Genomic DNA, 72,089 nt, shown 5'->3' with positions numbered 1-72,089 from the left:
CGCCCCCAAATGAGATCGGGGGCTGATTGTCCTATGGGCTGCATACGTTTCCTCTGCCTACCTAACAGGGGCCTTGTTTAATGAGTTAACAACTTTGGTAAAGTGCTTTGAGACCCTTGGATGAAAAATACAATAAGAATGCAAGGTATTCGGTTGTTCATAATAATAATGGTTAATAATAACCACACATGGCTTTATTCATTTATTATATTGTCATAAATATAAAGGGAAGGGTAAATCCCTTTAAAATCCCTCCTGGCCAGAGAAAAAAAAATCCTCTCACCTGTAAGGGTTAAGAAGCTAAAGGTAACCTCACTGGCACCTGACCAAAATGACCAATGAGGAGACAAGATACTTTCAAAAAGCTGGGAGGAGGGAGAGAAACAAGGGGTCTGTGTGTCTGTCTATATGCTAGGTTTCAGAGTAACAGCCGTGTTAGTCTGTATTCGCAAAAAGAACAGGAGGACTTGTGGCACCTTAGAGACTAACCCATTTATTTGAGCATAAGCTTTCGTGAGCTATAGCTCACTTCATCGGATGCATATGTCTATATGCTATTTTGTCTATTGTCAATATGCTGTTTCTGCCGGGGATAGACCAGGAATGGAGTCTTAGAACTTTTAGTAAGTAATCTAGCTAGGTATGTGTTAGATTATGATTTCTTTAAATGGCTGAGAAAAGAATTGTGCTGAATAGAATAACTATTTCTGTCTGTGTATCTTTTTTGTAACTTAAGGTTTTGCCTAGAGGGATTCTCTATGTTTTGAATCTAATTACCCTGTAAGGTATCTACCATCCTGATTTTACAGAGGTGATTTCTATTTACTTCTATTTCTATTAAAAGTCTTCTTGTAAGAAAACTGAATGCTTTTTCATTGTTCTCAGATCCAAGGGTTTGGGTCTGTGGTCACCTATGCAAATTGGTGAGGCTTTTTATCCAACATTTCCCAGGAAAGGGGGGGGGGTGCAAGTGTTGGGAGGATTGTTCATTGTTCTTAAGATCCAAGGGTCTGGGTCTGTAGTCACCTAGGCAAATTGGTGAGGCTTTTTACCGAACCTTGTCCAGGAAGTGGGGTGCAAGGTTTTGGGAAGTATTTTGGGGGGAAAGACGTTTCCAAACAGCTCTTCCCCAGTAACCAGTATTAGTTTGGTGGTGGTAGCGGCCAGTCCAAGGACAACGGGGGGGAATATTTTGTACCTTGGGGAAGTTTTGACCTAAGCTGGTAAAGATAAGCTTAGGAGGTTTTTCATGCAGGTCCCAACATCTGTACCCTAGCGTTCAGAGTGGGGAAGGAACCTTGACATATATGTACTCGAGCAATCTGACAAATGCCCCCAGCATCTTTCCCTGATGCTGGAAACACTGCAAGCAAACTCTGCTGCTGTCCAGGAAAGCACCTTTTCACATGCACATTGTCTGAACTGTGGTTTCCAGGGTGCTGCGTAACTTAACCTGCTTAAATGATCGAAGTCTCTACCCTTGAGTTTAGGAGACAGGATGCCAAGCACAGCCTGTTATAGGGAGTCTGGAATGCCTGGCTCAAACAGCAGCAATCAGAGGAAGAAATGACCCCCCACACACACACCTACATTAAAACAACCCTAGAGTCAACCAGAGCCATCTCATCGGAATAATTGCTGGATACAACGGGGGTTTAAGCTGGTGCTGAATATCGCCTTTTAGTGCAGTGGGTCAACTCCCATTAATACTAGCTGGCTTGGGCCAGTGGTTTATAGCCCCTTTCTACCAAGGAGTTCTTCTGTTCTTTGAGTTGATTCACCAACCTCTGCAGAGAAAATTCTTGGCTTTGTAGATGGCCTGTGATCAGTTTTTGTGGCATGTTTTCAGGATTTGCGCTGGGTACATAGGACCCATGGCATTAGTATTGCTGTTATGTATTACAGGAGCCTGCCAGGGGGCAATAAGACCCATTGTGCTAGGTGCTGTGAAAACAAAAAAGCTGCCAGCCTCAAAGAGCGGAGGCTGGGGACTGGGGACGAACAAAGTCGCAAATGAACAGGGGGATGAATGGCACCGTTTTATTAGTTACACATTTCTGTTCTCTGATTGGATGAGAGCAACCCTCTGTGTCCGGCACACATTCTCCCCACGGGGGTACAATCTGGCCTTCATTACTGTGGTATCTGAGACCTGTGCCTAAGGTAGGAATAGACCCTAGGTTTCTTTTGTCCCAGTGAATGTTCCAGCCACAGGACCATGTTTCCCACCCTCTTCATGGCTATGAATGTGGAGTTTTCAATTTCCACGTCATCTGCTTGCCCTGTGAACAGTCCCTCCAGCAAACATCTTTGGTAGATGCTTCGTGGAAAGTAAACACAAAAGGGTTGTGAACCCGGCAGAATGAAATTCATTTAAAAATCTGAAAACATTTGGACAATATCTGTGGCATCCTTCCAGCTCTAAGCGGGACACGCAATAAGTGTCCTTCCAACAGGAGAGAGAGAAACAGACAAGGACATGCAGTGAGTAGATGGCTTAGGGATATTTGATGGAGTTATGCTTTTACTGACAGGCTTTTATACTAGGCATGGGGCCTTTTTCTGAAAGCATTCTGCTGCTGCTGTCATTCTGTGGTTCAATAATATGAATAACCGTCACACCCCTTTGCCCCCGAGAACTGCATCGATTTTCAGGTGGGAATATTTCAGGATTGAATGCTGAAAAACGGAGAGCCATGAGGATTCCTGCAAGAAAAAGCACAAGTAATTAGATCAGTAGATGCTGGATATAATCAATAACAGTTCCTGGTGCAATCAGTGCCTTAATGCCAGGGAGTTTATTGCATAACGTCAGGGGCAGGAAATTGTACTGTCCATTAATAACATTTGATGAACGGCTGGCAGGTGAGATTGGTAGTGGGAAAATAGAACCTTTTGCTTCTAGGTCACAGCTTTGAATCCAACCCAGGTCAGTCAGTACTGACCCTAAGTCCCTGTCATTTCAGTGGCCAGGGTGACACTTTATATTGTTTCTGTTTATAATAGGTTAATAAGTGATTAATGGATGTGATAAGCATGTTGCAGACACAAGTCCAATGTGCTATAGGTAATTATAGGTATCTCATTAGAAGGTGTTATAGAGATGGTTATAAGCTACCTATTGACCTCTGTAACAATGGATTGATCATTTATTAAACCATCTGTGAATTCTTTGGTAAACGGGACCTTAAGATACACCGGGACTCATCCTTGTTTTAATTTTCAGGATTGAAAGGGCTGTGGAGACTAAACTCTCCCACAACCCTATGAGATGGTGGCTGCCACCAAAGACAGATGTAAACAACATTTTAGTGATGCAAGGCTTTATAGCCCATTCTAGCACCCCTGAACCACTCAGCATTCCCTGCTCGCTCACACCCCTTCTCTGTCTATCCCAGTGTCCTAGCACTGATAGGTATCTATACCTTTCTTAACAGCATCGTGACAAAGGTGGGTCTTCAAGAGACCCTTGTACATACACAGGGCAGAGACCTTGCAGATGAGCTCAGCATGGAGCAGATGCAGAGGCATGCGGGTGAGATGCTGAGAGATGGGCGGGCAAGCCTGGCCTCATTGTAGAACAGGGGATTAGCGAGGCTCTGGAACCTGGCATCGGTAGATAGGCAGGGAGGGGCAGAGCTTAGGAGGCAGTAACAAGAAGCTGAAATGTGGTGCAGTGGAAAAGGGGGAGCTCTTGGCGCAGCAAGGGAGTTGTGGAAGGAGGAACACAACTCGTGAATGTCAGCTCTTGGGACAGAAGACTAGCCAACCAACTGCAAAAACAACCACGCTAGCCCAACCGGCAAAAGGGCATTACATGGGTGACGCTTGCAAGCCCATCACACCAGCACAGGTGTCTTTTAACTCCAGGCTGCTCTTTCAGTTTGGATGTTTAGTTGCAGCCCTGAAATAGGTGCAACTGGCTTGAGACATACTGCGAGAAATCTATGGACTGCAGGTAGCAGAAACCAGTCCTACAGAAATCACACAAAGACAGGTCGAGAAACATACACCTTTAAATCCAGGCCTGCAGAGCTCTGAGCTAAGGGGGAGATTGTGTAACTATTACTAATAGTTGGCACCTTAGTTTGCCCGGCTCTCTGAGCCCCGCCACTAGAGGGCAACACTGACCTCACACACATCCACTACTCCTGGCTTTTACCTGATTCTTTAGCTGAGGGCAGGGGAGTGTTGCTGGTGGTGAAGTTAATGTGCATTGACAATTACCGGGAGGGGGGGAAAAGAGGCCGTCTCAACAAAGCTGACACGTTTGTTTTCAGTCGCTCATCTCTCTCTCTGCAATGTTCTGTTAACACACCCATCAGCGTAGCACCGGCGTGCCTCACAAATATTAATTACTCTTGTCCAGGCCTCTTGGTTGCGTGTGCCAAGTCTGACTTATTTAATACAATACCGGCCATAGGATTCTATGACCGAGGAATTCAGAGATCCAACTGAACTTCAGCACCGTCACTTTTGTCCTCTTCCAGCTCCCTTGGGCACAGTTGGAGAGACGAGAATTACGCATTTAAGTGTAATAAAATCAAATCCGTGTAAGCTATTACTTGTCATTAATGCTTTATGCAATGTGCAATAAGCAAGGAAGCAAGGTTGGGTGTTTTTTGGTTGTTTTATTTTTTTTCCCCAAACTTGCAAATCAGGACATTTATATAAAGTTCTCTGACTCGTTCCAAAGAGGGAAAGTAGGTCACAGAAAGAGCTCAAGGGCTAGTAAAAGGCCCTTGGTATACGGCTGGAATTTCAGGGGTAACTGAGCTATTTCCACTTGGTGCTGATCTGAGCTACAGCATGGGATGATTTTACTTCTGCAGCCAGCTACACCTCAGCCCCGTGGCGTGAACATTTGCAGACAGGACAAATGGATGATTCACAACCATACTAGGCGGTGTAGGAAGCAAAAAAGCCAATCTAATCTCCCTCCCCATCTCTTCCTTTACTCTGCCTTACTTCACCAGGACCCTTTCTAGAATCAATGGGTCAAACTGCAGCTCATCGTGACCGAAGGTGGCAGAATCTGACTCTTGATGGCTTTCTCTCACTTGCTATTCCAATCCTCCTATCATGTTGGCTCTCCACATTTGGGACAGTTCCTAACCCTCTTCCTGCCCACCACCCTTACACCGAGTACTTGAAGATCTCAAAGCACTATAAAAAGGGGAAACTGAGGCACAGAGGGAGCTGAAGGGACTTGCACAAGGTCACCCAGCCAACCAGTGGCAGAGCCAAGACTAAAACCCAGCTCTCCCAAGTCCCGGTCAAGCACACTAGTCACTAGGCCATAGGCCTCCGCAGCTCACTGTCCTTCCCTTTTCTTCTCAAACCTACGTCTTCCCAGGACAGATCTTTCCTTGCAATCTTCCCCATTAACCTCTCCTCGCCCTCCCTGTTCTCTACTGTTGTCCCGCATGTCTCTCATGAAGTGTCCATTTGAGACGGTAAACTCTTTGGGCCTGGACAGTTCTCTTTACCAGATTTGGTCAACCAGTTGGGGGAGGCTGTGTGTTCTAGCTGATGGGACCTATATCCACTCTTCAAAAGACCTGGGTTCTATTCCCGTACTGACTTGCCATGTGCTCTCAGTCTGGTGTTTCCCCTGTCTCTGTTTCCCCTACCTGGTGTGTCTGTTTAGATGGTGGACTCTCTGTACAGCACCTAGCCCAACTGGGCTCAATCTCAGTGTGGGCCTCAAGGTGCTACCATTAGTCCAATAACTAAGAGTAGCTATTCTTGCTCTTCTGTTTGCTTGAATTGCGTCAAGCTTAGTTGATCGCTAATACATGATTTCACAGCAGGACATTTTATACATGTTGTATTTTGGATTACTGGGTTAATTTTTAAAAATCAGGGTTTTTTCCCTCTTTCTCTCTCTCTCTCTCTCTGTGTATATGTTCTGAACAGTCTGAACCCTACACGGTATGCTGGAAAAAGCTGGGGTGGCAGTGTACTACATCTAACGGGAGTTAAGGGAAATGTCACTACAGAGTGTGTAACTGGTGTTATTCCAGATGCGCTTGGGACTGTTGGAAAATTTCAACAGTGGAATGAAAAATGGAAGAAGGGGAGAATTTCCATGGACATTGGTTCATGTTGTCTGTGTATATAAATCTCCCCGCTGTATTTTCCACTGAATGCGTCCGATGAAGTGAGCTGTAGCTCACGAAAGCTTATGCTCTAATAAATTGGTTAGTCTCTAAGGTGCCACTAGTCCTCCTTTTCTTTTAGCCTAACTAACGTCATTGGTCTTAGTGCGGGGGTATCTGGGTGGACATCAGACTTGATCTCATAGTCAAACCCTATGAAATCCGTCTCTGGAAGTCTCTCAGTAGAAGTCTCTCTTGAGCACTCCTGACAAGAATCCTCTGCTAGAAAACTGGTGCTGATTCGCCCTGCATTACTCCAGTGTAAGGCCGTTGGTTTTAGTGGCGTTACGTGGACAAGAAATGTGGAGTAACACAGCAGTGAATCAGCTGCAGGAAGTGTCAATCTCGGGCTGAGCCTTTTCAGTCTCGGGAACTTTTACACCCCAGTCAGAACATTTTGGGTCATGGGATCTTTTCCTTCTTCCTTTGGGGTCCATAGGGTCAACTGCTGATCTGACATGGGCTTTGCCTGATCTTTACAAAGCATGAGCCCTTTAAGAGAAGAACCAGCTCCTCCCAACGCCCAGCAGGAGGTGGGGGGCGGGGGTGTTGTGACAGCATCTCGAACATGCTTTGATCCAAGGGCCTCTGCTCCCTTCTGCTCCTGACAGCACAGTGACAGACCTACACTGCCACACTCAAAAGCAGAGACGGAAGAAAAGGTCATGGAGGCTAATTGTGTGAGTAAAGGGATGAGAAGTGCCGGGCTGGAAAACCCGCCCTCGCCCCTTCTCCATGCGGCCTCACCCCTTCTCCGTGAGCTCAGCGTGAAGAACGCACTGAGAGTTGCTTCGTTTGAATTTTAAAACATCTGGCCCGTGCTTCTGCTGCAGATGGAGGGACCAAGCATGGCGGGGGGGAAACAGGCATTAGAAAACCTCTGCGAATACAGAGACAGATGGTCCAACCCTGTGCGGCACCACACAACACAAATGGGCTTTGTGGAGACAGCAGGAAAAACACTGCCGAAAAGCCCCACCCGTATTCACTCCTCCTTCCAAACGCATTCACCTCCCATTCACTCCCACCCCTTTCGGGATCCTTTTCCACCGAGCTGCGCGCAGAACAGTCGGCTGGCGGGAATGCTTGGGGGAGCCAAGTGGGAGTCACGCAGAGGAAGGCTCTGGGTGCAGAAGAGAAGTCGTGATGAGAGAAAGAGAAGAGTGAGGGGGAGGAGCAGACCCACAAGAAGAAGCCAGAGCCACTGCAGCCCCTAGAAGGGCTGGGAACCTGGGTTCAACTCCCTGCTCTACCCCACATTTCCTGTGTTCTGTTGAATTAGATGGAAGGGGTGGGGTCAAAGGTATCAACACCATCCACTCCCTGTCCAACACTAGGGCAGTTCTCCAGCCCGTGCAGACTAGCTGACCACCATGATCCCGCCTGGCCTTAGAATCGATGGAGCCAGTGCAGGAGGCAGGAAGCGGTGGTCTGAAATATCCAAGCCGGTGGAAGAGGAGGGAGGATGATGCAGCAAAAGGAAGTTGTTTCCTGATGGTGAACAAGCTGGTTCTGAGCAACTCCGACCGGCTCGCCTGTTGCCACTCAACGACTGACTAAGCCATGTTGAACTCCTCTCTCGCTCACCAGAGCTGCTCCGGTGGTTGAAGAGCGCTGGTAGGGAAGCAGCGAGGCTGGCCTTGTCCACACTGTACCTGGTCAGTGGGGACAGGGAACTCCGTGCTCCTCTGGCTCCCTTCACCCAGAGAGATGGGCCGACGACAGGTCTCATGGCCCAGGCTGTCCTGTTACGTTAGCACTGGGAGAGCTGGTGACCTCGCTACGAGCCCAATAGCCCCCTTGTTTCCCAATTCATTTTGTCCCATGTCAGCATCCAAGGAGCGGGCGAGAGGAGATGTAAGGGACTTCATCTTAGTGTCCCAGGAGGACGACGTGCTCTGTCACTCAGCAAGCGAGTCACAAATCCCAGGAATGGCACGACTGGAAACGGGCTCTCTGGTAAAGAGAGCTTCTTAGGAGCTGGAGCACTGAGATCGCTGGAGAGGCAGCAGCATGCTACACAGCGGACCAGGCTCTCAGCTGGATTTAAACACCATTGACATGGACGGCGCTCCATTGATTTGCAACAGCGGAGGATCCGAGCCGGTGCGTTACGCCGACGCAACCCGCTCATGTGTCTCAGTGACGGAGGTTGAGAGCAGCGCATTAGACATCCAATTACTCCGCTTCATAACCCAGGTGAGGGGCCAAGGGTCGATGGGCATGGGGAGTGAGCCCCCTATTTCCCCCTAGAGGTGAGCTGCATCATGCGTGTTTGGGAGGAGCTAGAGGAACTGACTGGCAAAGCACGTCTCATGACCCCCGAGAATGGCTGTCCCGCGAGAGAATAGCAACCTGCTCCTGCCGGCAGCGAAGAATTACTCTTTGGCACAAGTGGTCGAGCTCAGTGTTCTGGTGCTAACGGTACTGGGGTCAGGCCTGCCCGGGGGGGCCTTTAGTACTGCTCTGGTGTGGCTCTCTGATTGAGTATGGAGCTTCACTCTTTAATGTCTGTCCAGCTAGCACATCTCACCAGCACTAAATTCTCTATAAAGGCACACTGAAAAGCAGTGAAGCTGGTGGCTCAGGTTCCTCCCGCAACAATATTTCTTCCTGCAAAGTGTCTGCCAGCTCCTCTAATTAGCAGCGGAAGAGCTACCCCTTGCTAATTGCAGTATGCACATATCTATATGAAAGGAAGCAGCTATCGGCTGTAATTAGTGGCCGGGCTCTGCCGGCTGTGCTTGGGCTGACGGATGGTGACAGGCCACTGCACTCCATCCTTGCTGCACCGACGTCCCAACAAGGAGCAGATGTTTCCTCCATTCCTCGTTGAATTGCCCCGGGAGCCAGGCCTTTTACTGCGGCTCTCGTTAAGCCATTAGCCTCCCAGAATGTCTGGCTTCTGGCTCGTTAACACACAGACTGTGGAAGGCCCAGTTCAATTAATGCTCTGATCAGTGGAACAATTCTCCTTCAAAGCCAACGTGGTGCAAGCAGGGGCACCGGACTGGCTGCCCTCGAAGCATGAAAAGCATGAGACAGGGACAGGCACAGAGCAAACGTCCCCGCACTTTCGCCTACGACTCTACCGTGGAGGTCCCTGGTCTAGGGCCTTCTCCATAGCTATTAAGTCCTTGTTGTCTCAGCCAGCCCTGCTGCCCAGGGGACTGACTAGTCCCACTGTGGGGTTCTCTGATTTGGACCCAGACCCTGCATCATTCAAGTCAATGAGAGATTTACCATTGACTCTGATGGACACAGGATCAGACCTCGGACAAGTGCCAGAAGAAGCTGGACTCCTAAGGAAGACAAAGAGACAGACACAGCTGGGACGCAGCTCCATTGACTTGAGTGACGTTACACCAGCTAGCCCTGGAGCTGAATCTGGCTTAGGGGTTTTATAGCTGTAGGAGTGACCAGTACTCCAGGGAAGTGAGCTACAGGGCTGAGGGGTGTGCTGGGGATGGAGACGGTGGAAGCCTGCTGCACCAGGATACGGAGGGCACTTCTGACATGGGACATCACCACAGATGGAGGCATGAAGGTGAGGGTGGGAGACGGATACAAAGGGAGCGGCTGGCCATGAAGTGTTGGCAGAGCAAACAGCGTGAATAGCAAGGGGTAAGCAAGCTGCGTAGAGCCTCAAATGTGAGCGAGAGGAGCTTGAATTTGGCAGGGGATGCAAAGGGGAGCCCCTGGGCCAGGCACAGCGCCACATAGGCTGCCGATCAGCTTTCTTCCGTGAGGCAGATTCACAGCAGTGAGATCTAGACCTGGTTCCATAACCCACCACCCGATGCCCTGGATAGGCGCGGTCAAAGGCAGGGACCCACAACACTCCTAACGCCAGGTCAGCAATAGCTGCATGCCCTAGAGCGGAGTACAGGGAGTGACCAAGTGTGCCCATCCTCCGATCATTCAGGGCAGTCTACACTGCCATTCAAAATCTGCGGCTAGCCCCTGCCAGCTGACGTGGGCTCGCGGGGCTCAGCCAAGGGGCTGTTTAACTGCAGTGTCGACATGTGGGCTCGAGTTGGAGCCTGGGCCCTAGGACCCTGCCAGGTGCAAGGGTGATCTAGTGAATAAATGACAAACCCAAGATCCCGGTCTTGTAAGGTCTGTTCCCAGTGCCACTGCTGGCCCACTGTGTGTCCTTGGCTAAGTCACGTCAGGGTCCTGAATCTCAGTTTCCCAAGTGCAATAACAACCCTTGCTGACCAACCCTGAGGGTGTCGTGCAGGTGACTTCATTAACGTTTGGGAAAATATTTTGAGACCCTTAGCCTGTCGGTGCTAGAGAAGTGCCATGGGATGAGAATGACAAATGACACATTCCTGCCACGAGAGCAACACACACAGACACACACACCTACACCAGCCCGTGCTCTCACAACAGCCTCAGTGGGTAAATCATTTCCATGTAGAGGCGACAGGCTGACAGATAAATGGAGCATCAGGAAGCTATTCCATACGACCAAAGTGAAATCTCCAGCCTCTCAGGGGTTCCTCTGCAGGATGGAAAAGGCCAGTTTATTATTGTTGTTATCTAGGTGACATTTCTCGGCTCAGTCCCTTCCTCCGTTCCCCCAGCCCTGACAAAATCCCCTGCTGCAGCTGACGGAGAGCTATGCTTGGCTAAGGGCTGCTCAGCTAAGCGATTATTGTTAGGATTTCATTTAATATTGCTTTGGGCTATCGTAGCACCTAAAACACAGTGTTGGTCAGTATGATGAGCCGTAGATTCAGCACGGCAGCAGCCTAGCCAGGGTCATCTTGCTGCTGACCCCTCTATGCTCCCGTCTGACAATGTCCTGATTCTGCGCAGCCTGGGATTAGCAATAGCGAGTGTTGTCACTGTTCAGGGCAACTGCACTTGTGTTCCCCCTCCATGGGCCAGCAAGGGCACCCGCTCTTAAGCCATTGTGGAGAAGCTAAATTAATTCTTTGCATCGGTCGTCACTGCAGAGGTCTCTGAGGAACTGCCCCAGATTGAGGTGTCAACAGAGGTGATTTTGGCACAAACTGATAAACTAAACCTTACTAAGTCACCGGGGCAGATGGGCTTCACCCAAGAGTTCTGAAGGAACTCCAATGTGAAATTACAGAATTACTAACTGTGGAGCGTAGCCCGTCGCTGAAACCCACCTCTGCACCAGATGACTGGGAGATAGCTAATGTGACGTTGGCTTTTTTAAAAGGGATCCAGAGGTGATCCTGGCAATTCCAGGCCAGCGAGCCTAACTTCAGTACCAGGCAAACTGGTTGAAACTACAGTAAAGAACAGAATGATCAGACACGCAGATGAACGTGATATGTTGGGGAAGAGTCAACATGGATTTTGGAAAGGGAAATCATGCCTCACCAAGTTATCAGAAGGCAGGGTACAGGGCTAGATGGACTGTTGGTCTGACCTGGTATTGCCTTTCTTACATTCCAGCTCCCCAGCCATCACCTCTCTTGGGTGGAGACCTGTGTCTCTCTCCCTCCTGACAGGGAGTTTTCCAGGCTACACAGTTCCCTGCCTACACTGTGAATTCCCCAGCAAGGCAGACAGACTAAGCAGAGCCTAATTGCCCAGAGTTACATTATCACATGGCTCTTCCTAAGCAAGCACATTGATCCTTAAGATGACAGCATGACAGAGAAAACATATTACAATCAAAGAACTTACACACATGTAATCAGCTTACTAGAGATCACCCCAATGCCAACAAGCCCTCTGCGGTGAACGGGCCTGCCAAACCCCCACAGGGGTTATTCTATGGTTACAAGTTTGTACCTGCCTTGGCTTAGAACAAGCATCCCTGTGGATCCGTGAGTCACTTCTTCATACGGTTTGGGTGTCTGATCAGTCCTCATGGAACAGGAGATCAGCCGACAAAAGGTCTCTCCCTCAGGGCAAAGCTTCAAAAGGCTGAGTTCCTGCGTAACTGGAGGGTTTCACTGGCATATACTTTCCCCCTAGAGATTTCCTGGGAAACCAACATAACTTTAAACTGTCACATTGCTTCAAATTGTGCTGTGCAGCTCAGAACGCATCCCAGGGTTTACATTAGTCGGCTCTCCTCCCTGGAGATATGTGCGCTCCCACAATGACACATAAACACTGGCATGTTTGATGCAATGAACTCCTAAGATACTTAAGCTTCATTCACTGAGGTTTGTCCACGATATTGTCCTATATGTCATGGGTGGTCACATCACAGTGGCTGGCTGCTGGAGATCTGTTTCTGCCACAGCGTAGAATTGGGACTAGACCCAGTGACCAAACAATTTAATGCAATGGTGGCTGGTAGCCCTAATACCCTCCACCTGCTAAAGGGCAAGTCTGCTGGCTCTGCGTCTGCCCCAGTACAAAGGGTCTGCAGTTCTGCACAGAAGGTCCTTCAAGCAGGGCTTGCAAGCCTGACTCACATACAGCCGGCACGGTGGGTAATCCCCATTCAAGGAGGATGGCAGCCCTACCAGTCTGTTCCCTTGCAGAGTTGTTCAGCAATAACACCGCTAAGGGCCTTGCAAGAGCTCTGCTTTACTCTCTGTCTGGTTGCGGCTTGCTTCACAGGGCTCCACCCAGAGGCTCTTTCTGGGAAGCTCAGCCCTTGAAGGCACAGAGCCCGCAAAGCACAGAATCCCGACTACAGTTAGCAATGGCTCTTGTCCTGCTCTGGAGAGGGAGGGTGTGCAATGGGTTGACCGTGTTAGTGCAGTGGTTTTCAACCTTTTTTCATTTGCAGACCACAGGTTGAAAACCACTGGGCTAGCATAACACCCTGTGGCCCCATGCAGATGGCGGGAAACTGAACCCTCAGACCCTCAGCACAAGCGCCTCCAACAACCCCATTAGCAGCCAGCAAGCAGCCGGCTCTGATGCTCTCTGGGGCCAACCACTGGAGCAGGACATGGCCATGACCAGCCAGTCTGCTTCTTCCGTTTCCTCCTTGAGCTCCGGGGGCAGCTGCATGCACTGGAGGAGTCTAGTGTTGATTCCCCACAGGTGACCGGGGTGTTATTCTGTGGGTGGCTGCAGCTTGTTACACCAGGACTGCCATGTGTCCAGCACCCCGAGCTTAAGAACGTGGCCGTTTAGCTCACGCCACTGGCTGCCTGGCTCTGGCATTGGTCAAGTCAGGCGCTATCATGCTGGCTGGGACCTCCTCTGCCACGTCTCTCCTTGCTGGTGCTGGCGAGTGGATTGTGATTGTGCTGAGCAGACTAAGTTTCCCCTTCCCACTCCCGCCCTCGCAGGAAAGTCAAGGGGAAGCAGAGTTCATTCTACTAAGTGGGGCGGGAGCAGCGTGACCTAGAGGCTAGCACTGGACTGGGATGCAGGAGACCTGGAGTCCATTCCCAGCTCTGCCACTGAGCTCCCTGGGGGCCTTGGGCATCTCACTGCAGCACTCTGGGCCTCAGTTTCCCTCTCTGTGAAATGGGGTGAGTGATACAGATCTCCGTTATAAAGGGCTTTGGGATTTATGGATGACAAGGGCCATAAAGGAGGGAGGTATTATTATGATTTGGGTCCCAGGGAGCTGATCCATAAGCAAAGCTCCCAAAGAACTGGTTGAATTTTGTGACACGTTAAAGCCAGCCTGTGAGGGACACAACAAACAGCAGAGTAGCCCACAGCACATGCCATCACCCCCTACTCCTCCTTATTAGTGACGGCTCTGCTAAGGCTGCTCCAGAATCCCTTTCTTGAACCAAAAAGAACAGGAGGACTTGTGGCACCTTAGAGACTAACCAATTTAACCAATTTATTTGAGCATAAGCTTTTGTGAGCTACAGCCGATACATCCGATGAAGTGAGCTGTAGCTCACGAAAGCTTATGCTCAAATAAATGGGTTAGTCTCTAAGGTGCCACAAGTCCTCCTTTTCTTTTTGCGAATACAGACTAACACGGCTGCTCCTCTGAAACCTTTCTTGAACCAGTGGGGCATTGCTGGCCTGTTGTTAAACCTGAAGTGCCACGGGTCTAATGACAGTGTGTTCAAGTGGCCCTGAGAGATCGACCCAGAGGCCCCTGAAATGTTTGTCACCAGCCGGGCAGGCACACGCGAGAGCCGTCAGCGGCATGGTAGATGTGCTCTGTGGCATCTGAGCCCTGGAACATTTGGCAGCACGGCAGATGGGAGCACCGATAACATTCAGCGGGGCGGCAGGTGCACGGTCAGAAGAACATCCAGGCTCACAGCAGGTATGTTCTGCTTAGGGGTGCCCCTGCGGTGTTTGGCAGGACAGCATGCGCGGTCTATCTGCCTGAACGGAGCTCAAGTGATTGAACGTAAGAACGGCCACACTGGGTCAGACCAATAGTCCATCTAGCCCAGGATCCTGTCTGCCAACAGCGGCCAATGCCAGTTGCCCCAGAGGGAGTGAACCTAACAGGTAATGATCAAGTGATCTCTCTCCTGCCATCCATCTCCACCCTCTGACAGACAGAGGCTAGGGACACCATTCCTTACGCATCCTGGCTAATAGCCATTAATGGACCTAACCTCCATGAATTTATCCAGTTCTCTTTTAAACCCTGTTATAGTCCTAGCCTTCACAACCTCTTCAGGCAAGGAGTTCCACAGGTTGACTGTGCGCTGTGTGAAGAAGAACTTCCTTTTATTTGTTTTAAACCTGCTGCCCATTAATTTAATTTGGTGGCCCCTCGTTCTTATATTATGGGAACAAGTAAATAACTTTTCCTTATTCACTTTCTCCACACCACTCATGATTTTATAGACCTCTATCCTATCCCCCCTTAGTCTCCTCTTTTCCAAGCTCCTAGCCTCTTTAATCTCTCCTCATACGGGACCCGTTCCAAACCCCTAATTACTTACAAATGTTTCTATTTTTAAATTGTTGATTGTGCTTGCACTCCTTGCAGCATCCTCTGTGGAAAGTGTTTTACTGACAGGAACATTTGCAAAAATACACCTAGCAGAACGCTTGTGGATAAATCAATTGCATGGCTTTGGATGGAGAACCTGGTGCTATGCAGGACACTCATCCAGTCCGGAAACAGAAACATCCCATATCACCTTAGATCCTCCAATCCAGGACCAGAAACATACCACAGGACCGATGTGTCCAATCAAGCAGCTTGGAGTTCCAGTATTGGCTGCTGAAAGCAATACCCTCAGCAAACATCTGGGGAACTGCCGGAGGGCTGAAATCTATTTACAATAAACATGGACTGAGTCATTGCAAATGAAGAACGTGGTGGGAACTGTGATGTGTTTGCAGGTGTTTTCCAAAAGCAAACGGCCAACAGTGCCCAGTTCTGCCAAGCCCCAGAGAGACACTTGTGTATTTATTTACCTGCAAAAGTAACAACTCCTGTGACATGCCATTTTTTTAGTTGCTTGCCAGCTCTTCTCGTCTCTGCTTTCATTTCCTCCTCTCACAGGCAATATAAAAATACGGGATTTATTGCCATGGACGGGCTGCCATTGGAGAGAGGTGAGAGAACAGCTGTTCCTGGAGGCAGGGGGAGGGAAAAGTGTATATGGACAGCAGAGTATATGTACTGTAACACTGTTGACTCTCTCCTGTTATCACTAGAGCCAGAGAAAAACACCATAATCAGTGATAAATGCTCATGAATCCGTGTCTCATCTTCCCGGGAGCCTCAGAACAGGGGACAGACAGAGGGTCAAATAAATGGGGAGAACTAGCCCCTGAGTCTCATCCAGCCCCCTGCTGTTTGGCTGCCAAGTTAATCTCCTGCCTGGCCACTTGGCAATCACATAACCCCTGCGCGGGAGGAGCGGGGAACCCTTAGCCACCATGCTCTTAGACACAGCCGTGCCCTTAGCCAGGCTGTTGAGGAGCCCGTCCTACAAGGCATGGGCCCATCAATCCTGCATGCACCAGGCTGCAAGAGATGGGCCTTGGTGGGCTGTGTGTCAAGCCCTGAGAGGGAAAGGGCCTGGAGAGGTGGGACTTCATAGCATTTCTGTTCCTTCTGCACAGATGCACCCTACCCTCTCTAGTGTTAGTAACCGTAGAGTCGTAGAGTTTAAGGACAGATGGGACCACTAGGTATCACAGCCCTCAGGAGACTACACTGTCATGTGCCACCTTCAGAGAATAGGTGGGACTGAGGTGCACCTGTGCCCAAAGCTCCTACAAAGGCAGGACAATGATTACCTGAGATGCATCCAGGTAATCCTCGCAAGTCACCTGCACCCCACACTGCAGAGGAAGGTGAAACCCTCCCCCCAAGGTCCCTGCCAATCTGAGCTGGGGGGAAATTCCTTCCCGACCCTACATATGGCCATCAGTTAGACCCTGAGCGTGTGAGCAAGAACCAGCCAGCCAAGCCCCTGAGAAAGATGCTCGGTGACACCTCAGAGCACTGGCCCACCCTGCTGAATGTCCCTTCTCCAACCAGGCACATCCCTGATGTTTCAGAGGAAGAAGATTAAAAACACTACCCAGAATACATTGGTGGAAGTAAATCCCTTCCTGACCCCTACTGGGGCCTGCTGAAACCCTGGAGCATGAGCTTGAGGAACAGGACAGAGCAAACACAGCAACGTTTGGCTTTGGCTTGTCCCAGGCATGCTGTGGGCTGGGCTGGCCTGGGCCAGCTGGGAGCAGCCAGCCCTCCCTTCCCTCCAGTCCAGGGATGGGCACCAGGAGTGTGAGGTTTTTCCGGACCAGCTGTAAGGAAGCAGGGACGAGTCTGTCACCCAGCCGCCGAGACGCACACGTCAGCCTGAAATGTGCTGGTCCTGCGGCTGCTAATGCAGACTCGTAATGACCAGCTTGGGTTCAGCAGGGGGGCACTGAGACTGTGTCCAAGCAGGCTTGGATTTCTGGACAAAATAGCTGGGGAGAGGATGTTTCGAGGCCCCTTTTTATGCATCCAGACCTTCAGATTCCTTGGACTCCCACCTCAGTTTAGAACTAAAACGGGGCTTCCCTTCTTCTCTGAGTGCCCAGGACACAGCAAACAGCCACGTGACTCATCTGGGAGAACATTCTGCTTCGAGACAATTCTGCTGGTGTCCGAGATAACTTTGGTTCTCCTGGAATAGTTTTAGAATTACCCAGTGGTTAGAGTATGGGGCTGGGGGGTCAGGACTCCTGGTTCTGTGTCCAGCTTTGGGAAGGGGCTGTGGTTTCATGATTAGTGCAAGGGATGGGACGTCAGGGCTTCTGCCTGTGATTCTCTATGAGACTGTGAGCCAGTCACTTAGGCCTTGTCTACACCAGGCTTTGGAGGGGTGGTGGTAACTAACACACTTTCAGAGTCTGGTCTAGACAAGACCGGAGAGCCCGGTTTTTCAGAGAAGCTGCACGTCTGTGGCACTCACCGACTGGCTGGAATTAGGAGTGGTCAGCACCTCGAAAAATCAGGCTCTGTGCCCTCCTGTGCCTCAGTTTCCCCATCTCTAAAACAGGGCTGGTGACACTTCCCTACTTCACAGCATAGCTGGCAGGCTTAATTAGTCAGGGGGTACAATGCTCTAACTAATAACTAACCCTCATCAGCATGAATTTGTTTGTCTAGCAATGCCTTGCTATGTTACCTGGGGTGCTGCTATTTCACATACCCCCCCCACCCCACCCGCAGCCCTGTACCTCAGTTCCTGCCACATTACAGGTTAAGAAATCCATGCTGAGTGAATAACATTTGCTCTCAGCAGGAGAACTAGTGATGAATAAGCTGGGAGCCGTTAATGTCACGCAGGCCACATTTTACAGTCGCAAGAGGCTAATCGGCATGAAATCGCTGGCTACATTCTTTGGTGCAAACGTTCATGAAGGTGCCTGCCTGCACAAGCACATAACCTATAATTTCCCATGGGGACTGCTCCCTGTGGCTCTGTTAGCGAACGGACTAAAGTCTCAGACCCGCCTTTCACGCCCATTCCATTTGCACCGCTTAAAATGCTGCTTGAGCGAACAATATGCTCAGCGCTAAGGCGGGTATAAACCTGTTGCAGGGAATCATAGAATCATAGAATATCAGGGTTGGAAGGGACCCCAGAAGGTCATCTAGTCCAACCCCCTGCTCGAAGCAGGACCAATTCCCAGTTAAATCATCCCAGCCAGGGCTTTGTCAAGCCTGACCTTAAAAACTTCTAAGGAAGGAGATTCTACCACCTCCCTAGGTAACGCATTCCAGTGTTTCACCACCCTCCTAGTGAAAATGTTTTTCCTAATATCCAACCTAAACCTCCCCCACTGCAACTTGAGACCATTACTCCTTGTCCTGTCCTCTTCCACCACTGAGAATAGTCTAGAACCATCCTCTCTGGAACCACCTCTCAGGTAGTTGAAAGCAGCTATCAAATCCCCCCTCATTCTTCTCTTCTGCAGACTAAACAATCCCAGTTCCCTCAGCCTCTCCTCATAAGTCATGTGTTCCAGACCCCTAATCATTTTTGTTGCCCTTCGCTGGACTCTCTCCAATTTATCCACATCCTTCTTGTAGTGTGGGGCCCAAAACTGGACACAGTACTCCAGATGAGGCCTCACCAATGTCGAATAGAGGGGGATGATCACGTCCCTCGATCTGCTCGCTATGCCCCTACTTATACAAGGGAGTTCTCCTGGACACCACACTGAGCCTCTCGGGGACTCGCCCGCGGTCGACAGCAGGGTTTCTCAACCCGTGGGTTGGAACCCAAAATTGGGCCGTCAGAGTGTTTCAAAGGGTCGCGTGGCAGCTCCTGTCCCATGGGGCTGGCTGGGCTCGCCTCCCTGCTCCTGGCACTGCAACCTCTGGGGTCCCAGCACCACTCAGGTTTGGCCCAGCCGTCGTGATGACGGGAGCCCGGGAAGGCCGGTTTTGAGTGAGTCGCCCTGCAACTCCAGTCGCACAAATCTGGTCCAGTCAGGGGGCTGGGGCCAAACCTGAGTGGCACTGCTTGGAGTGGAGAGCCAAGCCCAGCCAGCCCCACAGCTCAGGAGCTGCAGGAGTCAGCACTGTGGGCTGAATGCCAGGCAGGACCCAACCCCTTGCAGGGCAGGACCCGACCAAAACCACCCCACTGACTATTTACTGGGTCACAACAGGCCATAAACATTTACAAATGGGTCCTGAGCCCAAAGATGTTGAGACCCACTGACCTACTGCATTAATAGCGGTAGAGGGTCAGGAGTCTGGTTCCCAGGTTGCCTGGAGTCCAGGGCGGAGATAGAACGAGATGGAAGCTATTCCAAAAGCCAAACTCAGAGACAAAGGGTTGGCTGAGCCACAGTGCTGGCTGGGAACCTGAAAGGGATCTTCGAAGGGTTTTATAGGCAGCCATGCTAAAGGAACTACCGTAGAGTTTGCAAATATTTGCATGCATGCGTATCTACTCTGTCTCTCGCTCTCTCTGTACACACAGAACTTGAGCACTCTCTTTATATATATATTAGCTCTTAATCAGGCGAAGGTCCCTTGAGTTTTGTGTGTGTGGGGGGAGAGAAAGAGAGAGAGAGAGAGAGAGAGAGCTCTTAATTAGGTACAAATCCCTAGAGTGGTGTTAATACCTCAGTGACAGGCCTTCCCTAGCACACAGGGGTGTTGCAAGGATGCACACATTGAAGACTGTGAGGTGCTCAGGTACAACATCAATGGGGCCATACAGGTACCTAGGACTGACAGATACACACCAGTGAACAACTTCAGCATGATCTTTGTGGAAATGTCCCTTCCTTGCCTGATGTCTTTGGACCTCGCATCATGTCCGTTGTATCTAACTTAGATTGTAAGCTCCAAAGGGCAGGGGCATTGTCTTTATTATTTCTGCAAAACATCCGGAGTAGCATTAGCGCTAGGAATATGACAGCTAGATAATTATCTCCAAAATTTGATCTCTAGAAGGATTTTGTACCTCTCCCAACCCTGAAGCATCTCCCACTGATCGTGCAGGTAAGAAGAAAATCTTCTGAACCTGACAAGCCAAAAGGAGACACGCTAAAAATGTAGAAAGCGATTAGGGGGTCTCCATTTTTGGGTGCCTGATTTGAGACACCTTAAGAGAGCCCGATTCTCAGGCGGCGTGTGCTTACCATGAAAGGGCCTCCCAAGACAGGTGCCTAAAAACTGCTGAAAAGTAATTAATAAGAGGATAGAAAGAGAAGGTTGGTAGCTGCAGATCTTCCCAGCCCCAGGCAACGTGACCATGCAAATGGTTTTCATTACCCATCATCAGTGCTTAAGAAATAATAAATGAATAATAAAACTGCCATTAAAAGTTGATTGGCCCATGAAGTTAGAAAGCTCCTTAATGGCTGTTGCGCTTGTGAGTTTTCAGCCACCAAGAGGAGAGGCTTTGATGCTTTGCTCCCTGTATTTGCCATGGCAGTGAAGGCGGCTGAACAGACATTGCAGTGGCATGAACTCAGACTCTACAGAAAAACCCAGCACACCTCAGTGAGCCGCGTCAATCAGGGGCGATTTTCCACCTGAAAACGTATGTGTTGATGCTAATGTCTTCCTGGCAGAAAGCACAATGGAGAAGGACAAAGGAGTAGCCAGCGGGAACCAGCTGTGTTGCCTGAGTACTGTGCATATGGCATGAGGCACACGTGGTACAAACAAACACTCATTTCTATGCACTTGCTATTGTATTCCAACACATGGTAACAAAGAAGAATGTAAGAATAGCCATACTGGGACAGACCAATGGTCCATCTAGCCCAGTATGCTTTCTCTGACAGTGGCCAGTGCCAAATGCTTCAGGGGGAATAAACCAAACAGGGCAATTGCGAGTGATCCATCCTCTGTTGTCCAGTCCCAGCTTTTGGCAGTCAGAGGTTTAGGGCCACCAGGAGCATGGGGTTTCATCTCTGCCTATCCTGACTAATATCCATTGATGGATCCATCCTCCAAGAACTTATCGAAATCTTCTCTGAACTCAGTTATACTTTTGGCCTTCACAACATCCCCTGGCAATGAGTTCCACAGGTTGACTGTGTGTTGTGTGAAGAAATACTTCTTTCTGCTTGTTTTAAACCTGCTGCCTGTTAATGTCATTGGGTGACCTCTGGTCTTTGTGTTAAGGGAAGAGGTAAATAATATTTTTTTAGTCGCTTCCTCTACACCAGTCATGATTTTATAGATCGTCTCTTTTCAAACCTGCACAGTCCCAGTCTTTTTAATCTCTCCTCAAATGAGAGCCGTTCCAGACCCTTCATCGGTTTTTTTGCTCTTCTTGTGAATTCCAGACACACCAGTTCTGCTTCTTCCCCAGCTCACTTTAAAGGCAACAAACAACATCTTTTCTCTTGCAGATTTGCACTATTCTTTTCCTAACTTGCTTTCTTCCTTGAACAAGGCTTTCCCAGCAGCTGCCTCTTGTTGTGGAGGAAATCTACTAGAGTTATAACTCCGTCAGAGCCAGAACCTCAGCTTGTGTAAATCAGCACAACTGACTTGAATGGATGCTGATTTACACCTCTTCATGCTCTCCGGGTTTCTTTCTGCTCTTGTTCACGCAGGGGAAGGAATAATTTCAAAATGTCAGCAGAAAGTTTCACCAGCATGTTTAAAAACATGTCACAGCTCCCTGGCTGGCTGAAAAGCAAAACCCAAACAAATCCATGAAATCTTCCTTGAATTTTGGATGACAATTGCCATAGAAAATTTGCAAATACGAATTAGCTGCACCAATATTGCTCCAATACTGTTGGGACAGCTGTATTGGAGTGGATACAGCTGTAATTTAGAAAGTATTATTATCATAATGTATTGCTATCTATTACTTTAGCATCCACAGATGCCCATCTGGATCAGGGCCACATTGTTCTTTTATCTCTCTGCTTCAAACAACTGAAAATTGCTGCTCCCAGGACAACTTCAGGAAATGATACATGAACAGTCTAGATTGAGATACTACAGGAAGATAGAAGGAAATCTAACACCTACAAACCCTGAACTTGAAGCCAAGAATGTAACAAGATTCAAGAAGGGACTGGATATTCCTGTGGATAACAAGAATATGCAGAAAGAAAAGGAGGACTTGTGGCACCTTAGAGACTAAACAATTTATTTGAGCATGAGCTTTCGTGAGCTACAGCTCACTTCATCGGATGCATACCGTGGAAACTGCAGAAGACATTATATACACACAGAGACCATGAAACAATACCTCCTCACACCCCACTGTCCTGATAGTAATAGCTTATCTAAAGTGATCATCAAGTTGGGCCATTTCCAGCACAAATCAAAGTTTTCTCACCCTCCGCCCCCCCACACACAAACTCACTCTCCTGCTGGTAATAGCCCATCCAAAGTGATAACTCTCTTCACAGTGTGTATGATAATCAAGGTGGGTCATTTCCTTCACAAATCCAGGTTCTCTCACTCCCTCACCCCCCTCCAAAAACCACACACACAAACTCACTCTCCTGCTGGTAATAGCTTATCCAAAGTGACCACCCTCCCTACAATGTGCATGATAATCAAGGTGGCCCATTTCCAGCACAAATCCAGGTTTTCTCACCCCCCCACCCCCACCCCCATACACACACAAACTCACTCTCCTGCTGGTAATAGCTTATCAAAAGTGATCATCAAGTTGGGCCATTTCCAGCACAAATCCAGGTTTTCTCACCCTCCACCCCCCACACACACAAACTTACTCTCCTGCAGAGTGATCATGATTAATGCTAACAAACATTTTGGAAGGGATATTAAACCTTCCGGCCTTAAAACTAGAAGTGGAGAGGACACCTAATGTGAAGGGCAGATTTTCCCACAGATGCTGGGATGGTCACATCTTACACCTTAAGAACATAAGAACGGCCATACTGGGCCAGACCAATGGGCCATCTAGCCCAGTATCCTGTCTTCCGAGAGCAGCCAATGCCAGGTGCTTCTGAGGGAATGAACAGAACAGGTAATCATCAAGTGATCCTATCCATGTCACCCATTTCTAGCTTCTGGCAAATAGAGGCTAGGGACACCATCCCTGCCCTTCCTGGCTAATAGCCATTGATGGACCTATCCTCCATGAACTTATCTAGTTCTTTTTTGAACCCTGTTATAGTCTTGGCCTTCACAACATCCTCTGGCAAGGAGTTCCACAGGTTGACTGTGCTCTGCACTGTGCATTATTACACCTTCCTTTGGAGCACCTGGTTCTGGTCACTGTCAGAGTCAGGATACTGTGCTAGATGGACCTTGGGTCTGATCCAATCTGGCAACCTCTATATTCCTAATTAGCAAAGTACAGATTGAAATTCCTGAATCAGCTAAGCACACATGTAGCCTCGTCTCTGTTCAGCAAAGCATTCACACATATGCCTAATTATAAGCATTGACTTCAAATGTGTGTTTAAATTTAGGCAGGTGCTTATGGCCCTGATCCAGCAAACACCTACACACACTTAACGTACAGCACATGCTTAGTCCCACTGACTTTAATGGAGCTACTTACATGATTAAAATGAAGGACATATGTGAGTGTTTGCAATACCAAAGACTGAAAGCCTAACCTTACACCATTGAATGGAATCTGTGCCATTGACTTCAATAGAAGCAGGATCAAGACCTAAGTGCTTTATAGAGGTCTAGGAACTGGCTGGGAATGACATTAAGCAAACCTTACAGCTCCTTGAAAAGCTTCCCAGAGGCTTAGTCCATGTGCACAAAAACCAGGAGATAAAATATCTCTCTCCAGTAAAAGATTGTTTGCTTATGTTCAGCATCAGCAGCTGGTTTAACATTAAACCCTCCTCTGCTCTGGAGGGAAAAACAAGCAAACAGCTAAACACTGCTTAATAGTGTGCTCCGACTGAAATTACAATTTCCCTTGCTTGTTTCCTTTTCTTCTATGCAGAGGAGAGCAAACGCAGGCGCTATGAGCCATTATGATCAATCACAGATCATCATAGCTGGCGAGGTAGTTACAAGATGTGTTTAATAGACATTTTCTCAGAGACAGCGTAATCGCCAACCAGCTCAGGTGCCTGCAAATAGGAAATCTTAACAAAAACTCCACATGTTCACACAGAGACCTATGAAAACAAATGGCAAATGACATCCCGGGCCTTTGATCCAAACCAGGGTCTCAGCTATCAAGCCGCCGAGCGGCTTGGCCAGGACACAGGTACCCCAGAGTCGGGAAATGGCTTTATTGGACAGAAATAAAGAATAACAATCAATGCAAGTGCATTTGTGAGGTTCAGCTGAATCCCTCTTTTGAGTGGGCAGTTGGAAGGGAGCAAGATTCTGAGCCAGATCCTCAGCTGGTGTCAGTTGGTGTAGCTCCACTGAAGACAACTGGACTTAAAGTTGAAGACTTAAACTGGACTTAAACTTGAAGTTAAGCACTTGCTTAAGTGATTTGCAGAATAGGTAGAAATCCTAAGAGTTACTATTGAACCAATGCCCCAGACTATTTCCAGAGGCCACTGTTTTCTGGAAGATACCAGCCTACCGATGAGATGTAAAATGCCTGTTGTCGTTAAAGAAGGAGTGGTAAGCCAGTGTCCTGGCCAAGTTCCAAATCAGGTAATTGCATCCTGCCTACCCGAAATTCCCCTGTAGGTTTAATTGATATGTATACTTCCTCACTTTCTGTCCTCAGCTGTTGTGCTGTGTGGCTATGCGCTGTGAAGACAACTGAGATGTTCCACCCCAGAAGTGGCTGTGTTTCAGTAAAAAGAAAAGGAGTACTTGTGGCACCTTAGAGACTAACCAATTTCAGTAGTGGATAAAGTAATAATTGTATATTTTGTTGTTTGGTTGTTTTGTGCGTGCCTGTGATCATGTTGCAGATAGTCTGACTGGCCTCACTGGAGGAATCCTATTCCCCAGATCTGCATCCTTTAGCAAACATCCATTTGAGAATTTCAAGGCGAAGAAGGTTTGGGGATGGAGTTCTTGGTAGACCTGGAGACGGAAGCGCCCGGTGATATCCATCCTCTGGGTGATGTACAGACCTCACTGACAGAGCGCTCTATTCATTGCTGGAATGTGGTGCAAGGAAACATTACCCCATAATATTTTGTCCATGGCCATTTGACAGCCTTCCCCGGTAACCTGTCACACCCCCACCTCTATAGCACATGTGCCTCACCCATTGCTCATTTGACCTGAACCAAAGTCCAATGGAGTCAATGGGAGCTTTTCCACTGACTTCAGTGGCCTCTAGATCAACGCCTAGGGAGGCAGCAATAAACGTACTAGTTTATTCAGAACCAGGTACATGCACTAGGTATGATACCAAAACACATCTATTCGAGGTCGTTATTTACTGCATCTCATGGAATCATAGACCCATAAGGTTAGAAGGGACCACAAGGGTCTAGTCTAACCCCCTGCCAAGATGCAGGATTTGTTGTGTCTAAACCATCTGAGACAGACGGCTCTCCAGCCTCCTTTTGAAAACCTCCAGCAAAGCCGATTCCATGACTCTGAAATCAAATATTTAATATGTCAAATATTCAATAACCTCTTAGAATCAAAGAATCATAAAATATCAGGGTTGGAAGGGACCTCAGGAGATCATCTAGTCCAACCCCCTGATCAAAGCAGGACCAATCCCCAGCTAAATCATCCCAGCCAGGGCTTTGTCAAGCTGGGCCTTAAAAACCTCTAAGGAAGGAGATTCCACCACCTCCCTAGGCAACCCCTTCCAGTGCTTCACCACCCTCCTGGTGAAAAAGTTCTTCCTTACTCGTTTTCACTCCAACAGTTACTCACCAGACTCCAGATGCCGAGAAAAGGCTCCATCGTGCTACGTTGAGGAGCGTGAACCCTGTCCGATACGTACCTCGCTGGGCTGGAATGCCTCCAGCCATCACTGTGTAGCTGGGAAGGGCCTCTCTGCTTTTGTAAAGCAATTTTAGTAGCTGTTATCTTATTCTTCCCTCCATCTCGAGTGGCCTCCCCAATTAGTTAGCTGTTGCTGACCAATCCGAATGATAATAAAGGCCTACGGGCTGCTCATTTTGTCTGAGTAATTGTAGAGAATGGGCTATAACTTTCTCCAAGAACAAACAGGAGAAAGGTCTGTGTCACAGGAGATGGACACCCGGTCTTTGCACTGCTTGGTGCTTCTGTGAACAGTCTGATTGTAATGATGCTACCTTTCCTTTCAGAAACCAAGCTCTAGGGAGAGTTCTTTGAAGGGAAATCAGCTTGGAGGATATAGCTTTGATTAGACATATTTACACTCCCTGGACCTCCAGGTTTATGCCTGGCAGAGTCAACTCAACTTTTCATCTTTCAGAGATAAATACATTCAGTTCCGGGCAGCCTGTTGTCAGTGGCTCTTTCTAATGAGACCTTTTTGGAAAAGCAAAACTGAAGGCAAGCCTTGCGTATGCTCTGAGGTCATTAAAGATTACAAGTGTCCCACTGACATGCCAGTTCTTGTTATCCAATGCTCAGAGTACTTCAGTATGTTATGAAAAGGAGTAAAGAGTCCACACAATTTATAATTATCGTACAGGAAAAAAGCATACTAAATATCTGCTGATATGAGAAGACTGCATAGATCTATCTAGCCATTTATATACACATCCACCTATCCAACCATTCATCCGTCTCTATTGATATCTGTCCATCCATCCATCCGTTCCGAATGATACCATTCATCCATCCATCCCTATTGATATCCAGCCAACCAACTCTATTGATACCGATCTATCCAGCCAACCAGCCCTGTTGATATCCATCCATCCATCCTTATTGATACCCATCTATCCACCCATCTATCCATCCGTACTGATACCCATCCATGTATCTCTATTCATACACATCTATCTATCTATCTATCTATCTATCCCCATACAACCCCACTTTCTATCTATCTATCTATCTATCTATCTATCTATCTATCTATCTATCTATCTATCTATCTATCCCCATACAACCCCACTTTCTATCTGTTTATCTATCTATCTATGCTAGCTAGCATGAAAACCCCTTTTTTTTCATTTTTCAACTCCCCTCAAAATATTTGGGTGAAGTTTTTCAGTGAAAATCCCCCTAAAAATTGGGGGAAAATGCATTTTTTTCATTTTCTTTGAACTATTCCATGGGAAATAAAATCCATTTCCCAAACATTTCCTACCATCTTCCTGGTGCCCAAGCCCCGCAGCTATAAAGCACCACAGACTGATGTATTTCTTTTTCTCTCTTTGCAGTTGCCCGGGTCTGCACAGTATTGCCACGGAAGAGTTTGTCTCTTCAATGCACTGTTGTTATGGGAGGGCTGGATGAAAGAAGCCGGCGTTGCACTAACTCCTGCGGATCACAGAGAGGCGCTCTCATTTCGTAGTTTCTAGCATTCTCCACACAGTCCCACCGCCTCTCTCCCATATTGAAGCACCACTGTTTTAGGGCCAAATTTTGCTCCTATTACTCATGGTGAAGTATTGCTATTTGCATTGCTGTAATGCCCAGCGGTGCCAACTTTGGTCAGGGCGCCATTGAGCTTGTAGGGAGAAAAAACGATTCCTGCCTCCAAAGAGTTTACAAACTAAACAGACAATGGGTAGGAGTGGAAGAGACTAACCCAGTGATGGTCACACACCAGGGCAGGGCAGAGTTGGAAATAACACCCACGTCTCCTGATTCCAAATCCGGGACCCTTTCCACTAGAAGACCATATGCCTGAATGGTCCCTTACTACAAATAGTCCGACAGCTGTCCATGAGGCAGTGTGGTCTAGTGTATAGAGCAGTGGACTGGAACTCAGTTGACCAAGTTCTATTCCTGGCTCTGCCATTAATCTGCTGGATGACCTTGGGCAAATCATGGTGCCTCCCCATATTTAAAATGGGGATCATGTTACTGAGCTCCTTTGCAAAGTGCTTTGAGCTCTACAGATGAAAAGCTCTACGTAAGAGTCAGGTGATGCTGCTATTAACTTTTTTAAGGCCCGGCTTGACAAAGCCCTGGCTGGGATGATTTAGGTGGCATCGGTCCAGCTTTGATCAGGGGGTTGGACTAGATGACCTCCTGAGGTCCCTTCCAACCCTAATCTTCTATGATTCTATGATTATAAGATGGCAAACTCTGATCTAGATCCAGGTTGTGATCACCTTCAAAGTTCACAGGTTTTTCAAATCCCAGGTTTTGATTGAGCCAGCATCATCACAAAGCGTGCTGTATTAGAGATTAACCCCTCCCTTTGTGGTTTTATTATGTATATTACAGTGCCACCTCGAGTCACCAACTGAAATGGTATGACTTGTGGAGTAGGGTCTCACTCAACGTGTTCAAGGCTATCAGCATCTGCCCATAGTTAACAATGTAAAATGAGCACTGTATATCAAATGTCGTTACGCAGGCAGCACAAGGGTCTATAACTATATATAGCCTAATTCATCAGGCAAAGGCAGTCGGAAGATAATCTGTGAGGCAAAGCCCTCAGGATTCTCCTTTCTACATCCTCCCAGAACAATGCCCATAATCCCTGAAAACACATGATTAATTTGTCCAGTGAATCCTTTCATCTTCTCACCGAGGGCAGTTTGTTTTTCAGTTGCAAAGCTGTTTTTGGCAGCACGGATCAGCTGATCACAAAGACACCGTGAGCCTTTGTTAATGGGATACACGTGGCCACCGGGAACATGACTGGGTCAAATGGAAGTTGAAATCGACCATCTCATTGATTCTACTGTCTTTTCCCCAGGCCAGGATGTTAAGACTCATCCATCAATTTCTAACACACCCATTGTCATGATATCAGATCTGCAGCATAAGTACATAAATCAAAGACACAGGAAGCCTGTTTTGTCTCACCCATCCCACATAATGTCCAGGGAGTGTGTTGGTGAACATATATTATTATTAGCAGGCTCAAATAATTTCCATTGGAACGTTTTTTTCAACAGAAAATGGCATTTTGACCAGAAGGAACATTTCCACCCAAAATTTTGGTTTGGGTCAAAACGTTTTGTTTCTTGGCAAAAAAGTTCAAAACAATGAAATGGTGCCATTTTTTCCAAACGTTTTGGTGGGCAAACCCCCCGCCCCCCATTCTCTCCTTTTTTACTGCCCCTTTTGCTTTTCTCCAGTGGGAAAAAGTTAAAAGGCGAGAGAGAAATTGAGGGGATTTCCCCACATTGAAATGAAACAATATTTTAAAAAATCCTCCCAAAGATTCACAGAAAATGTCAAACCAAATGAAACAAATATTATTTTTTCTGAAATGTTCCACTTATCTTTATTTGAGCATCTCTAATGATTACTTAGAGAGTTTACATCAAGAAAGGATCATTAGATCATCGAGTCTGAGCTCCTGTATATTACAGCATAACTGCCCACTAAACCCAACAGCCGGAATTAGACCAAAGTGTTACAGCCTTCAGGAGACCAAACTATTGTGTGCCACCAGCAGACAATAGGAGGGACTTAAGTGCACCAGTGCCCGAGGCCCCTGCGGGGGCAGGATGTTGCCTTAGTATGATTTTATTATATCAGATTCTTTAAGGTCGTTCTTGTGGGAGGAGATGGGGGTTTGTTTCATTCTGAAAGTGGTGGCCAATGTACACCTGGCACAACAGCATTCCACAGCCACCAGCTAACCGCCGGAAAAGGTCTATTCGAATTGGAAACGGTACAGAAGAGAGCAACAAAAATAAAGAGGAGCATGGAACAGCTTCCATGTGAGGAGAGGGAAAAAAGACAGGGACTGTTCAGCTGGGAAAAGAGGTGCGGAATCCGGCTCTTAAGAACCGATTCAAATCCCGTTCAAGTCAGTGAGAACGCTGCCCATTAACTCCAGTGTGCAACGTATCAAGCTCCGAAAGTATTCACGGTTCACTTATCCATGTCCCTACTGAAGTTAAAGGGAGTTGGCTATTGAAATCAATAGGGACAGAGTTAGCCTAATGCTGAGTCAATTTGAAAAATCACACATTTCGGGGGAACTCCTGACCCTATTGAAGTCAACAGCAAAACTTCCACTGATTTCACTGGTGCCAGGATTTTACCCTCCGTGCATATCCTTTGCCGTGATAATGGACATTCACATTGCTGCTACTGGAGAATAAATAAATAGAACAGCAGAGGTCACTAATATCAAGCCCTCCCCATGTGCGCAATGGGAAATCTTTCATATGGGTATTAGCCAGCATCACTTCTGTTTGCATAATGGCTCTGAGAAAGTGTGGGGTTTTCTAATAGGTTTTGCAGCAAAATATTTATAGCGGAAGGAAATGCAGATATGAATTGAAATTCTTATTGTCTATTCTATCTACGTTCTCAGACCGCCCTCATCATCATAGTACCTGATAAGGCATGCAACGCAGGACAAAAAGATGGAAGAAAAATCTTTTCCCCAGTGCACAAAAAACAGAGCACGCTTAATATTCTTGCACCTGGCTGATTTTCCAATGCAGCAAAAAAACCAGGCATTTCCCAGAGGGTGGAAACCCACTGTTTGGCCTTGAAAGCTGTGCCGTGAGCTCACAAAAATTCACAGAGGGTGGAATCGTCAGCCACATCAGGTGCACAAAGGCTCCTGGAAGGATGATCCTTGTGTTCATTGTGATGCAAATGTCTGGAGTGGCATTGGCCACTGTCGGAAGACAGGATACTGGGCTAGATGAAAGTTTGGTCTGACCCAGTATGGCCATTTTTATGTTCTGATGAGTTTCAAACTGGTTCTAAAGCATCAGGCTAACTCTGCTGAAAATCAACAAAAGGACCCACGTGTCACAGGGTGCCGCTGGCTCTTTAAGACGGAATTGGCCAGCGTTCCTGTGACTGGTCAGCTGATCCCCAGCTGGGCTGCAAGAGAAGGCACCTAGATCCTTGAAGTGGGGTGGAGGTGTTGGGGGAGTCAAGCAAGGGGCAGAGAGGGGGTAAGCCTGAGAGCCCTCCAGACTGAAGGATGATGAAGACCGATGGCAAGCCTGGAGTCAAAGAAGGCAGCAGAGCCTGATCCTTGTGAGTTATTTGTGAGTTGAGGTGCCCCTATTAATACATTACCCCACAACACGGGTGTTATCAGCCTCAGAGTGTTGGAGAGATAGTCTTGAGGAGCTCTGAGAAGGGGAAACCGAGGCTGGGAGCCTACAGAACTAGCATCACAGGTAGGCTACACAGGCATCCACCCAGTTTCTATCGGCAGCCCCTGACTCCAGCACTGCTAGCAGGGATAGCTTTAAGAGGCCTGCCCCTTTAACAGTAGCCACCCATGCATCGCCTTACAGCGGTCTGGGTTTGGCCTCAGCCTTAAGAGGTGTAGCATGTAGTACCTCCCGGCCCCAGCCACAGACCCTCAGCCAGGGCCAAGGGGGAGGAGCCTTGGCTGGCCACACCCCAACACAGCCACACCCTCTATGGGGTGTGGACGCTCACGCCCCTGGCCCAGCAATGGTATTCTGGCTGTCCCATGAGTGAGGTCTCCCTGGTCCTCACTCTCTCTTCCATGCTGAAGTAATCTTAGGGTCTTTCCCACACAATCTGCCCAATCATTCCCAAACCCCACCCAATCTGCTCTGAGCCTGGGCTCCTGGAGAGCACCGATCAAACATCACTAGCCCTGCACTGGTAGGGGGCGTCCTACGGGTTAGAACACAGGAAAGTGACCCAGTTTCCAGATTCTGTTCCCAGCTCAGCCACTGTGTGACCTTGGGCCAGTCATTTCTGCTCTTGCTTGCCCCCTTTATAAAACAGGGACCTGCCTCACAGGCGCATTGCCCAGGCCTGTATAGTGCTTTGAGATCCCAGGTAGCTGGTCTGAATTCCTGCCTTGAGCTGTTTCCCCCAACAGCAAAGCTCCAAGAAAGAAAGTCCCTTCCCATCTCCTCCTGCAAACAGCACGGAGACGCACTAGGCTCCTCCTGCAGCCGCTGGCAGGGATCCCACACACGGAATCTTTTACAACCAAACGAGCTCAGCAATTAGCAAAATGACAAAAAATGTCAGACGCATTTTTGATGCGCTGGAGTTGCTGGATTTTGAACAAACAGCCTGGACTGCTCCTCCCCACAAAGCCACCTGAGCACGAATGGTGGTGCAAGAGCACCACCTTCTGGAAAGCTTCCAGGACCTGCAGCCCTCCGAAATCAATCTAGCTATGTGCTAGCCGCCAGACACAATTAGCATTACGTTTTTGTGATATATTGATGTCCTGGTTTCCAGCAAGACCATGTGTGATGTAGTGGGGAATTCTCCTTCCAAGCTGGTCAGGCTGGCTAGATGAAGCATGGGTACAGACGACACAGGTTCCTGGTTAGGAATGATGGTCTCTGCCTTGACCCTTCTAGAAACGCTCAAGGTCAAACAGGTTTCTTGTTTAATGAACTCGTATAGCCATTCTACAGCAGTTTTCATCCACAGATCTCAAAGTGAACTGCAAAGGAGGTCAATGTCTTTATCCCCATTTTAAAGACGGAGAAGAAGAGGCACCCAGCAAGCAAGTGACAGAGCCAGGATGCAACCGAGTCCTGAGTCTTGGCCCAGTGCTCTATCCTTTAGTTTAATCCAGCTCATTAGGACAGCTCCATCTTGGCAGATCCTGGAGGGTCTCTCTGGGCTGGCCTGACCTAAAGATACCTCCGGACTCCGAGGTGTTCTAAAGCTAAGCTCAAATCAGGATTCAAATTTCACAAATTGCCACAGTCTTTATAAAGATCTGAGCAAACCCCCCAGATGCAAACACCTCTGGATCTGGCTCCAAATTCAACAACCTGTTCTACTGAAAGTCTGAGCGAGTTCAGCCCTGGCATAAGCAGGCATCATTCCTATCAACATCAATGGGTGTTGCATCTGTGGATGCCAGGTCTGAATTTTACCTTCTAAGCCACAAAACAACAAGCCTGGAGGCCTGGAGAGTAGCTGGAAGCGTTGGCTGAAACCGTTCATTGCCCGAGACAGCTCACACATCCTTTCCTTCAGCCACAAGAGTGTGCTAATACTGGAAAAGTATAAAATTCTTAACAAATGCATGCATCCGATGAAGTGGGCTCTAGCCCACGAAAGCTTATGCTCAAATAAATTTGTTAGTCTCTAAGGTGCCACAAGTCCTCCTGTTCTTTTTGCAGATACAGACTAACACGGCTGCTACTCTGACACCAGTTATAGAATGGTGTACCTTCCTACCAATTACTGCACATCGCTCCTGATCTATCCAATATTTTTATGTTACTGTAGTAATTGAATTCCTCCTGCCTGGCCAAAGGCTCCTTGCTGGGTTGTACTATAGGGAAACAGTTTCCTTTTAACTTTTCTCATGCATCAAAATGAATGCTGTGGAGGATGGAATAAAGTCATGCTTGCTCAACTCTCAAGCAGGACTGAAAATCCCGACTAATGATGGCAAATATGTAGTTATGACAAGCGAGCCATTCAAAAGCCAGAGCTGTGCGTCCGGCCATGCTCTCCTTACAAACGGCAGTGTAAGAATAGTATAACGTGACTGTGCATCCGGCCATGCTCTCCTTACAAACGGCAGTGTAAGAATAGTATAACGTGACTGTGCATCCGGCCATGCTCTCCTTACAAACGGCAGTGTAAGAATAGTATAACGTGACTGTGCATCCGGCCATGCTCTCCTTACAAACGGCAGTGTAAGAATAGTATAACGTGACTGTGCATCCGGCCATGCTCTCCTTACAAACGGCAGTGTAAGAATAGTATAACGTGACTGTGCGTCCGGCCATGCTCTCCTTACAAACGGCAGTGTAAGAATAGTATAACGTGACTGTGCGTCCGGCCATGCTCTCCTTACAAACGGCAGTGTAAGAATAGTATAACGTGACTGTGCATCCGGCCATGCTCTCCTTACAAACGGCAGTGTAAGAATAGTATAACGTGACTGTGCATCCGGCCATGCTCTCCTTACAAACGGCAGTGTAAGAATAGTATAACGTGACTGTGCGTCCGGCCATGCTCTCCTTACAAACGGCAGTGTAAGAATAGTATAACGTGACTGTGCGTCCGGCCATGCTCTCCTTACAAACGGCAGTGTAAGAATAGTATAACGTGACTGTGCGTCCGGCCATGCTCTCCTTACAAACGGCAGTGTAAGAATAGTATAACGTGACTGGCTATACCGACAGCTAGTGGTAGAATATGGGATCGTGGAATCGTGGGATTGGAAGGGACCTCAAGAGGGCAGCTAGTCCAGTTTATTCCATATAGCCAATTACCCTGCCTCCCGCACTGGTTTATATGCCAGATATTCAGAGGACTCTGAAAATTCCCATAATGCACCTCACTCATTGTGTGATATTGTACCAAGGGGGGAATCCCTTTATAAATACTCAGTAGTGGGGTTGCTTGAGGGGATTATTTCATTGACTGAGGTGCCATCATGTTTCTAAGGAAAAGGTGCAGACAACATTTAAAATAAAGACACCACGAGCCAGATCCTCAATGGGAATGAATCAGTCGAGCCCCATTAACATGCAGCACATTGGCTTTAGCGGAGCTAGGCCAATTTACACCAACTAGCTAAGGACATTGCCTAGGAACTATAGGCAGAATCACCAACCATTTAAAAATCGTGAGTCAGCCCTTCCCCTCCCACTCACATCACAAGACTGGCTTAACTCTCATGAGCTTTAAATAAATAAATAAATAAATAACTGTGGGGTTCTTTTTATTTTTCTTCTGGTTCTTGGGCTGTTACGGGGAGTTTGGGTCACTTTTTCAGGGTTTTCTTCACCACTGTGAGGGCTGGAAACACACTTTAAAAAGGAAAAAGAAAGCTGAGACTCCAGAAGCTGGGGCTTTAAGAAACTCACCAAATAGCATGGGAGCCATGTTAAAAGCTCACGAGCTGGCAACGCTGGTAAATAGCAGTGGCTTTGTATGAAAGGAGCTAGTCAGCTATTCAAAGAAAAGGAAGCAAGGCTTGTAGCGAGGATATAAGTTTTCAGAAGTAATTAAAGTGATAGCGAACTCCTTATAGTTCTACACTGAGACACGGGACCCAAAGTTGGACACCTCAGTCCAACTTTAGGGGCTTAAATAAGCAGCCTGATTACCCATTGAAAGGGCAAATACTCAGCCATCAGAAAGAGACCCCCACGCCCCGCCCCAGACAAGGTAACACTGAAGTAACGTCTGGGTCACGGAATCACTCCCCCTCCTTTTCTTGCTGACATTCTCAACCCAATTACCAGGGTTGATGTGGACGCTCAAATGTGACTGCCTCAATGACGGGGTTGTACTCTGAAGCACTCAGAGCTCAAACCCAGCCGCCTACTTTGCAGGAGTGGAGGAGACTGTTTCAAAAGGCACCTTTGCTGCGGAAGTCATCGGTACAGGTCTGTCGGCACACATTTGTTACACAATCTTTCATGCGGTGAGTGTTACAACACGCCCAGGAGGCAGGGAGTGCTGTTATCCCCACTGTATAAGTGGGAGACGGAAACTTGGTGATTTTCCCCGGTCACTGCAGGAATTTCAACACAAGTTGTCTGTTAGAGCACTAACCACTGGACCATCCTTCCTCCCCTGAGCATGCTTAGGAAACTGTCAACAAGAGCATACCAGTGATCTTTGTTGCCATGGCAGGACAGAAAATGAGCGGCCTTTAATGTGAAATAATTCCCTGCAAACTAGACAGCTGTAGCAATAATGCGATCGTTTATTTCAAGGAAGGGAACTACGAAGCGGGATTTGAATCAAGAAAGTAACCAACCAAGTCATCGAAGGTCAGGCTAGATGACCACAGTGGTCCCTGCTGGCTATGAATTTGTCCAGTAGAATTTGTTTTCTATACAGATGAGAAACCAAGCACTTATCCTTTCCATCCTTAGATCCCAAAGCATTTGGCAAAGCTGGATGAAGATCATCTCAATTTTAACATATTTACTGAAGTGCAAAGAGGTTCTGAGAATTACCACAGGTCACAGAATGTGAGCAGCAGAGTTTGGAACACAGGCTAGATTTCCTGACTCTTATTCCTGTCTCGTAGCCATAAAATGTAGTATCCACAAAGAGAGAGTCAGAGGTTTGTGCAGACTTGGAGGCAGAGAACACCGGGAGCTCTCCTGGAGGAGGTGCTCCTCGCCCATGCACCAGTGTCAAAGATCTGGTCTGTCTTCAAACTCTAAAGAAAAGGGAATGCCCAGGGTACACTGTTGGGCTTGGAAGCAACGTGAGAACACCGTACATCTGTATAGTTATTGGGCTATGCAGGCACCTCAGGGTTCCCCTAATGACTTTCCCTTTCCAGGTCTGTGAGCCAGTCAGAACCCTGAGATCAGTGTGTAGAACTAAATTCAGAATTCCCCTTTGTTATTTTTCTGCACTTCCAGAGACATTCCAACAAAACTAGGCTGTTCCTGAAGTCATAGACATTTCTCTCTGCCATCTGGCCCACCTTGCTGCAGTATCTTCAAACCACCTGCTCTAATGCTTCCTGTGACCTTGGAATGCTAAGCAAGTTTCTGTCATTGATACACACCGGGGATACCCCAAATTTCACGGCACAATGGCTCACCTACTGTCTTTGATGGCCCAAGATTTCTTCATGTGACATGTCTTCATGTGACATCTCCTGCAGTGATATACCATGTCAGTGTCACCAGTGACATCACACAGTGAAACACAGCACCGAAGTACTCAAGCCTGACATTTAAAGGCTAATACCAGGTGCCCATGTATTATCTGGAGATTATACCTTCAATGGAAAGATTACAAGGATATATTTCTTTCAAGATTTTGTAGTGACACAAAAGCAAAGCCTGAGTGATTTGTAGCTCTTCCTAGATCCCCAGGAGAAATAGATGGCCATGTATTATGCACAGTTAAGTGGACTTGTGATTTTAAAATACAGGGAGGAATAAAATATGTACACACATACTCACACGTGTCTGACTGTATGTTAATGCTACCTGCTGGTATCTAAAATAGCTCATATTTGCCATCTTCAGGAACTGAGCCAGAATTGCACATATATTCAAAGTACCATTAGGAGGGACTCATGCCTCGAAGGTACAAAAATGCTGAGGTTTTCATGCTACCCCCAAAATGGGGGCCACAGGGAATGGGGTAACCCATCCTGCCTGGCGTGCTGGTATAGCTCATGTTGAAACCCATCCCGGTTCATCTGCTCTGCTATTTTTAGCTATGCCAGGATGGGTAAGGGCCAGGAGTCAGACCTGGGATTGCCGTGGAGACAAACCCTAAGAGCTCTCACTGTTAGGGAATGTTTCTTAATAGTCAGATAGACTGTAATATTTTAATATTAACTTTACATCGGAGCTAGTATTTCAATTCTAACATATGTTCCCTTTGCTCATTTTTCTCCCCCTTACTCATAGTCCTAGCTGAAACTTTGCTCTTGTCTCCTGAGTATTCCCACCTTCCAAACTCTTGTCGACAGTTACCCAGGTCCCCCAGAGCCTGACCCAGCAACCCGTATTTAGATCTTTCTAAGTTTCTTTGCTATATCCTGTATTTGTTTTTTCCCCAGAGCCTGCAGCCCATTCCACCTTGGGCTGCGATCCCATCTGAGGTCACAAGCTAAGGAAACATGGCTCAGTGAGTAAGATGGACGACCTCCAGGTATCATCTGTAGTGTCTGTAGAACAGGTTGTTGATGGCAGTCTCAGGGCTTGTCTACACGGGACATTCGTGCGCGGCAAGCCAGAGTGCGCACCAGCCTGCCACGCGTTAATGTCCTGCGTGGACACATGTGCAGCGCACTATAAGTTGTGGAGTGCGCTTTGGCATACTCCCATTTCAAACACACTGCAGAACTTTTCATGCGCTGTAGCAGTGTCCACACAGGACGTTGCTGCGCGGCCAACAGGCGCACTGTCATAGGATCATAGAATCATAGAATATCAGGGTTGGAAGGGACCTCAGGAGGTCATCTAGTCCAACCCCCTGCTCAAAAGCAGGACCAATCCCCAATTAAATCATCCCAGCCAGGGCTTTGTCAAGCCTGACCTTAAAAACCTCTAAGGAAGGAGATTCCACCACCTCCCTAGGTAACGCATTCCAGTGTTTCACCACCCTCCTAGTGAAAAAGGTTTTCCTAATATCCAACCTAAACCTCCCCCACTGCAACTTGAGACCGTTACTCCTTGTCCTGTCCTCTTCCACCACTGAGAATAGTCTAGAACCATCCTCTCTGGAACCACCTCTCAGGTAGTTGAAAGCAGCTATCAAATCCCCCCTCATTCTTCTCTTCTGCAGACTAAACAATCCCAGCTCCCTCAGCCGCTCCTCATAAGTCATGTGTTCCAGACCCCTAATCATTTTTGTTGCCCTTCGCTGGACTCTCTCCAATTTATCCACATCCTTCTTGTAGTGTGGGGCCCAAAACTGGACACAGTACTCCAGATGAGACCTCACCAATGTCGAATAGAGGGGGAAGATCACATCCCTCCATCTGCTCGCTATGCCCCTACTTATACATCCCAAAATGCCATTGGCCTTCTTGGCAACAAGGGCACACTGCTGACTCATATCCAGCTTCTCGTCCACTGTCACCCCTAGCTCCTTTTCCGCAGAACTGCTGCCTAGCCATTCGGTCCCTAGTCTGTAGCTGTGCATTGGGTTCTTCCGTCCTAAGTGCAGGCCCCTGCACGTATCCTTATTGAACCTCATCAGATTTCTTTTGGCCCAATCCTCCAATTTGTCTAGGTCCCTCTGTATCCTATCCCTGCCCTCCAGCATATCTACCGCTCCTCCCAGTTTAGTATCATCCGCAAATTTGCTGAGAGTGCAATCCACACCATCCTCCAGATCATTTATGAAGATATTGAACAAAACCGGCCCCAGGACCGACCCCTGGGGCACTCCACTTGACACCGGCTGCCAACTAGACATGGAGCCATTGATCACTACCCGTTGAGCCTGACAATCTAGCCAACTTTCTACCCACCTTATAGTGCATTCATCCAGCCCGTACTTCTTTAACTTGCTGACAAAAATACTGTGGGAGACCGTGTCAAAAGCTTTGCTAAAGTCAAGAAACAATACATCCACTGCTTTCCCTTCATCCACAGAACCAGTAATCTCATCATAGAAGGCGATTAGATTAGTCAGGCATGACCTTCCCTTGGTGAATCCATGCTGACTGTTCCTGATCACTTTCCTCTCATGTAAGTGCTTCAGGATTGATTCTTTGAGGACCTGCTCCATGATTTTTCCGGGGACTGAAGTGAGGCTGACTGGCCTGTAGTTCCCAGGATCCTCCTTCTTCCCTTTTTTAAAGATGGGCACTACATTAGCCTTTTTCCAGTCATCCGGGACTTCCCCCGTTCGCCACGAGTTTTCAAAGATAATGGCCAGTGGCTCTGCAATCACAGCCGCCAATTCCTTTAGCACTCTCGGGTGCAACTCGTCCGGCCCCATGGACTTGTGCATGTCCAGCTTTTCTAAATAGTCCCTAACCACCTCTTTCTCCACAGAGGGCTGGCCATCTCTTCCCCATGTTGTGATGCCCAGCACAGCAGTCTGGGAGCTGACCTTTTTAGTGAAGACAGAGGCAAAAAAAGCATTGAGTACATTAGCTTTTTCCACATCGTCTGTCACTAGGTTGCCTCCCTCATTCAGTAAGGGGCCCACACTTTCCTTGGCTTTCTTCTTGTTGCCAACATACCTGAAGAAACCCTGTCGATTCACACCTCAGCTTGCCATGCACTAACTTCAGTTGTAGCGGAGCCCTTCCTGAAAAAGGCAGCGAGGAAGGGTGCATGACTGTGAACAAGTCACTTTATCTCTCTGTGCCTCAGTTCTCCCTCTGCAAGACAAAAATCAATATAGTTCCTTCTCCCATCCTTTGCTTGGCTTTCCCATTTACATAGTAAGCTCAAGGACAGACTCTTGCTATACGCATATCCAGCTCCTAGCACAATGGGGTCCTGATCTCAGCTGAAAACTCAGGGTGCTGCTGTAAGACAAATAAAAAATAATAGCAGTTGTGGGTGAACAGAGGAAAGCCAAATTCATGGCCTAGGTAGAATCTTTCAGTGGCTCACGAGTTGGCCTTTTTGCAGTTACCCTGCTCCTCTTCCAAATGAGAAATCGGGCCCAGGCTTGGCTAGAGACTCTCTGAGGACAAGCACAGAGTTAATATACCTGTGTGTGAAACAGACAAACCAGGTTTCTGTGATCCCCACAGGACTGAAGACAAAATAGAGATGATGCAGCTGCCTTTTATATTCTTTTGCCATGTGGCTTGTGCGTCCTTTGTCCCAAACACAAGCTTCACAGCACAGGGCATGGAAAAGCCTTAGAGTTCTGTCCATAGGCCTGCCCCTACATACTTTGCTGACTCATAAGGTACATCCCCTGGCTCCTCCCAATGGGTTTATTGTACAGATAATGACCCTTGATGGGCCATCAAACAGGTTAGGCAGTGCCAAGCTATCTGTGAGTGTCACCCAGAAACATAACACAAGTTTGGAAATACAAATATTCCCTACATACCTATAACTCACAATACAAAGGGATACCCACATATAAACAAGATGATCATACCTGGCGCAAATTATAACAGTTTTGCGGATACCTCACATGGCGTATCTGGCACGATTCATTGTAATTGTATAATATTGGTAGTGGTAGTAATAATAATAACAATAATGCAAAGTGTCTCACAATTCCATACAGTGTCACACTAGGGGTCACCCAATGAAATGAATAGGCAGCAGGTTTAAAACAAACAAAAGGAAGTACTTCATCGCACAATACACAGTCAACCTGTGGAACTCCTTGCCAGAGGATGTTGTGAAGACCAAGACTATAATAGGGTTTTAAAAAGAACTGGATAAATTCATGGAGGACAGGTGCATCAATGGCTATTAGCCAGGATGGGCAGCGACGGTGTCTCTAGCCTCTGTTTGCCAGAAGCTGGGAATGGGCAACAGGGGATGGATCACTTGATGATTCGCTTTTCAGTTCATTCCCTCTGGGGCACCTGGCAGTGGCCACTGTCAGACAACAGGATACTGGGCTAGATGGACCTTTGATCTGACCCAGTGTGGCCGCTCTTATGTTCTTATGTGCATATGTAGAGAGTTGACTGAACATGTAGAGCCAGAGATCACAGCAGCTCTGTCCGAGTCAATGGAGAGCAGCCAGTTGATGCCAGCTGGGGACGTGGCCCCAAGTCCCCATCTCCCGGTACCGCTTTGGGCTCTGAACCGGCAATGGGATCCGCACAATATTATTGGGCCGTGCCATTGTAATGAGTTCATTGGAACAATCGCTGAGCCAACCCCTGCCTGCATCCTTGCCCTTCCCCGCACCCGTCAGAAATGGAAGGAGGGCAACTCTGGGTACTGGGGCCCTGGTTGTGAGTAACAAACTGTCCCAAAGTATGTGACGGTGGTTCTACCCCCTGTGGGGAATGGGGGAAGATGTCTCTACCACTTGCGGGGTATAGGTAGTGCCCTACCAATTTCACGGCTATGAAAAACACCACATGGACCATGAAATAAGCCCTTTCCCTGAAATCTGATGTCCCCTTGTTCCTAGGAGCTCCCCAGCAAAGAGGCTTCTAGCTCCAGCTGGGCTGGGGAGGGACCAGGCTTAGCCACCCCCTGCTCAGCCACTCTGGGGTGGGGGGAGACAAGACCCATCTCCAGGTGCCTCCCCCGTCCCCCTGCTGCAGGACACTCTCTGGGTCTGTGCAGCCGCCCCAGAGGTTCCTGCAGCTGGAGGAGACTTGTGGAGTTGGATCCAATCTTCCTGTGCTGATGGGAGCACCCCAGCAAAGGGAGGTCCTAGCTGCTAGTCCAGGCAGGGCTGGGGGAGGACAGGACTTGCTCTTTCCCTTCAGGACTCTCTTGGATATCTCTCCCGGCTGCAAATAGCTCCGCACCCCCTCCTCCCCTCTCTGTCCAGTTCTGAAAGCAGCACAGAAGTGAGGGTGGCAATCCCATGACCCCCCTATAACAGCTTTGTGACACCCCCCCACACACACAATCCCATTTTGGTTCAGGACCCCCATGGTTGCAACAACCTGGAATTTCAGATTCAACCATCTGAAAACAAGAAATTTACCAATTTTCAAATCCTATGCCCGTGAAATTGACCGTAATGGACCATAAATTTAGTAGGGCCCTATATATATGGCGATACTGAGGCACAGAAGGGCAGGTTAAGGACAGTCCTTGGCAGTATTAAGTTCATTTAGTGTTGATGAAAGGAACTGATTGACAGCCCCGGAGATGGGAATTCTCTTCTCAGCCACAGAGCAGGCAACACATGGACACTTGCAAGGAGTGATTTCCGCACTGCTGAGATGCCTCATCTCTGTCCTGGAGGGACCGTCTCTCAGGATGAAGAAGTTCACTCTCAATGAGCCATTCAGTCCTTGGCATCTCTGCTGAGACTCCCAGCTAAGGTACCACTTAGTGTCAGCTGGAATGGCGTGTCCTGCCAGGAGGATATTTCTGCACTAGAACTGGACTAGAGCCACCAGCTGACTTCAGACAGAAAAGGAGGACTAGTGGCACCTTAGAGACTAACCAATTTATTTGAGCATAAGCTTTCGTGAGCTACAGCTCACTTCATCGGATGCTGTAGCTCACGAAAACTTATGGTTAGTCTCTAAGGTGCCACTAGTCCTCCTTTTCTTTTTGCGAATACAGACTAACACGGCTGCTACTCTGAAACCTGACTTCAGATAGGCCATCAGCGGCTTCATTCAGTCACTAGTGAATTCAAATTCAAACTGGTGACCTAGAGCTGAAAGGCTGTATAACCCATCAGCCGTCCCCTGAGCAAAGTTTTAACTCTGGATTTCCTCCCTCCTCTGGGTTTAGTTCAGGCCCGTAATATTCAATCAGTAGATTTTTTCTATTTAAATTCTACAATATAATAATATTTTCTTCTGCAAATAATCATTGCACAACCGTTATCAATAGAAATTACAGTCCTAAGCCCTTCAACAGATTTCATTTGTTGAACTCATCTTTACAGTGACTATAGACCTATGTATGCAGAGGTAGTGTCCACTCTTTGGGCCTCTCCAAAGATCAGGAATGTACCGAGCCCCAGGCCATGAACTGTAGCCACAAGGTTGAAAACAGAAACCCAGGAACCAGTGGTTTCAATCAGATGCCCGGCTAAAGACACACAAACAGCACCTGTGTATAGAAAGAGAGCAGAAATGCATCAAATAGAACTCAGGCCTGGTCCTCGCCCTGTAATGTCAGCTCAGCCAGAGGATCCCCCAAATGTGGGACAATTCCAGGAAAAGCCCTTACCCACTAGGGCTCCACCTCTACTCCCAATGCCTGTAAAGAGAAGAAGGAAACCACTGCATCACATCGCTTTACACGCGATGCTTCTAACCATAAGATACTTGCTAGGAATCTGTGAGCACACATTTCGCGATAACTAGTGACTTCGGTGCATGGTTTCATCTGGGCTTCTACTCTCCCTCCACTTTGTGGGCAGGCAAAATTGGCAGGGGCAAATGCCAGCTGGAAACTCGAACACTCGCATGTGCCCTGTCCATAGCCTGACTCTTGTGTGTGCACAAGCATTAGACTCGTTAAAGGGCACGCACATGCAGGAATTTGCATCTGCCGAGGACAGGTGAAAACGCATGAATAAGCACAGGGAGAGGCTGTGGGTTGAAAATCTAGCTCTGAATGTGTACAGTGCTACTCCCAAGACTTGTCACTCCCTTTGGGTTTGCTTGTGCTGTTTAGGCCCAGCCCCACTGTGTGGGTGTCAGGGTGGAGTTGCTGCTCCCCATGGGGTAGAGTGCGGGAGATTCCTCCCAGAGCTCACAGAAAGAGCTTACCCACTGCTACCCCTGTCAGGTAGTGCGGCGTACACCCTCCCTAAGGTGCACCTAGGTAGCTCAGCTGTCCAGTGTGTGGAAGGCAGGGTCCACCTCCTCCCCATCCGCTTCCGGATGTCTTGCTCTCCCAGGGGGATGCAGAGACTGCACCTGAGTCCAGTGTTCTCTCTAATTTTTCCCACGCGTGTGCGAAATGAATTTTGTTATGTGCACCAATATAGAGGGGATGTGTGACACCTGGGCTGGGGGAGAGAGGCACCTCTCCCCGCCGTGGCAGCTCTGGGGCTGGGGCCTCAGGATGGGCGCCTCTCCCCCCAGCTGCGGCCAGTCCGGGGCTGGGCTGGGTTGGGGCCGGGGAAGGGGCACCTCTCCCCCGGCCGCAGCAGGTCTGGGGCACGGCACTTAATAGGCTGCTGCCCGACCGTGCAGCCACACAGCTCAGAGGGAACTTAGCCAGCAGCAGTGCAGAAGTAAGGGTAGCAGTTCTTCAACCCCCACTTACAATAATCTTGCGACCCCCCCCCAACTCCTTTTTGGGTCAGGACCCCTACAATTACAGCACCGTGAAATTTCAGATTTAAATAGCTGAAAACATGACATTTACAATTTTAAAAATCCTATGACCTGTTAAATTGACCAAAATGGACCTTGAATTTGGTAGGGCCCTAATTATAGGGTGAAGGGTTAATGTCTAGCTATTCCACCTGGAAGCAGGCGGGGCACACCCTGACTGTTTCCTAGGAGCAATGCACACATTGCTCTATCCAAGGACAAGGGCTAGATATGAACCCTGAGAACTTGATTGTTTGGACAGCAACTGTGGGAGGTTTCTTTAGCCTGGGCTCAAGGCCTGAGAACCAGGATTGTAGTAGATAGAGGATGGTAACTAAGCATATGAATCAACGTCATACATTCCTTTGTGTAGCAGTGTGTAATGCTTAGGGGGAGAAATATAATTGTAAGCAGTGTCAGGATGAGCTCCACCCTGACATCTGGTGGTGAGGTGTGGCAAGTTGTGGAAAAGAACTTCAGGGGCCGATCTCATTTGCATAGGCACACCCACCACGCCTAGAATGAGACCATAGCTGCCCAAATGGTCACTTTGGCTGCTGTGGGATCCCCAGTGTCTCTGTTATTGGGGCAGGAAGAATAAATTGTTATTACCCTGATTATGGGAACTGTGCTTGGAACTGTACGTGGCCTTTTGTTATGATGGAGGGATTCACCATCAACTAAGTAGCACTCGCTAGGCAAGGGTCATGGGTTCCAAAACTGTGTGAATGGAGAGAGGCTGGGGACAAGTAGTAGTACTTGGTGGCATGGGCCCCTTGGTGAGGGCCTTACATGCTGATTGCACTTCCTCCTCTCTCCACTGTGGAATATCAGAGCTAATTTTGATTTCATTAGAAGTCTAGTTATAGGCTGCTGAGCTCACTTTGGGCTGACAGTGCACCAGCACTGGGGCTCCCCTACTATAAGCTGAATTCACCTAAGAGCTGAAATCACTGAGTGTTGTGTTAAGTAGTGGGGGAGCCTGAAGATATATTGTGGAGCAGTTTGCGGGACGGCTGGTGAAGCAGTTCGACGCGGAGCAGTGTGTGGATGGCAGGAGCTGCTTGTGGGCCGTGGAGCTGAGTTCGTGGGGCAGCTGAGCGAAGGAGTTCGTGGGGCGGCTGGCGGAGCGGAGCGCAGCTGAGCGAGGGAGTTTGTGGGGCGGCTGGCGGAGCGGAGCGCAGCTGAGCGAAGGAGTTCGTGGGGCGGCTGGCGGAGCGGAGCGCAGCTGAGCGAAGGAGTTCGTGGGGCGGCTGGCGGAGCGCCGCTATGGAGCTATGGGGCGGTCAGCTTCAGATCACGTAAGGTGCCTCTTACCCCCGTCCCATTTCCACCCAGGTTGGGAGGTAAAGCTCCGCCGATAAACTTTCGAACTCTGGGGCTGCCCTGACCAGGGACAGAGACTTTTGGGGCATTGGACTTTTGGGACTTTGGGTGATTTGGGGTTGCTGGACTCAAGAACCAAAGGGAAAAGGGCATGCCCCAATTTGCCTGGGGTGGGGGTGTTTTTGCTCATGGGTTGTGTTATGAATCCTGTTGGTGGTGTTTCCCCAACATAATGCCACATTGTTTCTCTCTGTTATTAAAAGACTTTTGCTACACTCAGACTATGTGCTTGCGAGAGGGGAAGTATTGCCTCTTGGAGGCGCCCAGCGGGGGTGGTATATATTTTTCCCAGGTCACTGGGTGGGGGCTCGAGCCGGTTTGCATTGTGTTATTGGAATGGAACCCCTAGATATTGAACCCGGCCCTTGTTGCTGCCAACTCTGACGGGCAGAAGGGTTACATAATAAAAGGAGAAGGTGGAAGGCGGGGGGGCAGAACAGCCCATCTCCGCTGACCAGCCTGTTTGCTTGCATAAAGCTGTGTTCTGTCTCATCACTGAACCGCAACAATAGGGGAGGTGGTTCTACCCCCTGTGGGGTATGGGGGAGATGGTTCTACCTCCTGTGGGGCATGGGAGACTTTTTGGAATATTGGGGTTGGAGTCTTGGATCAAACAAGGGGGTGGACATAGGAGATATATTGTGTTGAGGTGCTTTCTATAGAGCCTATCATCGTGGTATCTGGGAACCACAACCTACCCCCGTGAAATAGGGAACTATTATCTGTCTATGTTTCTAGCTTTCTGTTTTATCCTACCACCTGTCACTGCTGTATCTGAGCACCTTCCATGTAAAATCAATAGCGAAATCCCTAGAATCTCTGGCACTGCTTCCTTTTCAGGGTAAAACCTCTCCTTGAGGTAGGGCATTACTCTCCATAGTGCACAGATGGGAAACTGAGGCACAGATCAAGGCTGACTGATTTGCCCAAGGTCACACAGAAATTCTGTGGCAGAGCAGGGAACTGACTGTAGGTCTTCATGTCCTAGACAAAGTCCTTAACCACTGGACCATCCTCCTTCTTCTCTGAATTGTCTCCAGCGGTACAATTTGCGACACGTACAGTATAGGTCTGTTTACTGGATCAGCTAGGATGCATATGGCTGAGATGCCCACCTCCCTTTGAATTCTGGGAGTTCTGTTTTGGTCTCTCCGTAGGACAATCCCAAGATGCCCTGTTGGGATTCTGAAACCTGGCTGTGGTGCCCCCGAGTAGATGGGTACTGTGGCCCCACCATCCAAGCTCTTGGCTTACACAGCAGATGAACTCCCATCCCCACACATGGAAACAGCATTGTCAGAAGGTGCTTTTGGCCGAGCATATGCTCCCCTCCACCCAGCTGTCATGCAGGAGGTGGGAATGCTTTTCCTTTGACTTCAATGGATCTACACCAGCTGACTTTAAGCCATCAATCCAGAAATTACTGATCACGCGCTAAGCTCGGTACAAGCTCCAACACCCTTTTTCTTTCATTCGAAAAAGCTCGTGGCATCCTGTAAGTAAAACCCTCAAAGAATCTCCCCCCACCCCATGCTATATATTGTGAAAGAGCTGTGTTTTGAAGATAGAGACATTAGCTCTAAAGAAAGCAAGAAACTGCAGGAAATTGAATTTGGAAGCCGGTCTGTTTCCTTTCACACTGATCTCAATAAAAAAACCCACCCTGCAAATGGCACAAGGAGTGGAAAAACCTGTCCGATCAACTCGCTAAAGCAAACATGCAACCTGCAAGTTGGAATCTGAATGAACTAACCTTCACCTACAATAGAGGAAAGTGTGTTCTTAGGAACCCTGAATTGGATGAGGACCTGGTGTGAATCCAACTGTGAGAACTTAATCTACCCTCTGGGTAGAGACCAACCACAGGACACACCTGGGTAGAAAGCCTAGCTGTGCTCTGAGTGCATTGAGAACGTCATTCAACAATCAAGTTTCACCAAGAGCCTGAGGATACAAACAAGCAAGAGACCCATCTAGTGTCTATGGAGGTATTTATGTGGCTCTCCTCTCCATGATGTCAGAGGCCCTTCCCATCACCCACTTCTACAGGCGGGGAACAGAGGGTAGAGGTAGCTTTTTGGCCCAGGTCAAACAGATGGTCTGTGGCAGACCCATGAACTGAAGCCAGCTCTCTCTTGAGTTCCAGCTCAGTGTTCTGGCTGCTAGACCTCTCTGCCCGCGGGACATCACCCAAAAGCACGGCTCGGCTCAGGGGTGACCCAGCAGAGAAACTCCTGACAGAAAACTGGTTCCACCTCCTCCCTCTGAGGACCAGAGTCCCGCACCCTGACTGCTCATTAACTGTACCAAACGCAGCAAAACTGGGCTCAGCGCGCCCCAGCGGCCTCCTCCAGATGTTGGTTCTGGGATCTTGCTCTCCCTTTTTCCATGCGCCTATTCAAGGGCCTGGGGAAAAGACTCTCTCTGGTTTCACCCGCGTACTGGAATGATTGATAGGGTACTAAATTGATTGATAGGGTCCTAAACTGGCAAGAAAAGTCCTTGGCTGTTTGAAGGAAGCCTGTGCTTTCAGGGAATACAGCCACAGATTTAAATTATTTCCCAGCCATCCTTCTGGTATATTTATTCCTAATACTGTTGCTCATTTCTAGTGTTAAATAAGGGCTTCCTCTCTCATGGCCCTGCTTCCCCCCAGGAAGGTATCAGGCCGTATTTTGCCATCCACAGAGAAATGCCCATCGAAATCACTGGGAGGCTCAGCGTAATGAACTGAGGGCCCATGATGCTGTATTGATGAGGCTGTGTGACAGCACAAACTCAGACATGGGACTTCACTGCGGGAGGAGCTTAGGAGAGGGAAAGGGCCCTTTAACCAGGTGTAAGTGACCCCAGTAAGTGTCTACGGTTGCACCATGTCCTGGGATTGTAGGGGATGTTTAATCCCTTTCTTTGGGGCCCTTCTAAAAGATTCCACGGTGCCCCCCACGTGTCCCTTCTTCCCTCTCCTGGGGGCGCCTTGGTTGCTGACGATCAGTCCCTTGGTGATGCGGTGGCTATATCTGTGACGGTAGAGAGAGCTCCAGCTAGAGCATTGAGGACAATTAAAGCCTGTTCTGGGTATCAAGTGAGAATTGATCCTGTCCGTTCCTGACAGCTTGCTCGTGTGTCCCCCAGTACCTGCCAACGTCCCTTCCTATGGACCCTCTTGGTCTCACTCCTGATGATGATGTCCTGGTCCATCCCTCCTGGACTGAGCTCCTGCCTGTGACACATGAGTGTGAGTCTCACTTTCTATGGTGTCCTCCTTAACGCAGAGCAAAAAGGATCCAGACCCCGGGCTGGTGTTTGTGCATCTCCTCTCGCGCAACCTGTCCCTGATGACAACCTGTCCTCCCGGGATGCGGTGTTCACCCACACAAGCCCTGAGCAGGTTAATGTGGGCCAGGAGGGGCCAGTTAACCTCAGATGCTGCACCTGGAAGCCAAGCAGGGACTGACAGGGCCTAATGGCAGAGGAATCCCTGCTCGGGGAGGAGCTGGGATAGGCGAATAAGCCAGGAAGTGAGAGCAAGAGGGGGCCTGCAGGGAGAAGGTCTGCAATCACTGCCTAGAGGGAAAGGGACTTGGATAGGGGGAGGAGGAGACACAGTGGGACAGTAAGCCCTGGGGAGCAGAGGGATCTACAGTGGCTAAACCCAGAGAAAGGCAATAGAGAGGAGGGGTAGGAAGGAACCCAGGGAAACAGCAACAGGCTCTGAGACGGAGCAGACCTGGATTGCTAGTCAGAGGGTCCCAGGGCTGGAACCCGGAGTTGCAGCGGGGCCCAGCTTCCCCTCCCAGCCACTGGGAAAGTGGCACAGGACCTAGACTTGGAAGAGAAGACAGCCTGAGATGGCATCTGGACAGCTTGTCTGGTGGGACTTTGTAACCCAGGAAGGAGAGGACTATTTAGTGACCTGGCCAGAGGGCTGAGTCATGAAGAGGGCACACCCTGGGTCATGAGCAAGAGGTGGGGGGCACAGCAGGGCGCCAGATGGGGTGAGAGCTAATGCTCAGACCTAGCCACAAGGAAGTGCACTTACAACCATCTCCAACCTCTAACCAGCCCCTGATCCGTGCGAGCTCAGGGGCTCCTACACATCCTGTCCTCCTCCAGCGTCTCTCTGATTCTGCATTGCGGGTCTCGCTTGGATATTTGAGTTAATACGCAAGCTCTCCGTCCTGGCTAACAGGCAAGGAACCCAAATGCACAGCGATGTGCCTGGGACACAGACGGAGCAAGCGCAGTGTGCTAGGAGTCTCAGAGATTGGTCTGCCATTGTGACTTCAGAACAGACCTCCCTTCTTCAGATCTTTCCCCTTTCGGGCTGCTCAGACGGGGTCTCTACCCTCCCTTCCCCTCTCCTGCAACAGCAGGGATTTTATCCTTCCTTCCTGTTGGCTGCTGTGAGGTTGGGGGTTTAATTGGCCGAGTGTCCTGAGAACCATATCCTCCTCTCAGCAGAGTCCTCCGTTTAGTATTCAGGGGCCTAGAAGTTCTCCTGTCTTTCTTCCCAATGGGAACCGCCTTGCTGCCATACACGGAGGTCGCCTATTCTCTGAGACTGGGCATCGGCCACATGTGGCAAAACTAGAGACTTTGGGAATTGCCCTTTAGGAAACGTGAATGAAATTTCATTCCCCTCCAATGTTCCGCAAGGAGCCTGAGAAACAGCTTACATCATGCACTTGGGCTTAGAGAGGCGTGACTCTGAGCTACTGTGGAGACACCTGGAAAATTCGTTAAAGAATGAGCCTGTGTTTAATTTAAAGCTGGTGCCCCTGGTTACGATGGGTGTAGCACTCACAGAAGATTAGTCACACCTGAGCAGCAAAAATCTCCCCAACCCAGGGAAGGGTCACAAAGAGAAGGCCATCCTTGATTTTAGGTGCTTTGTTTTTCTCCACTGAGATGTGAACCATTCTTCCAAGCACGCTGGACAATGAGGAAATGAGCAGTGATGGGGAGGGAAGTATCTGAGAGCACAGATGACGGGGACAGGTCAACAGAGGAGGGGCATTCATCACAAATATCAGTGCCATGACTCACAGGACCAGCTGGTCCAGAAATGAGCGATTTAGCAGTGACACCTCCCAGCCCCCTGCGATTGATGAGATAACTGAAACGGGCTATAAAGCACCCCAGGAGGAGGTGTCCCGTATTCTCTGTGCTTGGCTCATCCTTCGAAGATGAAGGCTTTTCTGGTCATCCTGCTGGCTGCCGTCCTGTGCACAGAGCCAGGTAAGACATCCAGGAGATTCCTTCGTACACCATCCCATCTCCTTACCACCAAGATAAACGGCTCTGGGAGTGGCTGGAGAGATCCTTACAGTGCGTTTGCAGCAAAGAAAGAACTTCTGAAGTCACTGGCTCCAGCTCCAAATATAGTGTATTGGCATTCTCCTGGACCACTTGATGGTTGATCACTTGATGGTTACCTGTTCTGGTCATTCCCTCTGAAGCACCCAGCACTGGCCACTGTCAGAAGACAGGATACTGGGCTAGATGGACCATTGGTCTGACCCAGTGTGGCCGTTCTTATGGACAGCAGGCTGGTCCATATAAGGATAAAGATGGTCTTCTGCATTCCTGATGAGAGTTTATATGCTTGGGATTTGAAATGAGTGCTCATTTCTAGAAACTATCTATCTACTGGGGCGGTGAGTTGTATGGGCTCCAGCAATCTTCAAGGCCTGGGGGCCTGGCTCCACCAATGTTTGGGGCCGGGTCTCTCCCCCGGCCCCACCTGCCACCCCCCCGCATCGCCCCCGAGTGTCTCCCAGCCCCCACTTGCTGCCCTCGTGCGCCTCCCCCGTGTCCTGGAGCGTCCCTGCCTCTCCCCTGCAGCTTCACGCTCACTCTGCTTGGCATCAACTGCCACCACAGGGTCCTAGTGTCCCCCACCGCCAGTGGCAGGGCAGGCTGACCCTGCCCTTCCTCCTCAGACCCTTCCCTTTTCAGGCGGGACCCTCCACCAGCAGAGGGGGACCCCCCCCCGCCCACAGTCACCACTCCTGCCCCATGCTGGTGGGGGAAGGAGGGGTTCCCTCTCCCGGAGCTTGCTGCTGCTGGCGGGGAGAGGGCTGGGGGGAGTCCTCCTCTCTGGCCCCAGCCCCGGGGCAGCCTGCCTGCAGCCCAAACTCATCCCCAGCCCTGCCCCACCCCAGAGCCCACCCCTCCAACAGAGCCCTCACCCCCCACACCCCAACCCTCTGCCCCAGCCCTAAGCCTCTCCAACACCCCAAACCCCTCATCCCCAGCCAGAGCCCTCACCCCCCGTACCCCTACCCTCTGCCCCAGCCCTGAGCCCCTCCCAAACCCCTCATCCCCAGCCAGAGCCCTCATCCCCCTGCACCCTAACCCTCTGCCCCAGCCCTGAGCCCCTCCCAAGCCCCTCATCCCCAGCCAGAGCCCTCATCCCCCTGCACCCTAACCCTCTGCCCCAGCCCTGAGCCCCCTCCTGCATCATGAACCCCTCGTCCCCAGCCACACCCAAGAACCCTCACCACTGCACCCCCTCCCATCCCCAAACTCCTTCCCAGAGCCTGTACCCCTCCCCCACTCCTGCACACCCACCCCCTGCCCCAGCCTGGAGCCTGCACCCAAACTCCGTCCCAGAGCCTGCACCCCCACCCCCTTTCCACACACCCTCTCCTGCCCCCAAACTCCCTCCAAGAGCCTGCACCCTGCACCCCTCCTGAACCCCAATCCTCTGCCCCAGCCCAGGGCCTGCACCCCAGACCTCCTTCCCCCACCCAAACTCCCTCCCAGAGCCTTAGGCAAGTGTGGGGCGGAGTTTGGGGGGGGGCGGGTTCTGGGCACCACCAAAATTTCTACAAACCGGCCACCCCTGTCTATCTATCTATCCACACTCCCCCCGTTATGCTGGTATCTGAATCCCCCAATACCTTTCTAATCTTTCTTTTTATGCCTTTCCCCTGCCTCATACAACAGGAGGTTTCCGTTTACTGGCAGGTTTTCTTATTGCTTGGAGGGGGGTTACTTTGGAAACCAGTGAGATAACTCGGAGGCTTACTGACAGAGGGAGTTTAGAGAAGAGAAACAGAATGAATGTGGAGGAAAAACTAGACCGTCTATATTCTCTAAGTCATAACCAAAGGGGACAGGTGACGTGCCTACAGAGATGGGTGGGAGAGGAATGGTTTCAGATGGCACAAGAGGGTATGGCTAAGAATACTGAGATGGAATAAGAAAGGGAAAATTTAGGCTGAAGAACTGCAAAAAGCATCCTGCCAGTCTTCCTGGGCTGTGGAACAGCCTTCCAAGGAAATGGGCGTTAGGCAAATTATTTGGGTCTTTTATAAGCGTTTGGGATAATACACGAAAAAATGCTCACTGGGAACCATCCTGCCATTCTCGGTGATGAACTGGGCAGTCTAACAGAGCGCGTACAATTCCTTCAATAGCGTCTACAGCTCTGCGCTCTGGAGCCTGAGTTATTGCTGGGAGAGACATGGGAGTCTGAACACGCTGGGGCCGTCTTTGGTTTACTGGTTTATACAGCTGCTAGCGCACTGGTGCTCTGATCCAGACAGGAGCCAGACTGCGCTCTGGCCACGTTGTTATTAATAATCATCATCATCCCACGAACCCTGCCGAAGGCTCCCACTCTACACTGTACAATGTCAGGCCTGGATGTGGGCCTAGATCTGGGAATTCTGATCCCATTGATCCGAGCCTGTGAACCAAGGGGACCAGTGTAAAGTTGGCATGAGATTAGATCGGCTTTCTGGATTCATTTTATCTGCAGGTCATCTCCTTAGTCCTGGGTATAATTGACACCCTTCCCTCCCCTCCCCCCCCACACACAGAAGAACCATTACAGGTTATGGAGCTTGAGAAATCCACTTGGCATGGGCAGGGAGGGGGAATGAATTCCCATCTCAGATCCCATGGGGACAGCTGCACCCAAAGGGGTATGGACCCTCCAGGGAAGGACACATGGGAATCCCACCAAAGGAGCTGGCTGAATCAGTGTATCTCCCCAGGCACCCTTGGTATGCCCGTGCTAGCCAGCCTTGCCTGGGAGCAGGAAGAACTTTATGCCACTGGGATTCCCCTCCACTGGTGGTTGTGCTGGTGAATCAAAGCCAAGATTGGGAGGGCAAGCCGCATAATTCTGCACTCGGAAAGGAAAGGTGGTCTGGTGGTGAAGGTGCTAGACCTGGGTTCAATTTTTTGCTCTGCTACAGGCATCCTGGAGCACATCACTTGGCCTCTCTGTGCCTCTGCTCCCCATCTGTAAAAGGGAGATAATGGGGTGCTGTCAGGGTAAGTGTATCAAAGGTGATGAGGTGCTCAGATCCTGTGCTAGAGGGGGCCAGATAAGTGCCTGAGCTAGATCAAGATGGGGGCAGTGAGCTAAACCCACAAGAATTTGTGCAAATGAACTTAAGCAGGGCCAGACTGAGGGGAAGGCGACCACCTGGGGTGCTGGGCTCAGGGGGCTCCAGGCTCGGGGGGCTGTTTTTGTTGTTAGCGACAAAGGGGAAAATAGAACGTTTGAAGTAAAATGTTTCAGGTATTTCGTATGTGGCTTCATTTTTCACTAACCTCCTAGAATGTTCTGGACCTTTGTAAAATCTTGTGGAACCTTCCAGACTTTCCCCGAACCTCCTAGACTGTTGTCACCACGCCCTCACGGGTGTATAAGGGGCGGGACGTTGCCAGTCAGTCAGTGAGATGGGCTACCAATGCTCAAAAAGATTATTCAAAAGTTTAACAAACGGTGGAGGGATATGGCCGGCCCCAGTAAGGTGGAAGCTCCAGCCTTCTCGCTCCCCATAGAGGGTAAAGCAGGTACGTTAATTGAAAGTCCTCATGTCGAACACACCTGGGGTGCTGTTGGACATTTCAGCTGCATGAGAGCAAGACACGCCTCAGGTGGTGCTGGGAGAATCAGAATAATAATGCTTAGCCCCAGTATAGTGCATGACGTTTTCCAAAGCCCTGCCCAGACAGGCACATCTCCTCCCAACACTTCTGGGAGGTAGGTAAGCGATTCCAGCCAGTGAGTGCTGAACATCCAGGGACAATGCAAGTGGATTGGTATCGATAGGTACCGAGGCACTACTGAGGATCTGGGCTTTAAACTGCGATTGTCTGCACTTGCGTCATTGCCTTTGTTCAGTGCACTTCACGGTGCTGTGGAAATGTACGGTATTGCGTCACGCTCCCCTAGGGCCTTCACGCACGCCAGGGTGTATGAACCCTTTAAATTCACCCAGGACCACTCTACCCACTGGGATTCATTTCCAGAGGGAGATAAAGGGTGTGCATAGACTCTGTGCTCGAGGGCGTTGCCAGAAAGCCGGTGTCACAAGTCACAACATTAGATCAATCCACACCTTTTAGGCCTCCCTCCATCCATCCTGGTTAATTTAACATTGATGTCCGATTGTTATTTACTGCCAAAGCTCCCGGGGGCTCCAATCAGGAGCGGAACGCCATGGTGCTTGGTGTTATCAAACATTTTGGAAGAAATGGTCCATGTTCTCATTTACCAATAATCATCATCATCATTAATAAATTGTTCTCTCCTTGATAGTCCTTATTCTTGAAACTATTTAGAGGGAACGTGCCCCAAGCCCTCCAAAAATTGCCTATCCCCCTCCCCTTTCTACACATGACTCTCTGGGGTGTGACCCACGGTAAAGATGGAGGGAGGGTCTTTTAAGCCACGGTTTACATTGCAATTGCCCTGTTTGGTAGTGTGCATGAGACTCCCTGTATTGCATTCCCTTCTAACCCTCTTCCTCTCCTGCAGGTGGTTCTTTGAAATGTTACACGTGCAAGATGCAGCTCAGCAACTCCAACTGTCAGACACAGAAGCTGTGTGGCAACGACTCTCAAGCATGCAAGACGGATGTGATCAGTAAGGCAAAGTCCCAGTTTGGTGTCAGACACCAAAGGGGCTAACACAGAGACATCCCTCTAGGATGTGTGAACAGATCCCCTTCCATTGCAGCCTTTCAGAGATCCCTATCTGGGTGCCAATGCCGGGTCTCTTACCGGCACGGTGTCCTACAGGAGGAGACATGCTGACTGGGACTGAGCGGGGGCAAAAGGCCTTCAGCTTGACTTTCACTTTATTCAGGAAAGGCAGAAGGCTAAGACTGATGCTTAGTGCTTCTGGCGTACACTGCTTTCCCGCAGGAGCCTCTCTGCAGAATTCCCCAGTGCCCAGAAGAAGAGGGAGGGTGTTATATTTATATTGTAAAACCCAACCCATTAGGGTGTACCCATCTCTGCCTGTCTGGAAGTCTCTGGGCCAGATCCTCAGCTGGTGTAAATCAGCACTGCTCCATTGATGTCAATGTGAAGGAAGCCCAGGGACACTGAAAGCAATTCTAGCTTTAGAAATTACCTGTTGGAGTAATACTAATACCCTCTGTTAACTCTTTCTTTCACACAAAACTTCCCTGGGTTAGACAGAAAGGCTGTATGGTTCAGTGGTTAGAACAGGGACACCGGGAGCCAGGAGTTATAAGTTCTGTTTTGCTGGCTCTTCCATTAACTCACCAGGCCAGATTTGGTAGTGAGGAATTAACTTAGAGCTGGCCTACAGTGGGAGCTTACATCAGCCTAGCTACGGCTCTTGAGGGCGTGAAAACACCAGGCCTCTGAGCATAGGTGTGGGAATTAGGGGTGCGGCAGGTGTCACCCTGTGAAAAGTCATCCCCAGGTGTCACTGTGAAAAGTCTGCTGGTGCTGTCTGAAGGACGCTAGCATCATTTTGTGATTCTTGAGACTGCCGGAGCTGCGCTGCATCCGTGTGCTGTGAGCGGGAATTGCACTTTTCCACATTACTTTTGAAGACGCATGGTTTATGAAAAGAAAAGGAGGACTTGTGGCACCTTCGAGACTAACCAATTTATTAGCTCACGAAAGCTTACGCTCAAATAAGTTTGTTAGTCTCTAAGGTGCCACAAGTCCTCCTTTTCTTTTTGCGAATACAGACTAACACGGCTGCTACTCTGAAATATGGTTTACAGTTTCGTTAGCTGGCTTTCAGCACCCCCACTATAAAAAGTGGTCCAGTGCCTCTGAGAGACGTAGCTATACCAACCTAAGCCCTGGTCAGGGAGCACTAGGCCGATGGAACAATCCTTCCATCAACCTAGCCACCACCTCTCAGGAGGTAGATTAACTACAGTGACAGACGAATTCATCTTGTCGGTGGAGGTAATGTCTACACTGTCACCTGGTCTACCCTAGAACTTACTTTGGTATAATGTATGTCGTTCAGGGGTGTAAATAATCCACATCCCCGAGCGATGTAAGCAGAGCTGTGTCGGCAGGAGAGCTTCTCACGCCAACATAGCTACCGCCTCTCGCGCGGGGTGGAGTCATTAACCGACAGGAGAGCTCTCTCCCATCAGAGAGCTTAGCCCTACTTTCACTAATGCACCTATGTGTAAGGAAGTCTGAGCTGCTGAAGGGCCAAGAAAACGTTTGTTACACCAGCTTATAGTGTTCAGCTCTGAATTTGATCCCCTGTGTGTCTCAGGGCAAATCGCTTAGCCCCTGTATTACTGCACTCTCCCATCTGTAAAATGGGGATACCAATACTCCATTAACTCACTCACAGGGATGTTGGGAGGCTAGACTTGTTTATAACAGAGGCGCAGGACTGTCTCAGGCTCTGTGATTGTACAAAGCTTGCTACAGTGGGGCCCCGAACCCTGTATGGGGTCTCTGGAGTTATAATAATAATGTTTTGAAATCCTTGGCTAAGTGCGCTATAGAAAGGCAAAGGATTTGTTATACTACAAGTCAAGCAACCACGCTCAATTAAACTGGATTTTTTTTTACAAGCTGGTTCCCCCAAGAAATGCAACCCTGCTTTGTGTTCTTTCCCTTCTCTCTGTCGCTCCTTTGCCGAGACTCCTTCTAGTGGTCGGTTGCAGAGGAGCAGCCGGGTCAGTCTGTATCCGCAAAAAGAACAAGGAGGACTTGTGGCACCTTAGAGACGAACCCATGTGTTTGAGCGTGAGCTTTCGCGGGCGCCAGCTCGCTTCATCGGAACTGCCTCGGCTGATTCGATTCAGTGAGACTTGGCCGGGGTCGCGTTTTAGAATCCCCCGCGCAGTGGTTCCCAAACTTTTGACTAAATGACAGGTTTCAGAGGAGCAGGCGGGTCAGTCTGTATCCGCAAAAAGAAAAGGAGGACGTGGGGCACCTTAGAGACGAACCCATTTATTTGAGCGTGAGCTTTCGCGAGCTACAGCTCGCTTCACCGGACGCATACTGTGGAAAGTGTAGAAGATCTTTTTATACACACAAAGCATGAAAAAATGGGTGTTTACCACTACAAAAGGTTTTCTCTCCCCCCACCCCACTCTCCTGCTGGTAATAGCTTATCTAAAGTGATCACTCTCCTTATAATGTGTATGATCAAGTTGGGCCATTTCCAGCACAAATCCAGGTCCCCCCCAAACAGTGTGCATGTGTGTAAACTCTTTACTATGTTTTAATTTTTTTTTAAATTCAAACATGAAAGAAAAAAAAGAAACACAACATCAAGTGATTTCCACACTGCTAGCACCCCTCCTCAGCCCCCTGCTGCCGCTTCCCTTCCCCTCCCTAGTCCAGGCCGGCTCCCCAAGCCCCCTGCTCGGCTCCCCTCAGCCCTCTTGCTCTCTGTCTCCCAGCCCTGCCCCCTCTCGTCAGAGATGCTGGAACAACTTGTATCGTGGGGGTGCTGAGAGCCCTGGATATGATGGAAACCGGGTCAAGCCAGGGGGTGCGGCAGCCCCCCCCCCCGCACCCCTAGTTCCAGCACCTGTGCCTCTTGTGAATAGAGAGACCTGTAGCAGGGCTCCTGCCACACCCCTGTAGTTAGAGGCCTTCAGGCCTTAAGTGAGAGTGGAAGACAGGCTACAAGGAAACAGAACAGCCCTCCAGGCTGTTTCTGTCCTGGGAGAGAATTAGCCTCGCCCTCTTCAAGATCCGTTTATGTCCATGGGCGAGGGGAGGGGCTAACTGAACAGCACCCGCCACAGCTCCCTCTCCCAGCAAGGGGGCCCCTCAATCCCAGTCTTCCCCTCCGTCAAGGCGAGAAGAGCGCCCCGTCTCCATCCCAGCTCCCCTCCTGGGCCAGGCCCCCAAGTTCCATAGTCCGCTCTGCCCGGAAGAGAGTGTGATCCTGCCCCCCACACACCCTGCTGCAGCAGCTCCTGTCCTGGGGGCTAAGCCTGGCTTCCCGCTCCAGGCATTGCAACCTGGTGCATGGGGGTTGCCGACCCAGTCGGGTTTGGCCCAGCCACCCCTCTGTCAGCGGGCCCCCAAACCTAAGTGGTCTAAGGCAACCCACATAGACCCTTTCCGCCCCCCCCCCCCCCCCCGCCGCCCAAAATGAAACCATTTTGTCTTCCTTCCAGACGTCGTGGGCTTTTTCAATGTCATCAACAAGGAGTGCGCTGCGTCGTGCCAGCCGAACTACCAGGACTTCACCGTGGGAAAGCAGAACGTTTCCTGCTGCAGCACCGACCTCTGCAACCGCAACGGGGCGGGCAGCGTGGGCAGCAGCTACGCCGCCATGGCAGCGGGGCTTACAGCCAGCGTCCTCTGCGCCCTTCTGAGGAACGGGCTGTGAGGCGTGGGGAGGAGCCCTTCGGCCTGACAGAATCCTGGCGCTTCCCCGCGGCGGCTAGGATGCTCACCGCAGGCCCCAGCTTCACGCTCAGCTCTCTTGCGCGCTTATAGCTGGCTGCAGATGCCTCCCTGGCAAGAGCTTTGTTCCTGCTGTTAATCAAGAATAAGAAACTCTGTGCGTGTGTGTGTGTGTGTGTGTGTGGTGTGCCTCTGAGAAGGACGCGCCGCTTGGCTGAGGCATTTGTCACTCCGTCAGGTGCACATCCGGGCGTGTGTGTTTGTGCGCCAGAGACACAGATTTTGGCAGACGCGCATGCTTTGTCACTGTTGCTGTTGTCATGTGTGCTACGTGAGATACCCTTTACTGTTGTATAGCAGAGCAGGAGGCATGAATTGTACCATACAAACCAGCTGGAGCCCTGGTCTGTGACTCTGGCACCCAAGTGCGACTGCTGTATAAATAATAAAGGAAGGGAAGCCTTGGCGTGTTTTGGGGGCCTGGTACCATGCACACCATGCCTAATTAGCTTCTCAGCTGTCACACCAGGGAAGGAAAGTCCTATGCTTCTCAACAGCCCGCCAGCTGCTTGATTTCATAGAATCATAGAATCATAGAATATCAGGGTTGGAAGGGACCTTAGGAGGTCATCTAGTCCAACCCCCTGCTCAAAGCAGGACCAGTCCCCAATTTTTGCCCCAGACCCCTAAATGGCCCCCTCAAGGATTGAACTCACAACCCTGGGTTTAGCAGGCCAATGCTCAAACCACTTTCTTGTTAACTCCTTCCAGGCTGCTCTCCTTCCCCGACCCGGGCCTGGCCCCTGGAGACATTTTCACCTAGAGTTACCCCAGCGTTAGGATCCTTTGCAGTTGTTCCCCTCGACTGCCGTTCTGAGTGGTAGTAGCACCCTCTGAAGCCGCCTTCCCTTCTGGTCTTTGGTTCTCTCCCGCTGTGTATCCTCCAGGCTACTCCCTGGTACGTGTCTGATGGCGGAGACCAGAACCAGCTTTGCTGCATGGCTGATGAGGTGTTTCCCTTGGAGCAGCTCCAGTGTTATGCACTGTACAAGGAAGAGTGGAGAGAATAAACAAGCAAGTGCATATTTCCCATCCCAGCTGCTTGATTTCTGAGACGTGCATACGCACACCCAATACCATAGGCGAGCTCCAGGGGGGAAGCCAGTAGTAGAAAATCAACAGAATCCAGAGCAGGGAAGATAAAGAGACTTGTCTGGACTGACTCTGCCTCAGGGAGATGTTCTCAATGTCACTCAGGAGCGGAGAGGGGATCCTGTCTAGGATTATCACAATATTTCCTCCTCTCAGGACTGGCCCTGGGATTTCTGGGGCCCTATGCAGAATAGCCCATGGGAGAACCCACCTAGATTCCTCCCTCCTTCCCGGGAATAATGGGAATTTCCCCTACCTCTCAAGCATATCCATGCCACCTCCTTGCTGCCTGGGAGTCCCCATTCAGGCCCTGGTGGCTCTCTCCTTCCCTCACATGTTTAAGACTCACTACTATCTAAGGTTTCAGAGTAGCAGCCATGTTAGTCTGTATTCGCAAAAAGAAAAGGAGTACTTGTGGCACCTTAGAGACTAACCAATTTATTTGAGCATAAGCTTTCGTGAGCTACAGCTTATGCTCAAATAAATTGGTTAGTCTCTAAGGTGCCACAAGTCCTCCTTTTCTTTCTACTATCTAACATCCCTCTGAGTTTAAGTGGCAACTTCCTCCATAGGGAGCGGCTCAAGGCTATCTCTGGCATAGGAGTCCATCCTCTCTGACACAACCTGTTTGCCTGCCCACACCTACCAGAGTACACAGGCAGCTAGCTCAGAGGATTGTGACTGCATTTAGGAGCAAGGTTAGCCTTGTTACGTAGGTGTGATGAGGGGGTCCCAGCGACTCATCCGCTTGTATTAGAAGACCCTGGTTAAGGCAGGCAATTGAGTAGCAAATTGGTATATGCAAGGGGGTGAACTTTGGGTTCCCCTAAGGATCTGTTCTGGGACCTGTGCTGTTCAACATATTCATAAATGATCTGGAAAAAGGGGTAAACAGTGAGGTGGCAAAGTTTGCAGACTATATACAGGTTTCAGGGGGGTAGCCGAATCAGCAAAAACAACAGTGAGTACTTGTGGCACCTTGGAGACTAACAAATTTATTTGGGCATAAGGTTTCATGGGCTATAACTATATACAATTAATAGACTATATACAATTACTCAAGATACTTAAGTCCAAAGCTGATTCAGAAGAGTTACAAAGGGATCTCACAAAACGGGGTGACTGGGCATGAAAATGGCAGATGAAATTCAGTGTTGATAAATGCAAAGTAATGCACAATGAATAATGTAATCCCAATGAGACCTACAAAACGATTCAGTGGCTAGTACCCAAGAGGGTCAGGAATGCAACCCCATGCTCTGGGTGCTGCCTCTGATTACCAGGAGCTGGCACTGGACAACAGGGGATGGATCACTCAATAAATTGCCCTGTTCTATTCATTTCCTCTGATGCATCTGACACCAGCCACTGTCAGAAGACAAGATACTGGGCTAGCTGGACGACATCCATTCTTATGTCTCATTGGAAGCAGACATTGCTGAGTTCTAAAAACCTAACTCTATGCACTCAGATCAGTGGTTCCCAAACTTGTTCCGGCGCTTGTGCAGGGACAGCCCCTTGCGGGCCTGGCTGGTTTGTTTATCTGCCGCGTTCGCAGGTTCGGCCGATCGCGGCTCCCAGTGGCCGCGGTTCACTGCTCCAGGCCAATCGGAGCTGCTGGAAGCTAAACCCAGGGTTATGAGTTCAATCCTTGAGGGGGCCATTTAGGGATCTGGGGCAAAAATTGGGGATTGGTCCTGCTTTGAGCAGGGGGTTGGACTAGATGACCTCCTGAGGTCCCTTCCAACCCTGATATTCTATGATACATAGGTGGTTGGTCAGCAGAGGTTTCAGTTAGGCTGAGCCCAGTGGGCCCCCAGCTGGTCTCTGAGCCCTGGGGCTGAGCCCAGTGGGCCCCCAGCTGGTCTCTGAGCCCTGGGGCTGAGCCCAGTGGGCTCCTGGCTGGTCTCTGAGCCCTGGGGCTGAGCCCAATGGGACCCTACTACCTCCTGTAGTTCCTAAATGTTCTTCTGTCCCAGTACTAGTCAGCCAGGGCTTAGGTTGTAGGACTGGAGAGAGAATTAGAGTATGGACCGGCATCTCCCAGCCTGCCTTCTCGCTGGGCACTCAGCACAGAGCTCTGAAGCTAATGGGGGTTTGGTTGCACTCTAAGTATTTCCAGGAAGTCGCCTTTTAGTGGGTGGGGGGCAACTGATTTAAAGGTTTAAAGATTTAAATCAGCAGTTGATTTAAAGGTGACCTGCAATAGAATTTGATTTTAAAAATGGGCTCCTGCCATTTTCTTTTTTTTTTTTTTGGCTCTTTATGATCAATAAAGGAGGCTGGAATAGATTTTGCCCCCCAAAAGAGTTTCATTTTTCCCCTATGCTTATTCTTTTTATTAGAAGTTAAAATCTTGTCTGCCCTGGAAGAGTCTTCAGAGAACTTGTCATCACAAAAGTCAAGAGAATGAAGGTGGAACAATTGAGAGAGGAACAGGGTTTTTTTTAGTACAATTTCATGACTGTGTTAATTTGAGTGATCTACCCTGGAGTTACTTCGGTCATATTTACCCTGTCGCGAAGGGTCCTGGCCACACTACAGAATAACAGACCCGTTGTCATAATGCCCTGGGTCCACACTGGCATTCTACCACCTGGTGTGTTGTGCAGACTTCTGAGGACACGCGACATGGCTTGTAGCTGTACAATAAGCTTCCCTACTTTTGCAGTGTATTGTGAGAGAACTTGTCTGTCCTTTCTGGGCACCCTGGGCAGACGTGAGCCTGAGCTATAATATATGGTAATTTTGTAGTGACGACAAGGCCCTTTTGTTTGGCTCTGTTTCCTTTTGTGGCTTGCATTTAACTCCGATGTCTAATGAACATTTCGGAGAAAGGAAGGCTTGGTTAAAGATTCAACCCTTCAGTTAGGTTGTGAGCACTCAAGGATCACTGATCTTTTCTTTCCCTTTACACCCATAAAGGGGCTTCCAGCAAAAACAGGGAGGGAAAGGCATGACATGCCTAAATGTAAATGCAAGCAGTGGCAACCAATGCTTAAATACAAACAAACCACCAACCCTCTCAGGCCTTCTTCACAGATCGGAGAGAAGAGGGGGAAAAAGCAGATCCCCAGATCCTGCACCGAACCCTTACAGTACATGCACTCTTTGCTGTCTTTGGACTGAGACCATTTGCCTCAACACCAGTGGCAAAATGGCAGAGCCGTTCATGGAAATTCACGGACTTGGGGATGTTCACAAAGCTGGAGATTCCCAAACCTGAGCTGTCTTTTGTAGGGGACAGATCTGAGGAATTGTCACAGATTGAAGTGTCGCTAGAGGAGGTTTTGGAATTAATTGAGAAACTTAACAGTAACAAGTCACCGGGACCAGATGGCATTCACCCAAGAGTTCTGAAAGAACTCAAATGTGAAACTGCGGAACTATTAACTATGGTTTGTAACCTGTCCTTTAAATCAGCTACTGTACCCAGTGACTGGAAGATAGCTAATGTAACGCCAATATGTAAGAAGGGCTCTAGAGGTGATCCTGGACGTCAGTACCAGGCAAATTAGTTGAAACAATAGTAAAGAATAAAATTGTCAGACACGTAGAGGGACATAAAGTGTTGTGCAAAAGTCAACATGGTTTCTGTAAAGGGAGATCATATCTTACTAATCTATTAGAGTTCTTTGAGGGGGTCAACAAACATGGATAAGGGGGATCCAGTGGACATAGTGTACTTAGATTTCCAGAAAGCCTTTGACAAGGTCCCTCACCAAAGGCTCTTAGGTAAATTAAGTTATCATGAGATAAGAGGGAAGATCCTTTCATGGATTGAGAACTGGTTAAAAGACAGGGAACAAAGGGTAGGAATAAAAGGTAAATTTTCAGAATGGAGAGGGGTAACTAGTGGTGTTCCCCAAGGGTCAGTCCTAGGACCAATCCTATTCAACTTATTCATAAATGATCTGGAGAAAGGGGTAAACAGTGAAGTGGCAAAGTTTGCAGATGATACTAAACTGCTCAAGATAGCTAAGACCAAAGCAGACTGAACTTCAAAAAGGATCTCACAAAACTAAGTGATTGGGCAACAAAATGGCAAATGAAATTTAATGTGGATAAATGTAAAGTAATGCACATTGGAAAAAATAACCCCAACTATACATATAATATGATGGGGGCTAATTTAGCTACAACTAATCAGGAGAAACAACTTGGAGTCATCGTGGATACTTCCCTGAAGACATCCACGCAGTGTGCAGGGGCAGTCAAAAAGCAAACAGGATGTTAGGAATCATTAAGAAAGGGATAGAGAATAAGACAGAGAATCTCTTATTGTCCTCATATAAATCCATGGTACGCCCACACCTTCAATACTACGTACAGATGTGGTCCCCTCATCTCAAAAAAGATATACTGGCATTAGAAAAAGTTCAGAAAAGGGCAACTAAAATGATTAGGGGTTTGGAATGGGTCCCATATGAGGAGAGATTAAAGAGGCTGGGACTTTTCAGCTTGGAAAAGAGGAGACTAAGGGGGGACATGATAGATGTCTATAAAATCATGAGTGGTGTGGAGAAAGTGAATAAGGAAAAGTTATTTACTTGTTCCCATAATATAAGAACGAGGAGCCACCAAATGAAATTAATGGGCAGCAGGTTTAAAACAAATAAAAGGAAGTTTTTCTTCACTCAGTGCACAGTCAACCTGTGGAACTCCTTGCCTGAAGAGGTTGTGAAGGCTCGGACTATAACAGGGTTTAAAAGAGAACTGGATAAATTCATGGAGGCTAACTCCATTAACAGCTATTAGCCAGGATGGGTAAGGAATGGTGTCCCTGGCCTCTGTTTGTCAGAGGGTGGAGAAGGATGGCAGGAGAGAGATCACTTGATCATTACCTGTTAAGTTCACTCCCTCTGGGGCACCTGGCATTGGCCACTGTCGGCAGACAGGATACTGGACTGGATGGATCTTTGGTCTGACCCAGTATGGTCATTCTTATGTTCTTAGTGGTTTACGGTAGAGGTGGGTTAGTGACATTTCTCAAACTGTGTGTTTTTAATTAAGGTAACTGTAATCAGCTTGTGAATCACGGAAGTTCCGCCTCTGGGGAAGCCGCATCTTTCACATTCCCCTCTGCTCGGTGTACTCCAATGAAGGACAATGCCCAAACCGCACCCCAATGCCATAGCCTAGTCTCCCTGACCACTAGGAGGACCTCACACAGCAGGCCCGCACCTCTGCAATGAGCTGCGTCAAACTTCCAACTCCCTCACCCCCAAATCTAGGAGAATGCCCAAGCTCACTTTACCTGGTATCTGCTTCTGCATGCTTCAGACGAGAGAGACACTACCCTTGTGTTTCCCTTACAGCTGAACTCTAGGGCCCGGGGAAAGGCAGACCTCTGTATCGCCCACAGCAGTCACAGAGGCTGGGTCAACAGGCTTGCGGGGCTCACACTATGGTGCTAAAAGCGTCTACGTGGACGTTCAGGTGGAGCTCGGGCTCTGAAATCCACCCATCTCCCTAGACTTCAGAGCCTGAGTTCTGGCCTGAGCCCCAGCGTCCTTTGGGGATAGCCCCCAGTTATCCTTAATGCTGTACCGCAAGCCTGAGACTTGCTGCCACGGGCCGCCACGCACTGTGTAGACGCACCCAGTGCTGCTTCACCGCTGCTGAAGGCGGGTGGGAAGGAAACAGGTCACCCACTCCCCTGAAGCTCTTTAAGGATGTAGCGGGCAGCGGGCCTTTACAGGTACCCCCTAGAGATGGCCAGTGTGGGGAGCAAGCCTGCTGCCTGCCCCAAAAAGATAGGAGGGAATCTGCCCCTAAATATTGTGGGGGAGGGAGCATGTGGGCTACTGGAATCCCCAGAAACCATCTCATCAGAATGGCCATACCAGGTCAGCCCAATGATCCATCCAGCCCAGTATCCTGTCTTCCCTCAGTGGCCAAAGGCAGATGCTTCAAAGAGAATGAACAGAACAAAGCAATCATCAAGTGATCCATCCCCTGTCATCCACTTCCAGCTTCTGCCAGTCAGTCTTAGGGACATCCAGAGCATGGTGTTGTGTCCCTGACCATCTTAGCTAATAGCCATGGATGGACCTATCTTCGGTGAATCTCTCTAATTCTTTTCTGAACCCAGTTATACTTTTGGCCTTCACAACATCCCCTAGCGATGAGTCCCACAGGTTGACTGTGCAGTGTATGAAGAAATACTTCCTTCTGTTAGTTTTAAACCTGCTGCCCATTAATTTCATTGGATGACCCCTACTTCTAGTGTTATGTGACGGGGTATATACCATTCTCTTTGTCACTGTCTCTACACCAGCCATGATTTTATCAACCCCTCTCATATCCCCCCTCAGTCCTCTCTTTTCCACGCTGAACAGTCCCAGTCTTTGTAATCTCTCCTCATGTAGAAGCTGTTCCATACCCCTAATCATTTTTGTTGCCCTTCTCTGTATTTTGTCCATTTCTAATATCTCTTTTTAGAGATGGGCAACCACAACTGCACACGGTATTCAAGGTGTGGGTGTACCATGGATTTACATAGAGGCATTACGATATTTTCTGTCTTATTATCTATCCCTTTCCTACTGGGTCCTTATATTCTGTTTCCTTTTTTGACTGCTGCTGCACATTGAGTAGATGTTTTCAGAGAACTATCTACAGTGACTCCAAGTTCTCTTTTTAGAGTGGCAAGAGCTAATTTAGACCCCATCATTTTGTATGTCTAGTTGGGATTATTTTTTCCAATGTGCATTACTTTGCCCTTACCAGCACTGACTTTCATCTGCCATTTTCTTGCCCAGTCACCCAGTTTTGAGTTTGTAACTCTTAGAAGTCTGCCTTGGACTTAACTATCTTGAGTAATTTTGTATCATCTGCAAACTTTGCCACCTCACTGTTTACCCCTTTTTCCAGATCATTTATGAATATGTTGAAGAGTTCTGGTCCCAGTACAGGCTCCTGGGGGACCCTGATATTTACCTCTTTCCGCTCTGAAAACTGGCCATCTTATACTGAACTCGGTGCAAACCAGGCCTTGTTAGGAGCCAGCCTGAATCATCTACAGGCCTTATGGGAGCCTATTCCCTGGGACAGAGTGAAGCTTTACTTGTCTATCGCCTCCACGTGCTGTTGGACTTGATGCAAGGATGGCTGGGAGAATTTCTCTGGCCTGTGCTATGCAGGGGATCAGGCTGAATGATCACAATGGTCCCATCTGGCCTGTGAATCACAGTATGAACCTGAGGTTCACCTTGTCTCAGGCTGAATCACCCACCCTGGCCATCGCATTCTCCAGTCACCACACCCATCAATGAGAAACTGCAGGCCCTATGTTCTGCGTCGACAGGGCCAGCCTCACGGGTGGGTGTTGTGGTCAGGGGGGCGCCGTGGTCAAGAGTCAAGGAGCAGGGTGGGGTGGGGTGTGAGGCCATGGAAGGGAGCTTGGGGAAATGGGGGGAAGGCAGTGAGGTTCGGCGGCGGTGGGGAAGGTGGGCAGCCCGGGGAGGCAGTGGGGACCAGGGGGAATGGGTGAGGGGTCAGGGGAAGCAGCATGATCCAGGGCCAATGGGGGATGGATAGGGAAGGAGCACGGGCTTGGAGGGATGGGGGGATGGTTGAGAACCTGGGGGAGGCAGCAGAAGCCAGGGGCAATGGGGCGATGGTTGGGTGGCCTGGGGAGGCAGTGGAGACCAGGGTGATGGGGGGAATGGATGGGGAGGCAGAGGGTGCCCAGGGTGATGAGGGAATGGGTGTGGGGCCAAAGGAGGCAGCAGGGGCCAGGACCGATGGGGGGGTGGATAGGGAGGTGGTGGAGGGGCAGGGGTGATGGGGGAATGGGTGGAGGGCCAGAGGAGGCAGCGGGAGCCAGGAGCGATGGGGGGTTGGATAGGGAGATGGGGGGGCAGGGGTGATGGGGGAATGGGTGGGGGGCCAGAGGAGGCAGCGGGGGCCAGGAGCGTTGGGGGGATGGATAGGGAGGTGTGGGGGGGCAGGGGTGATGGGGGAATGGGTAGGGGGCCAGGGGCGATGGAGGGGGCAAGGTGGGACACCCGCGTGCCACAATACAAATTGGCCCATGGCCTCATTTCCCCTAAGGCTGTCCCTGTGCGTCGAGCTGAAAAGGAACGCAAAGGTCTAGCTGGAACTCAGCCAAGACACCTGAGCTGATCGCAACGCTCTCCCGAAAAGAGCCGTAAACATCCCAGCTGGGCGATCCTCACACAGGCCCAGGCCCTGAAACCCTTGTGTCACCCAGGCAGCCTCAGGCTCTGGTTGTGACATCCCAGACAGGAAGAAAAGGAGGGCAGGGAGTGACTGCCTGAGGGAGCGCCCTGACCACTCCTACCTCCTAAAGCCTCCCCAAAGGCAGCAAGCTCCAGGGGACCCCCAGATTTCAAAGGAGAGCAGCCCCCGACCCATGTCCCCACCCCCCAGCCCCTCCGCCCAGGGCAGGTGTAGGATCCGCAGCTCCCCACAGCTGTAGGGTTGCCAACTTTCTAATGCCACAAAACCAAACACCACTGCCCATTGCCTGCCCGCCCCTTCTCCAAGCCCCCACCCCTTCTCCGAGGCCCTATCCCCACTCACTCCATCCCCCCTCCCTCCATCACTCACTCTCCCCCACCCTCACTCACTTTCACCAGGCTGGGGCAGGGAATTGGGGTGTTGGAGGGGGGTGAGGGCTCCAGCTGGGAATGCGGGCTCTGGAATGGGGCCAGGGATGAGGGGTTTGGGGTGCAGGAGGGGGCTCCAGGGTGGGACAGGGGTTTGGGGTGTGGGAGGGCTGCAGGGTCCCGGCGGCGCTTACCGTGACTCTGGGAAGCAGCCGCCAGGTCCCTGCAGCCCCTAGGCGCATGGGCAGCCAGGGAGGCTCTGCGTCTGCCCTCATGCCCACAGGCGCTGCCCCCGCAGCTCCCATTGGTCACGGTTCCCGGCCAATGGGAGCTGCGGAGCCGGCCAAAGCTTATGCCCACATAAATTTGTTAGTCTCTAAGGTGCCACAAGTACTCCTCGTGGTTTTTTCTGAAACCTGTCCTAGACAGTATCAGAAACAGAAAACAAGACCCTAGCTATCGGGACTGTCCTTGCTGTAACTATGGTGCACATGGAACAGGATTCCCTAACATGGTGCTGTCGCTGGGTTGTCCTAGCCGCCTGATCAACAACAATCCATTTTCGGATACAAACACTTCTAACCATGAGCTGTGTGTGAATGGGGCCCTGAGGGTAAATTACCTCTGTGCAGGCTTGAATAAAATCCTGTGTGCAACCTACCATGGCTTTAAACATGGCTTAAGTGGTACCTTGGCCCCCAGGGAATTATCACCTTCGTTATGCTAGCAGTTCTTCTAAAACTGCCCACCAAACCTGTTTGGTGAGTTTCATGGCACTACAATGGGCTGAGAGTGGCTTGCAGAAATCCTGTTGACTATGAGTTTCAATATGGCGAACTGTAATCGCATATGTCGAGGAACAAAGAATATTGGCCATACTTACAGGATGGGGGACTCTACCCCTGAAAAAGAAAAGGAGGACTTGTGGCACCTTAGAGACTAACCAATTTATCTGAGCATGAGCTTTCGTGAGCTACAGCTCACTTCATCGGATGCATACCGTGGATACTGCAGCAGACTTTATATACACACAGAGACCATGAAACAATACCTCCTCCCACCCCACTCTCCTGCTGGTAATAGCTTATCTAAAGTGATCATCAAGTTGGGCCATTTCCAGCACAAATCCAGGTTTTCTCACCCTCCACCCCCCCACACACAAACTCACTCTCCTGCTGGTAATAGCCCATCCAAAGTGACATGGTCTCTGTGTGTATATAAAGTCTGCTGCAGTTTCCACGGTATGCATCCGATGAAGTGAGCTGTAGCTCACGAAAGCTCATGCTCAAATAAATTGGTTAGTCTCTAAGGTGCCACAAGTACTCCTTTTCTTTTTGCGAATACAGACTAACACGGCTGTTACTCTGAAACCTACCCCTGAAAAAGGATTTGGAAGTTGTGAAGGATAATCAGTTGTGGCCAAGGGAACAAATGCAATCCTTGGATGCAGCAACAAGGGAATTTCAAGTAAGGGTAGAGAAGCTATTTTAACTCTGTATTTGGCACTGGTGTGACTGCTGGAATACTGGAATCCTGTGTCCAGTTCTGATGCCCACAATTAAGAAGGATGTTCATAAATTGCAGCAGGTTCAGAGAATAGCATTGAGAATGATTAAAGGATTAGAACACATACAATCATAGAATATCAGGGTTGGAAGGGACCTCAGGAGGTCATCTAGTCCAACCCCCTGCTCAAAGCAGGACCAACCCCAACTAAATCATCCCAGCCAGGGCTTTGTCAAGCCTGACCTTAAAAACCTGTAAGGCAGGAGATTCCACCACCTCTCTATGTAACCTATTCCAGTGCTTCACCACCCTCCCAGTGAAAAAGGTTTTCCAAATATCCAACCTAAACCTCCTCCACTGCAACTTGAGACCATTTCTAGTTGTTCTGTCATCTGGTACCACTGAGAACAGTCTAGATCCATCCTCTTTGGAACCCCCTTTCAGGTAGTTGAAAGCAGCTATCAAATCCCCCTACACTCTTCTCTTCTGCAGACTAAATAATCCCAGTTCCCTCAGCCTCTCCTCATAAATCATATGCTCCAGTCCCCTAATCATTTTTTTTTGCCTTCTGCTGGACGTTTTCCAATTTTTCCACATCCTTCTTGTAGTGTGGTGCTCAAAACTGGACACAGTACTCCAGATGAGGCCTCACCAATCCTGAATAGAGGGGAATGATCACGTCCCTCATTCTACTGGCAATGCTCCTACTTATACAGTCCAAAATGCCGTTAGCCTTCTTGGCAACAAGGGCACACTGCCGAGCCATTCGGTCCCTAGTCTGTAGCAGTGTATGGGATTCTTCTGTCCTAAGTGCAGGACTCTGCACTTGTCCTTGTTGAACCTCATCAGATTTCTTTTGGCCCAATCCTCTAATCTGTCTAGGTCCCTCTATATCCTATCCTATCCCTACCCTCCAGCATATCTACCTCTCCTCCCAGTTTAGTGTCATCTGCAAATTTGCTGAGGGTGCAATCCATCGCCATCCTCCAGATCGTTCATGAAGATATTGAACAAAACCGGCCCCAGGAATGACCCTTGGGGCACACCGCTTGATACCGGCTGCCAACCAGACATGGAGCCATTGATCACTACCCGTTAAGCCCGACAATCTAGCCAGCTTTCTATCCACCTTATAGTCCATTCATCCAGACCATACTTCATTAACTTGCTGGCAAGAATACTGTGGGAGACCGTTTCAAAAGCTTTGCTAAAGTCAAGGAACAACACGTCCACTGCTTTCCCCTCATCCACAGAGCCAGTTATCTCGTCATAGAAGGCAATTAGGTTAGTCAGGCATGACCTGCCCTTGGTGAATACATGATGACTGTTCCTGATCACTTTCCTCTCCTCTAAGTGCTTCAGAATTGATTCCTTGAGGACCTGCTCTATGATTTTTCCAGGGACTGAGGTGAGGCTGTCTGGCCTGTAGTTCCCCAGATCCTCCTTCTTCCCTTTTTTAAAGATGGGCACTACATTAGCCTTTT

General features: G+C 49.3%; 1 protein-coding gene across 1 annotated transcript; it reads left to right on the top strand.

Annotated features, from left to right (window-relative positions):
* Window positions 1-50,925: 50,925 nt before the first annotated feature.
* PSCA (prostate stem cell antigen) lies at window positions 50,926-59,354 on the top strand (the record flags this gene model as incomplete). Its single annotated transcript, XM_084618075.1, has 3 exons — window positions 50,926-50,977; window positions 55,524-55,631; window positions 59,140-59,354. The coding sequence occupies 3 exons, from the start codon at window positions 50,926-50,928 to the stop codon at window positions 59,352-59,354; spliced, it is 375 nt and encodes a 124-aa protein (XP_084474201.1).
* Window positions 59,355-72,089: the final 12,735 nt, after the last annotated feature.

Source organism: Lepidochelys olivacea (genome assembly GCF_965140295.1).
Source record: "Lepidochelys olivacea isolate rLepOli2 genome assembly, chromosome: 2".
In the NCBI taxonomy this organism is placed as follows: domain Eukaryota; kingdom Metazoa; phylum Chordata; order Testudines; family Cheloniidae; genus Lepidochelys; species Lepidochelys olivacea.
This window is presented reverse-complemented; position numbering and strand designations above follow the sequence as displayed.